The 72,089-nt window shown below is 47.6% G+C and overlaps 1 protein-coding gene across 1 annotated transcript; it reads right to left on the bottom strand.

Annotated features, from left to right (window-relative positions):
* Positions 1-18,874: 18,874 nt before the first annotated feature.
* Positions 18,875-43,090, bottom strand: LOC149342725 (uncharacterized). The gene is made up of 5 exons (XM_089546838.1): positions 42,672-43,090; positions 33,630-33,727; positions 33,423-33,535; positions 18,964-19,136; positions 18,875-18,878 (listed from the first exon to the last, which is right to left on the bottom strand). The coding sequence occupies exons 1-5, from the start codon at positions 43,088-43,090 to the stop codon at positions 18,875-18,877; spliced, it is 807 nt and encodes a 268-aa protein (XP_089402964.1).
* Positions 43,091-72,089: the final 28,999 nt, after the last annotated feature.

Here is a 72,089-nt window from a genome sequence, read left to right as displayed (position 1 = left end):
GCACTGTCTTCTAGCCCTCTAATGGAACATTCAATAGTGGCTTGCCAGAGATTAATTTTTTGAAAGATTATTATGCGAGATCTCGAAATCTATCGAATTTAAAGGGGCATGCACCGGCCTCCAGAAGAAAGACTTAAAAGAAGGCAGAACAGTAAATAACAAAACGATGAACTGAAGATTGGCATAGTGCATTTAAACTTGGAAGAGAAAGAGACCAGTTAGTGTTAATTAAACCAGAATTATTGCAACACCCGAAGAAATGCCCTACCCAGACTGCTAATTGACTTCGACAGTGGCAAATCTGCTTTACTTCTTTGGTAAAAGCCAGGCGGCGCTGTCTGCCTCGATTCAGTTCTTTTTTATTTGAAGCAACCAAGAGCAGATAGTTTTAGTGACAGCCCAAAATTTTGATTCGGCATGAGATAACGATTCGTACCTCTACGTGAGAATATTTTTTTCTCAATAGAGCAGGGTTAGTTTTGCTCAGCAACTGGTGGAATTCGAGTCCTGTCCGACGACAAAGCAGGCTTCATTGAAAATTGAAGGCCTGAACCGGAACAGATATAGCAGACGTGAAAAGCTATAGAAGGTAGGCTACTCCAAGTTTATAAATAAGGGAGTAATCACTCCTTAGCATTCACTAAAGCGCAGCCATGCGGCTACAAAGGAAAACTACACAGCCTCCGCAGAAACTTCGTAACTGAAGAACAAGATTTCGCAAATTTTGCAAGACTTCGATTAACACCTTAACAACTGTCCCTGCAGCACCGCATTTGACTGCACCTACATTGTATCGTTGCTACGCGGCTGGTGCAAGCGGGAATACGAGGTTTCATGCCACGAACATGACTGTACTGTTTGATAATCTGAAAAAATGATGTTGCCCTGATACAGAATGCACGGCTGTCCAGAAGTTCGAAGTCATTACAGTGTATTCAGTGAATTAACTGGTCAAAATAAGGACACAAGAATCCCGTTAGCGACGAACTAAATCCATTAGTGCATGAGCGAAATGCATCAAGCACGCATTCGAGAGGTTTTGTCAGCATTTTCAGGTTATTTACAAGAGTCAGGTGTGCATGTTTACCAGTATGAGTAGAAAGGTTGTTATAAATCATGCACATGTTTGATACAAAAAACTGAAGAGGGCACATAAGCTACGCCTTAAGAGCATGACGCGATAGCACCTATGGGTTAATACCCATATATGCGGGGTTCACCCTTCTCTACTTTACAATCATAGATGGGAGTATTCGTTAAAAGTGGCTTCGGCGGGCGCGATTGATGCGAGGTGCATTGTTTCTTTCAATTTGTGCTTTCACATCTTTCAACAATCATCTGTCTGCACGTGGCAGCGACTGTGGCACAACTTGAGCCAGTGAGCAGGCCAGTACACTCTTCTTTTCATTCTTCTTTCTGTCGCAACAACCATGGGAGTCCTCGTATCATTCCTAGCGCAGTGGCGCGGCGCTTAAGCGATGCGCCACTGCCCTTCGATGACAGGCGCTATGACGGGTTGGCTTGTGTGGCCCAGATTGCTCTTCCTGAGAACCTCTCGAGACCAGCCATTAATTTAACTACCACCTTCCACTGCAGCGACGCTGGGGTGACGCTACAAGATCACGTGACCCAGGCGACCCACCTGCCACCTAGCCTGCTTCTTTGGAGATTTTTCCTAGATTTTTCGCTCATGGTCAACGTCGTCGACGCCAGTAACGAAGTTGACGATGTCGACGACACCGACAACGAACGCCGACAACGGTGTCGGTTTTTCTGAGACACTGGCTCGTTAACACTGTCGCGTTAATAATGTAGACTAGAATATAATAAAAATTCAGTACAAATTTCTATGAGCGTTCTCAGTGCATCCAGCGAACATACGACGTTTTAGCAGAAATATCATAAATTCCCATTAAAATCGGCAAAAATAACGACTTCCCAACTATTTGGAACTTTTTGAACGGCACAAGGCAGCGAGAAACAAATTTGAACTTTTCAAGCTGAATCTTTTGTTGATAAAAAAGTGTTCCGACAATCCACTTAACAATAAAAGAGTCCTAAGCGAACTTATCAATTAAATAATAATTAAAAATAGGCTTTCCACACAACAGCAACAATGGTTGCGCGACTGCATGACAACGCAAGAAAAGCAGCGGCACAAACTTCGTAAAGCAGCGCAGTTCGTTAGAATCATATTTTCACCCTAGAAGCCCATGCTTCTTTCAATCGCACTGGACTGACTGCAGCGACTGGGACAGAATGGTTCGCAAACCAGAACGCTCGCTCTCGATCGTGCCAGCAGCCGGGCAGCCACGAATGAGAAAATAAGGTAGACAGGATCGGCTCCGACCATGCAGCTCTGTTCCTTATTCGTTCAGTTAGCGCGGACCCAATCCCGTCGCACAACCGTACCGCCCGCGCGAGAGACAGCTCCATCCTGGCACGCCGCGGTCCGGTGACAGGCGGATGGGCCAATATGGGCCCGCGCCTTGTCAGGACGGGTCTCCGCTGTTTGCCACTACCGGGCGCGTCAGCTGCGCACTCAGTCGGGCCCAAAGGACGCCTCTGGTGCATTAATGCGACAGATGATAATCGTCCTACATAACAGCAAGGACCAGCCAACAGAACTAGTCAAGTCAAGTCATCTTTATTTTCAACATCACAAGGATGCTAGGGGCGCAGCCAAAAAGCCTATTAAAGGCTTGACGAGGGGCTGCGCCCCGTACAAAAACTTGGTAACTTCGGCGTAAGAGTGGACTATGCAATGAAAAATATTTTTAACACAAACAACAGGGCGAAATGGCACATTCACATAATGTTTAACTAAAGACTGTAGAAAAGGTGACATAGGATTGCGGCAAAGAAGAAAAAACATACACGCAGTGTGGAAAACATAATTACAGAAATGCACACTTTCAGTGAGGTAATAAAAATAATAATAGTGTTATCTGCACACTATAACTATTGGATTGTGTTTAGAAGAAGAGGCAAGGTGTAACTGATGCTCTGCCGTCCGTAATTTGTTCGGGTTTGTGGAATGACGAAATGATTTTTTGTACGAGTGCTGTAATTGTGAGACTTGCGTTCAAGTCTGTAGAGTTCCTTGAAGAAGACAGCTGTGTTTATGGCTGTAGTCCTGTAGCGCCTTAATAAGGTTTGTTTGTATTGCTGCGGGATAGGAATTATATTCAATTTACGAAAAATCGCTTCTGTTGGTGCGTCTCGAGAAACGTTGACGATGATTCTAAGGGCTCGTTTTTGTAATCTGTGAAGCTTGCTAACATTCGAAAAGGTGGTGGTCCCCCAAACCAAAAAGCAGTATCCTATAACAGAAGAAAATAGGGACTGAAAGATAATTTTTTTTACACATTGCGGTAAACAATACCGAAGCCTGGAAAGAATACCCACTACCTTAGCTATTTTGTTAATCGTAGTATCTATATGTTTATTCCATGATAAATGTTCATTGAAATACACTCCAAGGCTTTTAAATTCCGAGACAAGCTCAATTTTTACCGAACCTAGCCACAGCGAATATCCCAGGAAATCAATGATCCTATTTCTGGGACGGAAAAGCATTGCTTTTGTTTTTTTGGTATTCATTTCCAAGGAGTTAATGGCTGTCCATTCATGGAGGGAAAGCAAACACTGATTCGCCTGCCCAAAGAGATCATATACATTAGTTGATTTAAAAAATAGGCTGGTGTCATCAGCATACATTATAAATGTGCATTGGTTATCTAGACTAGTAACATCATTTATGTAAAGATTAAATAGCAGTGGACCCAATATGCTGCCTTGAGGAACACCAGCTCGTAGAGGCTGTATATCGGAAAGCTGATTGTCAATCTTGACCTGCTGACAACGGAAGGTTAAGTAAGATCGGATTAACTGAAGAAAGACGCCCCGAAAACCGTATATGTCTAGCTTGGCTATTAAAGTCTCATAGTTGATCCGGTCGAACGCTTTTGAAAAATCAACGAAAATGCCCAGAACAAGCTCCCTCTTTTCAAATGATTCCAGTATTAATTCTTTCTGCACAAGAAGGGCGCTCTCTGTCGACCTGCCTTCTCTGAAACCATGCTGACATGTAGTTATTAGGTTGTGTTTTTTACTAAAGCTAGCAATACGTTTAAACATCACCTTTTCTAGACATTTTGAGAAGACGGGAAGTATCGATATTGGACGATAGTTAGAGAGGTCGTTTCTGTCACCGCTTTTATAGATAACAGAAACCCTAGCCATTTGCATCCGCTTTGGAAATACTCCTTTTTCTAGGCAGATATTGAATATGTACTCTAATACTTGGCTGATAATATCAATGACATATTTAAAGGGTTGCACCTGGAAGCCATCTATATCACGAGACCTGCTATTACGAAGGGTTGCGAAGTGACTTTGAATCTCATGCTTATCTGTCGGGGACAGAAACGCAGTTTCAGGGGTACGAAATTTTAGATATTCTGCAGAGCGTTGATCATGAGCACTCCTGACAAGTGAAACAAAGTGATCGTTGAAGCGATTGGCCAGCTGCCTTCCGGATAACGCGCAGTCGCCTATTGTGATCGATGTACAAGTTTGGGGGTCTCTTTGAGGGTTTAAGATATTGTTAATTTCCTTCCAAACAAGATCGCTTCGTCTTACTGTATTGGAGTTGAATAGCTTATTCATGTAGTCTTTCTTTGCTTGGCGAAGAAATGATGTTACCTGGTTTCTAAAATTTTTAAAAGCTTTAAGGTCATCGGGAGCTCTTGAAGAAAGGAAACGGCTGTAGAGTTTGTTTTTCTTTGTTATCATTTCGAGGCAGTCTCTGTTGATCCACGGTTTACGAGCTTTCCTTGGCTTTTTGCAAGTTCTTTCAGGAAAACACTCTAAATATATGCTTGTAATTATCTTTACGAAACTATCGTACGCTAGATCTGGATCATTAATTTCGTACACGCACTTCCAGGACACTTCCTTAAGTTTGGCTCTGAATAGTTCTAAGGTATCTGGGTTTATCGTTTGGTATGTTTGAACTATTTGCTTCTTTCGTTGACGCTTGTTCACACGATCAGCAAAGAGAAAAATTGGTAAGTGATCACTCAGTTGAGCACAGATTACACCAGATTGTGTGAATGTACACTGAACATTGGTGATAAAAACATCGATAGATGAGCCTGCATGCATTCTTGTTGGCTCCAAGATGACGTTTCGAAAACCGTTACAATCCAGAACCATATTTAATTCACGCTGTTCATGAGATGAAGTTAAAGAATCTATATTGATGTCGCCACCTAATATCAGGTTCAGCCCATTGTCAGTTATCCAGGACAAAAAATCGTCAAGAAACAAAAGAAAAGAAGACACATTTCCACCGGGAGGACGATAAACCACTGAAAACACATTTGAGCCACAGCTATAAGAAAGTATTTCATAGTCGTCCACTACCATGGAGAAGCGAGAAATAACACTGCCATTAAAAGATTTGTTTAACATTAACATCACACCACCTCCTTTCTTATTAACTCGATGCTGGGAAAATGTATTGTGATCTTCGAGGGTTAGAACTGCTTCATCATCTCGATACCAAGTTTCTGTTATCATAATTACGTCTAATGAGAATTTTAGCGACTTGAGAAAAGTAAAGACCTCATCTTCTTTGTTGCGTAATGACTGAGCATTCAAATGAAAGAAAGAAGTGACATTTTTGTTTTTCGAATGTAAATTAGAAACATCAGCGGGCAAGAAGAGCTGCGTGGCCATGATGAAGTGAAACAAAATCAAAGGGGAACGTACTTTCCTTAAACTATTTTATCTAGGTCACCTACACAGGCAATGCGGATCGCATCGGACGATTCATCCTTTCTCGCGAAAATGCGTCCATTTCTCGTCCAGAGGAATTTCCATTTTTTCTCCTTTTTTCGAGTGACAGTCATTCCCAGCAGTTTTTTCAATGTGGGGCAAAGGTGCTCGTTAACATAAATTGCTGCACGAGTCCGAGACAGGCTGCCGTTTGAATCACCTTCGGAGTTAGAATTGCCATCGGCAACGCTTGCCTGTGCAACTGTTTCAAGGTGAAGACTGTCAGTGGTAATCTTTGATTGTCGGGCTTTATCGAGTACAGCATCACGCTTCACTAAGTAGTGAAAGCGTTGGTGAAGTGAGTTAGGAGGCGCTTTGGATGTGCTGGTCCGTCGCGAATTGGTTTGGTTTATGGGGTTTAACGTCCCAAAGCGACTGAGGCTATGAGAGACGCCGTAGTGGAGGGCTCCGGAAATTTCGACCACCTGGGGTTCTTTAACGTGCACTGACATCACACAGTACACGGGCCTCGAATTTCAACTCCAAAGAAATTCACCCGCCGCGGCCGGGATCGAACCCGCGTCTTTCGGGCCAGCAGCCGAGCACCATAGCCACTGAGCCACCGCGGCGGCCTGGTCCGTCGCGAATAGATACAGCTTTATTTGCCTGTGGCTCTTGGCTTCCACCTCGTTTTGTTTCACAAGACATTTTTTTCTTTTCAAAAGACTGAGAACAGGCCAGAGACGAAAAGCTAAGATTTTACTTTTAGAGAGCCAGTCGTGCCCTTATGCAAATGCAAATAAATGAAAACATGCAAATAGAGGCAGCTCGATCGCGAAGAGCACCGATACAAGTTTTAAAAAGGAAACAAACATCGCACAACATCGCGGCAATGAAAAGTAGAACTAGAGGTGTCGGAAGATACAAATTTGAAGAAGCTAATCGGCTCTGTTCGCCAAATGTATCTTGAGAGCATTTCCAAGAACACAATACTGATAGGTTCGACCAGTTTTGTGGTTATTATAACGTCAGGTATCCCAGTTTCGATACTTCTTAGCTTACTTTGGGCGGGTGCGGGGAAACGGTATATGTCACTTGACCGGGTTAAATCAAGCCTTTTTTTTTTTGCTTTAGTTTGGCGAAGAACGAAAGAAAATCAGGCCCTGCAGGGGAAGAAAACTGAATGCAATATAGGCCTTTGCCTTGTAATGGGTGTAGTCAGGCTGATGGTAATGACGGCTCAATGAAGACATTGACGCCGATAATTTTGTATTGCATAAAAAAAACTGGTAGGGTTTTAACGTAGTTAAACAGACTGGACTTGCGAAAGCATGTGTTTAGCCTGGCTGGCTCATGGTGTTGCTTTGCTGGGTCGTCGGCACGTCTGGCGACGTTATTAGTTCGACAGTAGTATTAGTTCATGAAGACGACGACTTGCAATGCACGGTGAGAGTGTGTTGCAGTTTAACGCAAGGCGTAATCGGCTGCGGCGCTAGCATATTGCTGTCGTGACGAGAGCTAGAGCGGCAATATTTGTTTTGTTTATTTGCTTACTTTATTAGGCTCACAAGGTCAACCTTCAGAGGTGAAATAGTTTTAATTTGCAGCTTTTGTCGTAAAGCAGACCTATCGCTCCAAAATTTGGTGTATAACTGACTGCGGCCGTGTCTGATCGCTTTCTTTTCCAGAGCTAACAGCGTGCTGAGATTTGTCTTTGATATGGTGCTCCACATGAAGTGACAATTTTCAATATGCGGCTGAAATAATGAATGATAAATCATTAATTGTAAACATGGAGTGGAGTTAGATCGACAGCGTTAAAGGATTTTAATCAGTGATTAGTATGGGAAAGAATAATTGCGAGAACGACAGAAGTATTCGCCTGAATAACTACAAACCGTTCTTGCAAACTGCTCAGCAATTGCACCAAGATACGACAATGTATAATTAAGGAAGGTAAGTTTGCACGCATGCATGCCGGCCTTTGCAGATTTTTTTTCTTCTTACGTGGCAGCTTAGTCGTGCTGCTTTCCTTGTTTCTTCCACTGGCGATTCAAGCAATATATTGGCTTGGGTGGATTGATGCGAAATTTACGGTGAACTGTGGTCTTAAACAGAACACAGAATTAGTAGTTGTGATAACTTCATTAGAAGGCTTATGATCATACAGCTCTTTGTTTTGAATGAGACGATGTAGCAAGAGTTCTGCATTGGTGCAGTTCCTGTCGAACTCCATGCTATGTGAGGAAGCTAATGGATTTCTCTCCAATAAAGGCGCTTACACTAATACCTACAACAAAATGACTACAAAGGTGTACAAATAAGCTGAAGCAGTATAATAAAGAAGCAAAAATAAAGAATTGTCTTAGAATGGCGCTCTTTTGCTGCCTACGTAACGACATGCCGCGTGACAGACAAGAGAAGTGAAGTGGGCTTCACGTCCTGCATCCTGTTTCTTTGCAGCCGGATTCTCCAGAAGAGACGCGAAGGCAGGACGCCAAAGGGCAAATAACGGGAGCACACAAATAACACCGACGTCTTTTGATGTGAATCCATTCGGGCAATGACAGCCAAGAGTGCGCGCACAGATTCGTCGCTCTGGAGGAGTCGTGTTCTAGGCGACAGTACAATAAAGCAACAAACGCAGCATATGAGAGGTCCATGCGGAAAGATGGCTTCCATTAGCGCAGCGGCGACACTGGAATGCATGGTGCCTCTTTAGTTGGCGCACTTACATCGTCGCTCATTGGCGCGGTTGGTCGCCTGGGAGCCGATCATCAACGCGACGATGGATGGGTGATGACGTGCCTCTCATCCACCGCTACAAGACGGTACTGTGATAAGCGAGACCGTGGCAAGCTGCTCATACCAGGCAGCAGAAGCCAAGAAAGGTACGAAGCCCGAAAAGCTTTTAGTTTGCATGGCTGCCACCAGGAGCCGCGGGGCGCAGAACATTCAAAATAATTTCATGAATTTCTAGTGGCAGGTACAACCCATTCATTTTTCCGTGGCCGTCGGAAACAGTTCGTGTGAGCGCAGGGAGCATGTTATAGGTGAAAGTTTGCAGCTAGGAGAAAGAATCGTCCATTATAATCACCGTAATAACTTCTCGAAATTCTCGTTTTTTTCCCTCTCGAAATTGCCGCTTCAAAATATCCCCATTGAGTTATATGATGTAAATTCCTTGTATTCAACAGATGGCACGAGATGATTATGTCCAGGAAAGCTGGGCATGACCGCGTGCACTTTGGGCTAAAGACGTGTCCAAATGTAGTAAGGGTTAAAATACATCAAACAACTTCCTTTGCCCAACCTTGGCTCTTTGGAGTGAACCTGACAGCACACAGAAGGCTAATGCAACCAACAGTTTAATAAAGTGGGGAATTTACGAAACTTAGGTAATAAGGCTTTCTTATATGCATAGTGATATGCCTTTAAAGCAGAGTTGTCTGTGGGGTGTGCTCCGCAATAACACATGACTCAGCGCGGCCGCTATACTGAACGTGGGAGCTGAACAAAGTTCAACAATGTCTCTAAACATCAGCCCGACGATGTTCTGGACTTGAAACGACAAGTTCCGTGTAGACAGCAAGAAGCAAGACAACTTAGCACTATTAAAAGACCATGCTCCTTAAGGACTAAAGTAATTGGGTGGTAACATTTATCCTTGAGAAAGCAGAAAGCTTAATTTTTATTTGTTCTGAACTAAGTAAAGAGGGGGGGGGGAGGGGTGTAATATGTATTGCAACTGGTAAAGGCTATCGACAGCTCTAAGAAAGAAACACGCCACAGCGCAGTCGCAACGAGCTACTAGTTTCAAATAACACAATATTATTATTAGGCTAGGCGTATGCCTTGCTTTCGCAGCACTGCAAAAATATGGTCTTCGGCAGTTCAGACATTTGCTGAATTTTCTGTCTTACTCAACTCTCGTTCAGTTCTCATTATTTATTCTTTGCGTTGCATCCTTTGGAATTCTCTATGAAGTTATTCTACGCACAGACATGAAGCTCATTGCTTGAAGCTTAAACTTCTTTTAAAAAGTGGGTAGAGGAAAGAAATCAGCATAGTGCTCAAAGTCACGCCCTTAGAAAAGTCATGCTACCCTAATAAACCGCATTAAGGTACGACACACTGTCTTTCACTACGTGCAGCTACCGAACGCACGCAAAGAAAACAGTTCTTTCTGAGCTAACATAGGAATGTAGTTAGCGAAAAACGAGGGAAACAAATAACCACATTATGTAAAATTCGTTAGGCGCGAAGCGTACGCGCCGTCATTAGAAACAGAAAAATGAAACCTGCGGCTGCATGAAGGGCCTTGGCTTTCTGTTCCACCAGAGGTAGCTATGGAGCAATCCATTGTCTTATAGTGATGATTGTTGAGGTAGGCACCTTTTGTAATACAAGCCCTCTGTGCGTTTCAAAGAACGCCAGGCCTGTTATCAGAACGGTTGGAGTTGCGGTCTTTGTCGTATAATTCGAAAGAAAATTCGGACACTTGCAAGCTGTGGTTTAACGTCAGTGATTTGCAGGCTGTTTCTAAGTGCCACAATTTGGAGAAATTGAAGAACTTCCAAAAGAAATACGAGGCATGTTGGCAACTGTAGCTTTGTTCGGCGGGATGGTCGAAAATGTGTATGTTACTGCTTCCAATCCAAACGACGCCAGTTCAATGCTACTTATCACGCAACAGAATAAGTTGTGTGCTAGGTATGTGTGCCCAGCGCGAAGACGACATAAAATCACTTCGAAAAAGAATTCCTGTTGGTCATATGACTTCAGTTCTCCTAGGACAGGGCGTGACAAGAGTAACTTAATATTTATTTTATTATTTCATACAGACTGGAATATATTACTTAGTTTACAATACTCTAACTCTATATAATCTTAAAGCGGCGCGTTCACTTTCTTCATTTTTTTTTACTTAACTTGTGCAGCGCATACATCCGTTCACGCATTGCCACCTATATTTACGTAGCTTCAGCAGAATTTATGTTATAGCCTTGTGTTGCGGCTTTTATGTCGTTTACAATCTCTTCAATTAATGGTGCCTCCGCATTCCAAGGATTGCGTACTGTAGGTATGCCTACGGAATCAATGTAAATAATGCTGTTCCGAAGTGTTTTTATCACTTTTCACTCTTCATTACTTTCCGCAGTGTCGAACACTGCGGAGCCTGGTTTTTTTTCCCGGTCGTTTCATGCTGCTTCCATGCTAACGTAAAAAGCTGTCCTCGAACCGTGTATATTATTTTCAGCATACTTGCCGCATCGGCCCTGATGTCGCAGGTGGAAGCTATCATCCCCAATGAGCAACAGAATTAATGGGGAAAAGAATCACCATCATCATCAGCCTGACTACACCCATGCAGGGCAAAGGCCTCTCTCATGTCTCTTCAATTAACCCTGTCCTTTGCTAATTGCAGCCACCGTGTCCCCGCAAACTTCTTAATCTCATCTGCCCACCTAACTTTCGGCCGCCCCCTGCTACGCTTGCCTTCTCTTGGAATCCTCTCCGTTACCCTTAAAGGTGCACTGAAGAGGATTCTGAACTTGTTTTTTTGCCGCGGGAACTCGATCTACACGTTCCTAGCATTCTTAGAAACTGCAACTTATTGCCCTGTATGGCCGATTTCCCAAATTAAATCGAATTAACGTCCGGATCCCACCCTTTTTTTTTAATTCTGCCTCGTACGATGGGCGGAGTCGACCAACGCGTGAAGTTCCTTTCAGCCAGCTCCTTGGAGGCTTTGCTTTCGCTTTATTTTGTTTTTTTTAGGTTTCCATGAATAAATGGTTTCATTCGCAGATAATATAGCCGCAAAATAAGCCCGCAGAAATAAAAATACGCGCGGACTATTTGCTACTACGGACTACTACGTATTACTCCGCCGATGGCAGAGCGGCAAGCCGCCACGGGATTGGTGAAAGGCACTCCACGCGTTGGTCGACTCCGCCCACCGTACGAGGCAGAATTAAAAAAAAAGGGCGGGAGCCGGCCGTTAATTCGATTTAATTTGGGAAATCGGCCATACAGGGCAATAAGTCGCAGTTTCTAAGAATGCTAGGAACGTGTAGATCGAGTTCCCGCGGCAAAAAGACAAGTTCAGATTCCTCTTCAGTGTACCTTTAAGGACCAGCGGTTATCTTGCCTTCGCATTACATGCCCTGCCCAACCCGAGTTCTTCCTCTTGATTTCGACTAAAATGTCATTAACCCGCGTTTGTTCCCTTACGCACACCGCCCATTTTTCATCTCTTAACGTTACACCTATCATTTTTCTTTCCATAGATCGCTGCGTTGTCCTTAACTTACGCTGAACCCTCTTTGTTAGCCTCCACTTTTCTGCCCCATAGGGGAGTACTGGTAAGGTACAGCTTTTGTGTACCTTTCTCTTGAGGGATATTTGTAAACTGCCATTCATGATCTGAGATAATCTGCCATATGTGCTTCACCCCATTCTTATTCTTCTAAATACTAAATTTCACTAAATTTCTTAATAAATTCGACTCTGTGCTTTCACTTTTGTGCTGCCCGAGTTGCAAAAGACCCAAACTTCGAGTGATTTACTTCTAAATAAGAAGTGTGAAGGAAATAGAGCTTCATGAATTTATTGAAAAGGAATGGCATGTCTGCTTTTTTCAATGGGGAAAAAGTACAGAGCTATAAAAGAAGACAGGAAGATGTCGTCTCAGAAACGATTTACTGTTGGTCACAAAAGTTTACGACATGCGTTCACCACTCCACCTCAACAACCGATACGCTCGTCACCTCAACAACCGATACGCTCGTCTCACAAAGACAGGGTCGGATCGCCGCCTTCTAGCCCGACTTCACATCCAGCACACCCAATTCATAGAGGAGAGGTGCCGCCTTCCCGTACACTGGAGACGCGCCCTCCACGTGCTGCCTCTCTTCACCAACTTGTCCAACGAGGACCATAATGGCAGGCGCCTGGCGCGGGCGAAAGCCTTGGACCGCCATTTTGGCAGCAAGCCATGAGTCTCCTACGTAGACGCCTCCGGCCCGAACCCCAGGGGACGGTGCACGCACGCAGTCGTCCACGAGTGCAAAATAGTAGATGCCCTTACTTTCAAGGCCCGAAGAGGTCAGATGGCTGAAGAAGTTGCCATCGCCCTGGCAGCATCCGACTCCGCCTCCAAATACATAAACACCGACTCGCGAGGGGCTTGCCGAAAAGTCGAGCAAGGGTGGCCGACTCCTCTGGCTTATCGCATCTACCAAAATTGTAGCCGAGACTCGGATCTCGCGCACGGATCTCTCGTTTGGGCTCCGGGTAAGGCCTCTACGGAAACGAGGCAGCCGACGTCGCCTCCCGTACAATCTCTTTTCGGGCATTTCCTACGGGACCTGACGCCGACCAGGACTCCGATTTCAATCCGGTTTACACTTTTAAGGAAATAAGAGATTATTACAAATCCACGCACAAAACTCTTCCCACCCCGAGCAAAGGGCTGGGGAAGGCCAACAAGCGGGTACTCCTGCGCCTGCTCACCAACACGATGGTGTGCGCGGCAACTCTAAAGCATTTCGATCCCCAATTCGACAGGAAGTGCTGGCACTGTGGGGAGGTTTCTGACACCTACCACGTGGTGTGGGCCTGCCAGCAGAACCCATCCCTACCCCTCTACTCCCCATCCCGAACCCCACCCGAGAGGACTGGGAGCCGTCCCTGTCCGGCTGGTGCACCCTCGAGGCCCAAAGGGCCTTAAAGGGGTGGAGACACCAAATTTTGAAGCTATAAAAAGCCTGCTATGGGATTCCTATGTATGCAAGGGCACTCACAGCCAGGTGTTGGACGCAACAAACGTTTAAAAAATATTTTAATTCGGTTCCAAAGATTACCTAAATGCTCACTCTCACGATCTAGACCCATCGCTAGCGCCATCAACCCTGACGTCACAAGGGGGTAAACAAATTAAAGTTTTAGTGACGTCATACCAAAATACAGTGACGTATGATGAGCGGGGCACAGCCGCGTGAGCGCAGTCGACGCACCAGCGAGCCGCATTTGCTGCTAACCGCCACTCGCTCGGTTTGCGGCGCGCCGTTGCGAACAGCATCGCAGCGTCCGATTGCAGCTCGTCGCCTGCGTCCGGCCTGCTAGATGTCAACGGCGAGCCGCTCGCGACAAACGCAACGACGGGAAGCGGCAGCCAATGCGAGCTCGGAGAGCGGCAGCGTCATGATGAAATAGGGCGCACTCCTTGGAGCCGGGCGGCCTGCGCCAGTCTTCGTGCCGACCACCGGCATCCGAAGAACGCGACAGTATTGTTTGTTCACGTTCATAGCAAACCCTGGGATATATGAATATCAAAAAATGCATCGTTTCTGACGATCGTTGGCAAATACCGAGTTCCTGATAGAAGTGATGACTGCGATGCAAGCAAATTTCATCCCATAGCCGGTTTTGTGCTGCTGCTACCTGGTGCGGTTCGCCTGCCGTCTGCTAGCTCTGTTGCTGAAGACGTCGTGGAAATCGAACATATCTTTTATTGTGGGACGAGTTCACAGTAAAGGGGTGCCGAGCGGAGCACGTTTCTGAGCGCTGGCCAGTCCCGAAGCGCCCTCAGCTGCGGAGTCGGATGTGAAACCAGCTTAGGCCTAGCGACGACTAGGGCAGTCTGGGACCAGCGCGCAGGTCGTCGCCCGGCGTTGCCGCAGGCAGTGTCGTTGCCGAAAGATCCACTTTTAGTACAGTCATGCTGTCGTATCTCGAATCTAGGAAGCATCCTTACCGGTAGCATGGCTGTTTTGTGCGGACGTGAAGTACGCCGTGCCTGCCAGCCGGTCGGCCAGCCTGGATACCGTCTGCCGACGTCATAAAAGCGAGCTAAGGAGTGTTCTTGACGTAAATAATAAACCATGGTACAAGAAATGTGAAAAAAGTGTCATTTTTGAGGATCGCTGGCCAATACTGAGCTGCTGGTAGAGGTAACAACGGTGATATGAGCAATTTTCTTGCCAGAACCGCCTCGCAGCTGCCGCTGGCCCGACGTTGCGGTCCGGCTCGCCTGGCGCCCGCTAGCTCCGCTGCCGAAGGCGTCGAGGAGATTGACCATACTATTATTTTATTGTGAGATGATGCTGTTGACACTAAAGCTATATTTGTGAAAAGTATTCCTTTTATTATAGCGCAGGCGACTTCCGAAGCGCCGGCCGCTTGCGAAACAGGCTATAGGCCTAGCGACGACCACGGCAGCCAGGCAGCATCAGAGCTCGTCGCCCGGAGCGCCCGCGAGCGGTGCCGTTGCCGAAAGCTCCCAACATAAGCAGGCATGCTTTGTCGCTGCTCGAGTATAGCTGGCAGTTCTGATAACAAGGCGATTTTGTCTTTTCTTGTGATATTTGTACACCATCCCAAGCAGCGCTCAGGTACTGCTGCACGGCGGCGAAGTGTGACACCGGTTGTGGGCGCAGCTTCGGTAGAGCGGCGCAGCGATGCTTACTGGCATTTCGCAAAGTGCTTCGCATCCTCACGCGAACCCGCGAAGGCGATATTAGCGTGCGATAAAAAAAAAGTCGATGTCCTCACTCATTGGATTCAGATCCGTTAGAATCCGAGCTGCTGGTACTAGACATGCTGTTGTTTTTTTCATGCGCTGGTCAGCACGTGTGTGAGAAAGCAGACGATGCAGCAGTAGGTGCGTCACTACTTTTGTGGACCCACGTGACCAAGCGAAGTAGCTGATCTTCCCCCTCTGTGACGTCACTGTCCAACTCGGCGTTCCGAAACCGAAACCGAAAATCGTTCACCTAAAAATGCGATAATAAATTATTCACTGTGAATATATCAATCTCTGAGTGTGTATCATGCTTCCTGGAGCCATAAGAAACGTTTGAAACTAAGAACGCGCGAACCACAAATTTGGTGTCTCCACCCCTTTAAAGGTGCACTGAAGAGGATTCTGAACAATTCTTTTTGCCGCGGGAACTCGATCCACACGTTCCTAGCATTCTTAGAAACAGTCACTTATTGCCCTGTGTGGCCGATTTCCCCAATTAAAACGAATTAACGTCCGGCTCCCGCCTTTTTTTTTAATTCTGCCTCGTACGGTGGGCGGAGTCGACCAACGCGTGGAGCGCCTTTCACCCTTAAGCACTTTACCGCATTGCTGAATGTAAGCCCCAGTACTATTATTCCTTTCCAAATACCTCTCAGTCATTCATATTTGTTGTACCCCCCCCCCCCCCCAATGCCCTATGCCGGCGTCTCTTCATCCTTTTGCCCTAAGAGACTGTTCATGCTTTTCCGTGTATATCTGCAGTTAACTTGAAACTCTGATCCTGGTCACGGCACCAGTTAAGTTTCTCTCCGTAAAGCTTCGTCGGAATGGCCGGTTGGTCTGATCGAATGCTGGGCACTTCAGTCTTCGTCCACTCGTCCGGCAACACGTTGCCGGTTTATTTATTTATTTATTTATTTATTTGAACATACTGCTAGTCTCACATTTGAGGCCGTTGCAGGAAAGGGACACATTACACATTGAAAGCAACAAACTTGAAGTAGGCACGGTCATAAGCAATTTGAACTGATGAGGCAGTAGACATACATTCTATCTTGGTTTATACAAACGCTAAAAATTGCAATAAGAGGAGTAAATGATAGGTTAGAATATTTAGCACACGAAAACAGAAAAAAAAAGCTAAAAAGTGAGTACAGCAACATAGCGCAGCAACATGGGGCAGCAGTTCCAGCTTCTTGAAAACAAAACTTGTTTATTGAAGACGAGACCAAAAATTTATTTATTTATTTATTTATTTATTTATTTATTTATTTATTTATTTATTTATTTATTTATTTATGGTCGCCACTTCGGATGGAAGGTCATTCCAGTCATTGGCTGTTCGAAGAAAAAAATGACATTTTATATGTTTCGGTGCGGGCCCGTTCAGGGTAGACGGCGTTAGGGTGACTATTACGAGAAAAGCGATGAGCGCGTGTTATCGGGGCAGTTTCATGATGAATAAAGGCCACAGGAGAAAAAGGCGGTTAAAAGAAAGGCTGTCTAAAAGCGGCCGAGACTGGGACTCGGCGCGCTCCCCCCCCCCGCTCTTTGTTTGCAGCTTGCTTTTAATCCCTTCGATAATTGGGCGGACCTCTAGTAAATCTGCTCTCGCCCAATTTCGACCAATACCGCTGCAATGGCACCGTAGATACAAGTGGGCGGAGCCCAGTGCTCGCCAGAGAGAGGCGCCAGTAAAGTCCACTGCTTAGCTAGACAGTCGGGGGTTTGAGAAGTCGCTGACCTTACTGACCCCCACCCACTTGAGAGCTAATCTCTTTTCAATGGCAAACGGTCGTCGGCCCCTTGCGACCCCGACAAGGCTGTTCGCAGTCTTGCTCCCCGATCCCTACGGCCCTGGACAGCGTACGAATCCCGCGACCCGCTGTCACCATTCCTAACCCCTCCAGACTCCAGCTATGCTAGTACTCACGAAATTTGCATGAAAACGTTTTTTTCTTAGAAAAATAGAAAAAATTTCAAAAACCATTGCTCGCATGCATACGAAAATCTAGCCCCTCAGAGTCTCAGGATTGTGCAGCAGACAATCGTTCAGCTGTCATTTGTTACAAAATTTCCGTCAGAGAAATGCAGCATTGCAACCTCTGGAAGCTCTGTCCCCTTCAGGGCGATACTGAGGTGGCAGTGCTAAGTTATTTGTAAGCCGTGCAATTTTCAATGCGCCAGAACCATCAGAAACACTGTTTGCTCACGGTTGACCACAAATTTAAATTTTACAGAATATTCCACTATAATTCTTCATTGCAACACAGGTGAACTCCCGAGGATTAAAAAAAAATCTTGGAAAGGGAACATTTTGGGTAAATGGGCCACTTTGAGTGCCTCATCTCCCCCCTTAAGAATCCTTGCCATTGAGTTCCCTTGATACCAGAGAATGCAATAAGGATAAAATTATCATCCTGGCTATCATAGAACTTGAGTTATAGGGTAGTGAAGCTGCCACTTCAGAAACAGGCTTCTCATTTTTGAAGCAACAACTTCAAAACCCTATAACTTGAGTTCTATGACAGGCAGGAAGACAATTTTACCCTTATTGCATGCCTTGGTGTCAAGAGAACACAATGGCATACATTTCAGCAAGTTTCCCGCAAGAAATTTTTTCAAAGCTCTTCACAAAATACATTCATAAAAATGTCATACTTAGAACCGGCACACAAAAATGCACATTCCCTGAAGATTTCTTAACTGTGACGTCATTAATAATTTTTTTTTCAAGATCAGGTTCCCCCCTTGAACGCGCACCAACATCGTGGAGAGCACAGGCATTTTTGTATTTCACCTTGATCGAAATGTTGTGACTGCCAGGATTTCAGTCCACGATTTTTGTTGGACTCTGCAACTGCATGCCATGGCTACGTATTTTGCTGTTGCGCAGCAATAGAATAGGCCCCTCCATGAAATTTGAGTACAGGTTTTCAAATTACGACAAATAAGTTGCATGGTGTGATGCCCCTCCTGAGGAATAAGTTCACTGTTTTCAAATGCCCTAGAGTCACATGGAGTTGGCAAAAGAGCCTATCAACTTTTTGCATGTGCCCTCATTAGAATTATCGCGGAAATTAAGTGCTTGGACGATATGCGGGGTGTATGGCTGGCCATGTGCGACTTACACACTTGCTCTCTCCTTTCATTTCAGATTGGAGATTTGTGCTGGAGCAGCAGTAGCATCCCTTGCCGCAGCTCTCTTTTTGTATTCCCCCAGTAGCCACACACACACACTCTATTGCTTTGTTCCTTGTCTTGGTTGTAAGTGTGCCCCACGTGTTGTCATTAAACAGCAGAGAAAAAAAAAATGTTTACAGTTCCTGGACTCAGTGGTGTTTTTATTGCACAAGAAAGTCTCAGAGTAAATACAGTGGTTTTTTTATTGCACAGACAAGTAACTTATATACAGTAATGGGCCTGGTGGCGTCGTTTTTCATCGCACAAAAAATCCTCGTGACTTCTGGAGGGACGCAGACTTGCGGCGCTTTTTTGCAGGGCCGTGCGCAGGACTTGAAACAAAAAAAGTAATAGTGTACATATGTGACCTTGGACTGATCAGCTGCAGAGAGGAAAAGAAAGATAGAGAACATTAACGTCTGGCCAGAAAGAGAGGAAGCAACCTGAAAAATACGTACTACACTCACCTATCCTTCTTGCTGGATGACGCCAAGGCTTTCATGTGGTTGTAGTTTACAGCCACAAACCAAGTTCCGACGATAGCCTGACGAATTACAGTGCGTGCAAGGATATGGCCATGTTCATTGACGTTGCCGAAATTGATCTGAAGGTAGTAGCTCTTGTTTGAGGCGAGGGTAATCTGCATGGAGTATACAAGAATGAAAAGCATTTCCAACTGAGGTGAGGTTGAAGAGTTGTTCATTGAACTCAAATGCTTTCACTCTGAAGGATGCAATGCAGTTAGTAGATGCTATCGGAAAAAGATCCCCGCAATCGTCTGTTCGGAATGGGACTTCAAGCATTGCTTCAATTCCCAGCTGACCTCTGAAAGATTCATGGCTTTAGTCAACAGCCTTTGCTAGTTAGGAAGAATTTAGTGCGAAAACTAAACGTTAGGCAGAAGAAACAACTTGGAAGATGTTCAACAGCGCTAGTGAACATCTTTCCTTTCCCTCTTCTAGCCTTCATGCCAACTTCACAACATGCAACAGCATGCTCTCCCGACCAGCTTTTGCAAGTGTGCTTTGAGATAAGTAACAAACACAGAACCTTTCCGTGTTCCAGAGCCTTCATTAGCACTTGCGCAAACAAATTTATGTTAAGGGATGTGCCATTTTGACCGCATAGGCTTAAAGGGGCCATGAAACAAGTTCAGTGCATTTTTTTTCCTGTTGGTAGCATAGAGAGAGTTATAGTGATGCTGTTAGCATCGATCGTACCGCATATATTTCGGTTTTTAATATTTTAATGTGCAAAGTTAGAACAAATTCACGACGCTGAAGGTGTCACTACACTGTGGTGGTTTTTAGTAGTAGATATGACATCATTAGGGGGAGATTGATGATTGGACAAACAGTAAATATACTGCAAATTATGTTAGTAAATTAAGATATGTTTTGTCAAGTTTTTGCGTTTTATATTGTATCAACAAGACCTACACGGTTCCTGACGTAAAAGCACTGTAAGGCAAGTAAAACAAAGCACCACCAGAGGCTCTGGCTATTGTTTTGCACCGAAGGACACTGCATCTTTCTGTACGCACCTATGACTTAGCAACTTCCAGCCGTGCGCAGTGGATCCGAATATCGAAACCGCAGTGCTAACACACCTAATTCGCATTTGCCGTAGCCACGCCAAATCGACCAAAATTTGTTTTTGTGCCACTCTTTGTGCCTTGCACTGCGCTCTTCACAAAGCTGGTGGCAGTCCTGCGTAACCAGGACGTCATGGAATGCAACTGATTCTCTCCAAAAACTCTGATGTGATTTTTCAGAAATGTTTCACCGCTTCAGGACTGACCCTTCGCCAGGAGTGACACATTAGCCGCTGTCAGTTTTTTTTTTTTTTTTACGTGAGCCGGCAAGGCTGCGTTTATGCATGAGACCTTTCAGGACCGGTTTGGCAGACGCGCCAGCTTTGTCGTTCTTCAGCGTCGGAAGTAAAAAAACAGCGCACTTTAGCAGAATTCTCGGCTTGCGGTCCACGGCTCGAGGAAAAGTAAAAGGGGAAAAAGAGAAAGGCGCACAAAGGTACAGCAGGAGACAGCACCCTCTCCCTACTGCCCTTTGCTCTCTCCTCCCCCTAACCCCCGCAACCGGTCACCCACGTACCTCTTGAAATTTTTTTATTTATTTATTTATTGAATACTGCGGACATGCTGTATGTCCAAGCAGGAGAGGAGAATACATGCAGGAGGGAAAAGCAAAACAGGTGCGATAGTACCGAACGATATAAATACCACAAAACAAGCAACGCAAAAGTACAATTGAAAAGGCGGTTACAGTACAGCTACTAGACCAGCACTGAAAATCAAGACTGATTACAAAGCAACGGAGAGTTCCCCGGTAGAGCATTCCAGGGCATGCTTATGGCGCGAGGCTCGTGTAGAATCATTAACGATGTAATTTTCAGGTCGGATACCAAGTCGAGAAAAGTATAATGAATGAAGGAAGTTGAGACGGGCTTTCTTCATTCTATCTGCCAGTGGTTCTAAGTCTGCGAGTTTCAACATGGCGGAAGGAGAGTCTAGGCGCCTGTAACGGTTGTAAATGAATCGTGCCGCAAGTCGTTGCATTCTTTCTAATTTTTGGATGTCATCTATCGTGTAGCGGTCCCATACAATGCAGGCATATTCGAGACTTGGCCTTACAATAGATTTATATGTCTTCAGTCTTAGGGCACTAGGGCAACCGCTCATCCGAAGCTTCAGAAATCCTAGCTTTTTGCGGGGGGGGGAGCACATATTTTCGATGTGTTTCGTCCATTTGAGCCGTGACGTTATTGTGACACCTAGATACTTATATTCTTTTACAGCTCTGATTGCAATGTTATTAATGTTGTATGAAAAACTACGTTGCGTGGTCTTTTTACACATGCAGAGAGAAACTGTTTTGTCAAAGTTAATAACCATTTCCCATTCATTACACCATTTAGCTAAATATTGTAGATTTGCGTTCAAAGTAAGCTGGTCAGACACAGATTTAATAGACTTAAATATAATATCATCGTCCGCAAACGGCTTTACGGACACAGAGGGATCGAGAGCTTCTGGGAGGTCGTTTATATAGATATTGAATAGTACTGGACCCAGAACCGATCCCTGAGGCACACCTGAGTAAACCTCTAAGAATCGAGAGGTGGCTCCATCGATGTCGACAAACTGCTTTCGCTTTGATAAGTATGATGTGATCCAATTTATTATTTGATCCGGAATGCCTATTAGTTTCATTTTTATTACTAGTTTATGATGAGGTACTCAATCGAAAGCTTTGGAATAATCTAAAAAAATCATGTCGACCTGGCCACCACAATCAAGCACTTCAGCAAGTTCATCTACAGTGACCACTAGCTGTGTTGTAGTTGAGAATCCTCGACGGAAGCCATGTTGCGCTTTGGTCATTATTCCCGTGTGGTCTAAATAATTGTTGAGGTATTTGGTGAGTACGTGTTCTAGCACTTTGCAGGAGGTGTAAATCAATGAAATAGGGCGATAATTACCAACTTGCAGTCAGCTGCCGCTTTTAAAAACCGGAACCACGCGAGAAATTTTCCATTCATCTGGTACTGTACCCGACTCAAAAGACTTATTAAATATTATTATCAAAAACTTGGCTAGTATTTCAGCGCACATTTTAAGAAAGGTAGTGGGAATATTATCGGGGCCGGGGGATTTCTTGGGGTCTAGGCACAGGAGTAGTTCTACTATTCCTTCTCTGCTAATAGTGACACTTCTTTCGAGACTGTTCAGACAACGATCGTTTAACGGAGTGTTAAATTTAGTGAAAATGCTTTGTAAATAAGTATTAAAAGCATCAGCTATCTCCTTTTTATCTGTAATGGCAGAATCATTGACGGTAATCTTGTCAAGTTTTCTACTTCCTTTGTTTGAGAGAAACTGCCAAAATTTACTGGGATTTTCAGTCACGAAACGACCAAGCGTCTCACCAAAGTAGCGCTGTCTTGATTCTTGTAACTGTGAAGCAAGGGTAGCTTTTAGACTGCTAATGACAGAAATGGCAGTGCTTTTCTGTCTCCGATATCGTTTCAGCTTACGTTTAACGTGAATTATATCTCTGGTAATCCAGGGGCTTCTCCTATCTATCTTCTTTTTTCTATCTGGAACACAGTTATGCAGACAGAAGTGACAGAGAGTCCTAAACGTTACCCAAAGTGCATTAGCATCACCACTATCGAATGATTGCAATGAATCTTCTAAATAGGAAACGATGCTAGAATGATCCGCTAAAGCAAAATTTTTTACCGTTACGATCCTAGAAGCAAACTTCAGGGATTGGCGTGGTAGTGAGCAATAAAAATACCAATTTATGGTCCGAGATTCCATCATGCACTTCGTTAGTACAGTTTGTTATGCTATTTGGACAGAGGATTAGATCTAACACTGAACCTGATGATTCAGTTACACGAGTGGGGGCTAGAACCACCTGCTTAAGATTATAAGCTAACAGCATGTCCAGGAGAGTGTCTGCACTTGGTACTTCATCTGTGCCAATTTCGCCCATAACGCCCATTTCTCCCTGTGCCCCCATTCACATCCTTCTTCGCGCTTAATACTATCGCCCCTCCCTACTCGTCATCCAATTAATTCTGCGAATCTTGTGTCGCGTTGTCATAGCCTTTTTGAGAGGAACTTTGTCAAAGAGTCGTGTCGGAAGGGTACGGTGAAATTCAAGCAAGTTTAGGTTGAAAGCGATTCCCAATTCTTCCTTATTTAATTTAAAATCAGCGACAGCAGTGCTTTGCGCATGCGGTTCGTGGGTGGTTTGGTTGTTCGATTCCCAGTGCCGCCGGGTAGCTATCGGTTTCCAATGCTTGGAAGCAGGCTCCAGCTTTTTGGAGCAGGCACGGGAGCAGCAAAAGTCTTATTTTGGAGCAGCTTTGGAGCAGCAAAATCCCTATTTTGGAGCAGGTTTGGAGCACTTTTTAGGCTATTTCGGAGCACTTTTGGAGCAGACTGGCGACATTTAAATGCAACTGAGAGCAATTTTGTTTGCAACTAGTCCAAAAACTGCATAGAAAATGATCACGGATCCCACAGGCCCGAATTAATTAAAAGGACAGCAATTGGTCTGAAGATATTTGCTAGGGTTCATAAAAAAAAAGACATGTGGCAGCTATTACGAACAGTAGTTGCAGTACATTGGCTATTAATAATTTCAGTTCAGAAAAACAAAACATAATGGGGATAGTTTTATTTGTATTAAACAAAGCCAGAGCACTTCACTCCAAAAACAGTACATATGTGACTATGACACTGGTGGTAAAGCATTAGCCAAGACAATTACGGTAAACTGTTTCAGACTGGTTTACTACTGGATGTATCAGAGAAAACAAGTGAAAGATGGATCACAGATGGCAATTGGCTTGCAGTAAATATAATGACTAGAAGCAAAGTGGACTAGAACTAGCTACTGCCATATAGAATACAAAGATATTGCCGTTAAACCTTAAAAACAAAACCAGCAACAAGTGTCAGCTCGCTCACCACAGAAACAAGTGTACAAATAGGTTTGATACCAAAATTTGTGCCACTCAATCCACTTAATTGTATCATGCCAGTGAGAGCTATAAGGAAAAAAGACCTGCACTGTTCGCCTGATTCTGTCACGAACAATGCGCTGAGAATTCGAGCGACAGGACTTGCTTAGGAAACTTTAAAGCCTTTTAGTTCGTTCTGCATAACTTTTTAATAGCCACAACCAAACCGTCAAAACAGTGCAGCAGAATCTCGAATATACTATGTCAGAACCAAAAACAAAATGAATCAATACCCGCCAACCGATGGATTTTAAATTTCGGAAAACTGCGCAGCCAAACCAACGAGGGGGCTAACTTATCCTATTTACTCGCATAACTTGCGCCCTCACTTAATTGCGCACCCACAATTTATTACCCAAACATATATGAAAAAAAAAATGCACCAGCGTACACACGGGTGCACGCAAGGCAGGCTGTGGAAGAACGGCGCGAACGCGTTGCCGTGTATGGCTGTAAAAGGTACGAGCAGCGAGGGGACGCCGGCCGCACCACTGTTAGCCAGTACACTCTACCACTTTGAAGACGTAACCACGTAACTGGCCAGGCCAAGTCAAAGCAATTTCATAACTGCTGTGTGCGAGGTGCGAGCACGACAGGTAGAAAGCCCGCTGCCCATTCCCTCGCAGCTCCACGTGTAAGGAGTTCGTAATTCGTTTGTTAAATTAGCTCCGGTAAACGAAATTATATTCGCGCGCCGTTTACCCGGCCCACTCGCGCCGGCGGTTGCTTTCCAGGACAAGGTGTCCAAAATTCTAAACAACCGAACCGCTGGCGGTTCGGTTTGCCGCTAGTCAGCCGGGCCTATCGCGAAGACGCAGTTTTAGCGCCGTTTATCTTCACTGGCTCTGCGATTGTATCGCTGCGCGTTTATTGCTTAGAGCTGAGCACGTGGCGTCATACCATCGCGCGGTGACGGGGGTTGCGTCGACCTGTATATGGAATTTTTTTTTTTACCAGCGAGAGGTGCGAGTGGGAGTCAGCGTATGCGCGACAATGTAGGACATATGTGCATTATGACGTTCATGAAGTTTTTTTTAAGGACGTGTTCGCGAAATCTCCGCATCTCTTTTTGGAGCCCTTAACTACTGAAAAAAGTGCATAAAATATGCGAGTGAACCTGGTATCTCCTTTTCTGCACAACCAATACAGCTTGCTATTGAGGTAAGTTCACAATACCGGCCGCGATGAAGTTATATTACCAGATAATAGTTAAAAGTACTTATTTTTGCTCATTCTTGTACAAGTCATTTGTGACAGCAGCGCCGAAAAGCACGAGCTAACGAAACTGTCGATGCGAATGCGGTTGCGTCCGTTTCGTAGCGAGCGCCCAGTGTTGCCCAGCCGTCAATAACACTCAGCTAAATTTGGCTCTGTATACTTGCAATGGGCATAAATTGCCGTTTAGGCGCAGCTTGGCGCAGGAGATCAAATTGGCACAGCACGGCGCAATTGGCGCAGCACTTCCACCCCTGAATGCATACAAATTTTCTCGTGGTTTCTCTTAGGTGAATTGATTCGAAAAAATCTTTGACCTAACCTGATGTAGAAGAAAACACTGTTCCATCGCGCTCCTTGGTGCAAGGCTGCCCTTGCACCATTGAAACTCGTCAACAAAAGAAAACATCCTTATAGAAAAACACGGAACGAAAACAATTCTACGCGTAGGGTATGTACACGCCAGGAGCAAAAACGCGTATGCAATCCGTACGTAAAAGACGTCAGCAAAACCTTGGCCAGCATTCTCGGAAAGGAAGCGGTGGAAACTGGGTACCAGCCGGACACCATTATCAGGCGCCTCCTCCACTGCCCCAAAGACTCGTCGTCCTACACAAAAGATTCAAGGCGTGGTACGCAAAAACCCTGCTTTGGGTTGAAAACCGGTTACTGGTTTCATGTAAACACCACCCAGTCGGTTCCGGGAGTCGAGGAAGTGAGTCCAGTCGACTCCGCTGCCGAAAGGGGGGGGGGGGGGGGGGGTGACTCGCTCAACCCCAACCGAAGATAGCACGTAAACCGGATCGAGACGAGAGGGAGGGGAGAGGATAAATTGCGATCCTGTTTTTACGCTCGCGCCATCGCGCCTGCGAGCCAGCGGTGCCATGCCGCAATCTCGGAGGCTGCCACTGCCCTCACCGCTGTGCTGCTCGACGCTTGGTGTCGCTGCGCTCTTGGCGTACGCCAGAACCGGTCTGCGCATGCGCACTGCAGGAGACGCCAGCGAACCTCGGCGAGGCGCCAGCGCACGCGTCGGAAGCGGGGTCCGGTTGACAACAATTGGAGGACCGCGGGGCTCTCGGGGACTCTTTCTTCATAGCTTCGTGTTCTCCGAACTTTTCTTCGCGGTTTAATTCGTCCTTTCAGCGCCTCCGAACCCCTTTTCTGCACGGCTTGAAATTCTTTCCCTCAACTCGAGAGGGGGAGCCAGCCAGCATCAGGGACATGGAGATGCATGCCTCTTTTCGAAGCCCGTTCCGGCGTACAAGAGCGCCTACGCTGGGCGCGTACGCCCAGGAAGTGACGTTGGAGTTGGGGCTTTACACAACTCGACCCCCGATTCAATCTACCGCAGTACGGCAGTACGGAAAGGGTGAAGCAGCACAAAGCTTATGTCAAGCAAATGAACAGAAGCGCAGTGGTCGTACTTCCCAGCCATGCCACCACAGGGGTGACTTTGACGCAGTGTTGTAGGCGTTACCGAAAAAAAGTAACTAAATACGTTACTCGTCACACTAAAAAAAAGAACGCGTTACCGCCCTACGTAACCTACAAAAAAGGTAACGCGTTACCGTTACCGAAAAAAAGTATCGCACGTTACTTTGCCGTTACTCTATGACCATAAATTTTAATCAGTGTGTCTTCGCTGTAAGAACTCAAGATAACAATTTTATAAAGCTGATATTTCATATAATTCCAACTTCACAAAGAAAACAGCTGAACTCAACAAATTTACAGGAATTCTGGTGTGCTTCTGCTGACAAAATTACGCGGAAATCGTGAGCACTAAAGAAATGCTTAAATGTCATAGTTCCTGAAAATATAAATTTGCGCACCAAAACAATTTTTTTTTACTTGAACCTGCATAATTATCGCAAAAATGCGAGTGTTTACGTCAAGGTGTTCAAGGACAGCTTCGCTCGCAATAACCAGAAACGTAGCCGCAGTTGCAGATAGAAACAGCCGATTGACTGCAACCCCCTTTTCTGTGCTGTACCATTGCACTCTTTCGACGACTCTCTTGAGGCCGTCTTGAAGTGAACTGGCGACATTCCTGAGTTTGCTCAGAAGAGGGAACTGCTTTCACAAAGAATGCGAGAGTGTCACCTGTGAGAGACCTTTTGGTTGGAAAACAAGCTTACGCAGAAACTGACTGACAGATTTCTGCAAATGGTCCATTGGAAGCTCGGCATGCGTCCACTCTTTAGAGAATAGTGTGCATGAGTGGTCTGGGGATGGAGACAAGTGTGTGACTGCGTGTTCATGCTTTTTTTTTAGTTCAGTGCGTCGTCAAGGGCAGGTGTTTTTTGGCATGCATGCGAGCCGCAACACGGGTCGTCGAGAACACCTGTGTATTTTGTTTATTTGCAAAATCATTTTCGGCGTTTTTTTTTAAGAGGCGGAGGCGGACAATTGGAATAAAATGTAACTAGTAACGTGGCACCTCACGTTACCGAAAAATGTTAACGGAAGTACGTTACCCGTTACAGTTCCGAAATGGTAACGAGTACGTTACTAAGTTACCGAAAAAAGTAACGCGTTACCGGTAACGCCGTTACTTGTAACGCCTTACCGACAACACTGCTTTGACGGCCCTATTGTGGTGGAAACAGAACCAAACTGCGCAGAAGCCTATTACTTGAGTCTTGACGGAAGAGAATGTTGAATGTTCTCTGGGAACCACTCCCTTTTCCTACATCGACGGTTTAAGCTCCGTGACCCTGCGGTCGACCTTATGTGGGCTAAAAAAAGCCTCCGCAACGCGCCCGCAGTAGCACCTTCAAGAAGTAGTAGTAATCGTTTACTGACAAAAAAAATACAAAGGAAGCACGAGAGCTGCAGCCGGTGGAATTCATGGAATTCACAGCCGGCGGAAGTCACAGGGAGAGGATAGCGAGAAAAAGTAGGGAGGAAAGTGACCGGCAGAAAAGACGGGGAAGCTTTGTGCGCAATTCACAAAATACAAAAAAGTATCAAGTTCGCGCCGCTCGCAAGCTAGTGCATAAGCATTGTTGTACACATTTACAACACGCGTAAATTTACTGCATCTTCAAGGCCGCGTGCACGTAGCGTCCTGTCGCTAAGGGACAGCGCGAGCGGCGCATTGCTCAAGTGGCCCGGTTGGAGCGCCCAGCGGCCGCCTTAAAGCAGAAACAGAGGCAGTTTTGAAACGTCGTGTTATCCTACAAGAACTTATTTGGCGGGCATTTACTTCTCAATTCAATGGAAATTATTATAAAATTTAAATTGGATTTGCCTCTGGGTTGCAGCTTTGGGAAAAGGCGTAGCTTCGTGCACAGCAAATGGCAAATTTGTCAGAATAGCTCACAACATGCCGTTCTATGAACTCTTCGTTATCACTTCATAGTTTGCACACACTTTTGACATGAACGCAGAAATTAGCAGCGATTACGGCAATGGCAAAGCCCTTAGCGACGGCGAATGATCGAGTAATAGGAGGCACTTTAACAACCTAGAAGAAATGCTGTGAATTACCACACTACGAATTGTTACACTGGACAAATTGCCTAATGCGCACAATCAGTTAGTGAAACAGGCACGAAACGGAGCACCAGGTTCCTTGCATAGAATCCTGCAGTACTTGCAACATACAAGTTTATGGGCATCTATATGTGTACAGATGACAGGAGTACAGCAAGTAGCCAAACGAATTCGGCTTGATTGGGCTTGTACCCTTACCGAAATAGCTTTATATTCAATAAAGAGACTACAGAGGTACACTGACTGCAACGCATCCCTGCTGCATTTTGACCACATCGCCTAAACTTTCGAAAAGCTGACCGCTATTGAGTTTTAAGACGTAGCGATTAATGCGCTAATACCTAAGTTTCGTTGCTTTTTATTGTTAATGCGCACGCAATTCCACTATCACTCATCCTCAAGTAGCCACTGTATGCGTTTGCAATAGTATTTATTTCTTTATTTATTTATTACCTGCATCGCCTGTTTTAGGCATTACAGCAGGGGGACATCATCGTAACAAAAACTTCGAAATCACATGCGCAAAATGTATCTGTAAAGCTCCAGAGTTTCCTTATAATCCTCTCTGATACCCATACATTTCGAGCGCTTTCTTGTAGCGGCCCATGTTTGTGTGTCTACATCCGATGGGGACACTTAATAAAAGCACGCATTCACAAGGCATGACTTGATCTCCCTAAAGCAAGTAAAAAAAGCGTAGACGTACGCCTAGCCAAACGCACCGAGAGAGGGCGCCACACGTTTCTTGCCGATGCTGAGGATGTATGATGAATAGAAAAATTGCCAGGGAAAAAATTTGCCTCTTTCAAATGTAAAATACTTTACATCTATCAAAAGATGGGACATTTCGCTACCTAAAGCTCCTAGAGCAGGCCGATATATTGCAAATCAGGGCAGCGGTGAGTGATCAAGTGAGGACAAGTGGGGTTTTTTTTCGCGACCTCGTCATAGGCTTCATGCGACCATATCTCATCGCGCAGGGTAAACGCAATATTTAAGCCACAGTGATGAAACTTTATTAAAAAAAACTTTATGAGGTATTTAACCCCTCAGTCTGATAGCTCGCTTGTAACTGTTATGCATGACCAGATATTGATTTTTTATTTCTCATCGCCATTCAGTTACGCGCCGCCGCGCCGCCGGCTGTCGCGAGATGGCGCGACTGGTTTTTCGAGGCGCGTGGGCCGGAATCCTGGGGACATACGCCCGGATATTCATATAAGACCTTATATGCCCAATTCCCTATTTGTTCATATCTGGATTTTTTTATATCAAACCAGATATGACATTTCCGTACGGGTTGGCCAGCTGAGCGCCCACGTGGTTGTTGTGGGCGCTGAGGTGACCAGATAGGCTGTTTTGATTGGTCCCACCTGATGGCGTCATCAGGAAAGTGAAATGGGAAGCACCGCGAAGACAGAGTTGAGTACAGTATTTTGTTTGCTTGTATTTTGAAATTTCTTCATTGAATAAATCCAGTTCCTCTGCGCCATTCCTGTAATTCAGTTGAGTCGGCATCTGTATGACAAAGAATTCAGCTTAAGTATTGCCGGCATCCCTTCAAGCAGTGCTTCACTTCCCTTTTAACCAGCAGCCTGTTCTGTTAGCTAAGCCAGAAAGATCATCGCCCTGTTGGCTGTGCATAAAAGTTCTAAAAATAAGACCAGGAACATGTTTTCTCCACAACCTACTGCTGTCTTGTGCGAATGAAAGAAAACCATGTGAATCTTATATGTACATAGAGAGACTTATGTATATGCTGATTTGAAAAGATCGCTGTGCACAAACTACTGGCCTAATAGAGCGTAAACATCGGGCTGAAGGTAGATATTATGGTCTGCATTTTCCAAAGTAACAACTGCTGTTGGCTGTGAATTCAGTTTTCGCAGATGCGAGCCAAGGAGCTGTTCCAATAAGTTTCTCCACCTACGGGACAGAGTAACCGAGAGCTTGGCTTGGTGGGAGAGTTCTAAATTTTTTTATATAAGTTTACTGTAGCATATTGTTGTATTTTAGATGGATAAGAGGTAGCTCTACATTGAACTTGTCTTGAACTTGTCTGCGAGCTTATTGTACAAGCAAACACACCCAGGACGCACTAAAATAACACCTTCGAGCGTATAAGAGACCACCCGGAATTCACAGATTGCGATTTCACAGTAGCACCCAGGTGACATTAAGAGTCTTATTCAAAGCATATGAAATGTAGGTGACCTTGCTGAATGCGCATCTCACGTAAAAAAAAATTGCCGATGATTGCGTTACTTCCTAATGCGAAATTTGATCGCAGCACATCAGTTGCTTTGAAAGCTTTTCGATAGACTGAGGCAAAGAATTCAAGCAAGACGTGTGTACAATTACAGACAACTTGCTATTTTTCACACATATTCCTTCCTCAAGAAACACTCCGCTAACAGTCTTGATTGTCATGAAGAAAGCTTTGGGGTCGGATAAATAGATAAATATATGCTCGACTTGCTGCACCAATGCCTAGTTCTCAAAGAAGAGGCCTATGCAAGTATTTCACGAGGTTGTCACGCCCGTGGGAGGCGTTATGAGCGAGAGGAACAGGATGTTCTCCAACATGAGTGGTAAGTAATTCCTGTTGGTTTGCCTTTATATCTACATTACAGTGCCCACCCACCCTGCCACTCTGGCAGTTAATGGTTGATCGAGAGAGTTCGCTCACTGTTGTCAGCGCTAAGGCACACGGCTAGCTCTCTCTCTCATCACCCCACATAACTGTAAGCGCGATTCAGGAGTCCACTGACCCAGGGAGCCAGTTATGCGCATTTGCTTTCCTTAAAATGATCAATGCCAATGAACACAACGAACCCAAAGGCGTACTACTATGGCTTCAGCGCTGCGTTTCTGGAACATTTGTCAAAGGCAACGCATGCAGCGCACATCAGTCACTACCGCCACATAGCTTAAAACACGATTGAGGTGTCCACTGTTCCAAGAGGGCAGTTATGTGCCTTCCCTCTGGTTCAGGGTCCACAGAGATGTGTGAGACAGATAGTGCGCCATTTCGTTTCTTCAAAAACCAATTCACCCATTTTGCCCTCTGTTTTCGAAGCTGAGGGTTACAACGGCCGGGTGCCAAAGAGCTGCGCTCTAAAAGCATAACAGATACGAGGCCCTATGCACTTGACGAGACCCATCAGTGAAACTGAATAGCTCCCTGCAAGCAACTAGATTTGCAAGTGCCAGTTTCTGCATGCAATGAAACGAAGTGCCGCTAAAATGTTGTCCTCTGCCTTGATTGATTGCAAGAGGTGACTTGTTGGGCAACTCTGTTGGAACAGTAAGGGATTCTCGCGGCCACTCAAAATGTTTCAGTACTTCGTATGCAGTTTAGGCAGATGAACCACAGGGGGATGTAAAGTCACCAGGGCTGCTTGACACTTTTTATTTTGACTCAACTACCAGAAGCTTCCTACAGAGCATCCGTTACTGGTTAACTGCAAGGCAGTGCTATGTTATTTTCACATCCTCTAGAGCCTTAGAACGGACATGAAATTTTAAAGGTGGATTATCCAAAGCATCAAATAATATTAGGTAAGCGGTCTTTGACAAGCCCCTTCCAGCGTTACTGTTTGGTTACAGAGTGACTGTGTAATGTTTTGTCTTTTACAAAGGTCTGACACCTTCAGGCTGCTTTTCCATTGGGCTGAAAACCATGAACATTTGCGGTTGGCAAATAGAAGTTCCCGTGAAACAATTCTAGATTAGCTAGTTCTTCATGGTGGCTTAATGGAGGCATGCTGGCATGATTTGACATGGCTTCAGTAGCTTGCCAGACACAGTTGATATAAGTGCTGAACGGCAGCTGTACTTCTTACCCTGAAGTGTATTTGCGTGGTGCAAGGGGTGCGATTTATGATATGAGTTGACCAAGCAAGATCCCCACACTTCTGTTGTCCAAGATATTTGTATGTGGTATTAGTAGCTTGCAAAAGAAGATTGTAGAAGGTGTAGCTGTGAGAGATTAAGTTCTAACACCGATGAAAAAACTATTTTATACTAGGAAACATTTAAGGGAATTAGCCATTTCTTGCAGCAGTTCACCACTGTGAACAGTCGACCCGTAAGCTCTCTCTATAATCATGGTTACTTAATTTAGCCTGAATTACACCCCGGTGTCTGCTAAAAGGCCTATGGTAGTATACCATTAATGAAGACTGGAGCGAAAAGGGGAGCAAGAACTGGGCACTGGGGAACACCGGAAAGAATAGAAGCAGGAATAGACTTATTTATGACTAAAAACTCCCTTCTCTCATTACATTAAGCCTTCTCATTAAGGAAGGCTTAAAAAAATCATAACTGAAAACACTGCTGTGCAATGAGAAAGAAGACAAGATATCCGCCCATTTTCGAAGAGTATCCAGCTTCGTGCACTAGAAAATACATCGTCTAGAAGGTATTTTCAGGCAGAATTCGGGTATAAAATAGATATTTGAGGAACCTGTTCGGGGTGAGAGAACTGCACAAAATAGAGTTTTACCCAAAAATCTAGGGCCCTATCTTAGTGACAAAGATGTGCAGCTGGTTTCGAATTGGGGCCATACACTTGGTACTGGAATGGCGCACACTCGAATCCAGAATGTGTACCCAGCGTACATGAAGCTAGTGTGCTGTTGCGTGCACTTACCGGTCTATTGGAGCTTCCGTCGAAGGCGTACAGCTTGAGCTTGGAAAAAGCCAATGATGTACCATTCCAAGAAGTACCCGGTCGGGGCGACTCCGGGTGCATGTATTCACCGGCTGCGTGAAAGGAAGCGGTAAGTCGTTCATGCCACGGCACGCACATGTGATCAACGTTACATGTGATGGCAAAGGTTGCAGAACATATACTGACCGCATACTCCAGAGTCTTGGATTAAACTTATCCAAACCACGTACTGCAACTCGTCCACCAGGTTATTAAAGCAGATCGTCGGAACTGGCTGCATCAGCCTGCACATAAGAACAGTGTCCTCTGCTTTCGTCGACCGTTTTCAAAAATTCAATTGATAACGATGCACGTCAGAAGAACTTCATTTCCGTGCAGATCGCAACGACGCAACACTCAGCATAGTTATGAGAGAACAAGCTTTGTGGTGCTTTGATATGAATACATTGCCCGAGAGTATGTCCAGGTATGAACAGCACGAGCGTCCGTGCTCTGCCAGCTGCACGGTTGCGTTCATCCGCAAAGGGCACACGGCATAGCGGGCAGATGCGGTTTCGCTACTGGCTTAACTACCACTGCATAAACCACTACGCTGCAGTTTATCAACTGTGCGTCAACAAGCTTGAATTAAGTTATTTATTTATTATTTATTTACAAAATCCTGCGGACACTGAGTCTAAGCAGGATAGGCAAAGTCAATCAAACCACGAAAGACGTAACATTTCAAATAAACAACACAATATAGCAATAATTAGTTAAAACTCGTGAGACAACGGTTTAATTAGCTGATTCTAATCTGTTATTGTGCGTGAAAAGAACGAAAACTTGTGTCTGTTCCAGCGAATATAAGGGTTAGAGAACTGGGATGGTGTTTTATGAGTTTGTCTGGTTGGTGCCAGCGTTAAGAATGATGAGGGAGCCAAACCAAGTTTGTTATGGAATAAGAGAGCAATAAATTCTAACCTAAGCTTTTCTTCTCCAATGTTCGAGCTCTGTATTCTTTCCAGATTTTTTTACGTTAGATTTAGTATACGGGTCCCACACTATGCATGCATATTCGTGTTTAGGTCTAATTATTGAAGAATAACAAAGTAGCTTGATGTTAGAAGGGGCATTTTTTAGTTTATGTCTTAAGTAGCACAATAGATTGCTATTTGTGGTTACTCCTAGGTATTTGTAGCTGGATACTTATTGAAGAGGGCGAGGGTTGTTGCTAGTCGCGTGTCCTAGTCTGCAGTATTTTTTCTATTATGCAAACGTAATTAAATAGCAGAGAATAATTAGCTAACCTTTTAATTATAGCCTTCAGGAAGAAAGTGTCAATGCAGGAGTTGTAGATCCCATAGAAAAATAACTGTTAGCCGTGTTTGCAACCCAGTACCACTGATACAGCTTCTTTTATTTGCCTTAAAGGAAAACCCGCGAAATACAAAAAGAACCATGTGATAGGGAAGCAGTTTCAGCGTTCCCAAACGAACGGTCAGGCAACGACATCCATTGCAACGCTGTCGAGAGCGCGCCGAAGCCGCCGAAAACGTCGGTGGTCAAGATCGAAAATGACGAGCGAAGCTCGTTGTTATGATCAAGAAGGCAGTGTGTCCGCGCACATCGCATGCAGTGAAACCGTCTACACTTCTCCTCACTATCCTCTCCCTTTCCCTTTCATTTCCGCCGGCTGCAGCTCGGGTGCTTAAGATATTAGATAGCAATTGCCGCGGCCGGCAACACTCTTTTGCTTCACTTTTTTATTTTTTAAATAAACAACTACCACCACCACCACCTGAAGTTTGCTCCCACTGCACCAGCGCCACTTCTCCCCTGCCGGTTATTTTGGCGTTTCTGTCCGGGCACGTCGCCGGCGGAGCGCATTGAGCCAGCAGCCTGTCGACTGGTACGCGCGTGCTGCTCGCGCAGCTGGCACTCTCTCTTTCATTGTGAGCACGTGCTGTCCTGCTTGCGGGCGCACAAAAGTAGTGTTGTCGCTCGCTGTGAGTCATGGCTGGAATTCCGCGACGTTCTAAGAGTGGAGAAACTTGTGTCACGGGCTGTCACAATAGTTCTCTGAACATCAACGGCCAAGGACTGCCGTGGAATTCTACAGAATTCCTGGACATGTCCTACATTCTTGGGGGAAAAAAATTAATATTGGAAAATTGTAACGTACAGTAATGGAAATATTGAAGGTAATGGTCCACCCTTTCTATATGTAGCAAAATCTTAAAAATTTTTCATCGCTCGTATCGAGCAGTTGACGATAGGAAAAACGTCCATACGAAAAAAAAAATGCAAGCCTATCGGTGGGAGATTGCTAGTGAAATCTTCCAGTATATGAAAAAAAAAATGCGTTCATACACTCTTTCCTATTCAAAAATGTTTTTGTCCGTAATTGTTGGGTATGAAATGGATTAGAACGAGAAACAGCCGGCCTCGATAACTGCTGTGGGCAGGATGAAGTAAGCTTTTTTCTGTTGCTAAACACGTTTGGTATGTTGCACGCGTAATATTATTGCTGACCAGTTTTTGCTGTAATTCACTAAGCATGCAGTGTTTAGTAAAGCCCGCGCTGACGAAACTCATTTTTTTGCCATTTTTTTTTTAGTTTGGAGACTGACAACAACAGCTAGCGGCGTTATGCAGACGCGTGTGAGGCAAGATCAGTGATCGCCTCAATGATCCGACTTGTGACGCCTGGCTCAATTTTCGAAGTTGCTTTACATATAAATTTTTTTTTAAAATAATCAAAATGTTTGCTTGCACCTGAATGTGCGCTTGCATATGAGCGATGGCTCTGCAAATAAATTGTTTTGGGGGTGCGCGTGCGCTGTAATCGGCATTAAAATAAATATACCAACCGCTTATCTCCGTTGTAGCGATTGACCAAACTAGAGCATTTTTTCTCTTAGCCGTATATAGCAAGCAGCTGGTAGGCGCATTTCGTGCGTGATTTCGCTTTTCTCTTCAGGCTCGCGTGTCGCCTTAAGGCCACTTTATTTTAAGTTAAATTATTTTCATTATTATTCAGCGAAACACGTAACAAAATCCTCATTATTTGGCCGACAAACCTACATGCACCGAACTGGTCAGCCACCCAACGAAATTAAGGTCCCACTCTGACGGTGAGCGGGAACCATTTTTGGTGATATTTGTACGTCGACTGTACCTCGCTCGTTCGCTTCATAAATATGGTTCAGATATCTCCGAAAAGCTAGTTTGCTCTGCTTTCAAAAGATGCATTTGGTTTAACGGTAGCTGGAAATTTGTTTCAACTGTAAAAGAAAACGCAAAGATGAAAACTGGCAGTTGAGCTCAACTTGTCTCAGGAAATGCAAAATTGTGAAGAACCTCTTGCATCTAGAGAAATATCTTTCGAGATACTTTGAGATCTGTTGCTAGTGAGCATATTTAAGCATTTAGAAGTACGTGCATAGATTAGTTTATTAGCCACGCATGTTTGAAAAGCATAGAAAACAGAACAATGTAATATGCAATAACTTTTGGGATATGCATTGTACTGCAGCGACTTTTTTTACAGTTTGAGATCATCTAATAGCTCTTCCAGTCTGAAAATTTCATTCATCTGCCTTGTTTAGTTTAAAAGTTATTCCTGATCAAAGCTAGCGTTTTTTCGAAATTAGTTAAAAACAATGCCATATTGTTCAGGTAACCAGCACGTGGCAGTTCTGACATTTTGCGTGAAGAAACTTAATACTTCGCTCTACACGGCTAAGCATCGCCTTTACTCTACGGCTTTTGGGGAATGCGCAATGTCTCGTTGATTTTAGCTACCTTTTTTGTTCTCCTCTTGAAGGGCACAAGCTCTTGAAACGTTCCGCGGCTTCTGTTTTTTTCGCAAATATACTCTTAAAATGTCGGTCTCTCATTCTTTTAATCAACTTGTAACAATTGCCTACAACAAAGTCCACAGAATACAAACAATAATAGGAATAACGCAGCGACATGCGATAAATGTAGACAAATTTAGTAAGTAGCGCCATCTACACACTTGCACGTGTACTAAATAATCACAGTTCAAAAAAATAACGAGTGTGGCGCTGCTAAACATTTACAATCAGGAAGTGTTCACGAGAGGGAACGATATCTCTACGATGTTTGCACGTTTCCCTCGATTTTGCCCTATGTAGTGTGTACAGTGTTGTAGTGTGTGTCGAACTTCCAATCAGATTTCCGCCATATTGCTTTGCTGGATTGTTTTGTAGCGTAAAGCTAGTAAAGCCACACTACGCGGGTCAGAGCCGAGTTTTGCGCACGTGCTCGCCGCCTGTTATGCGCATGCGCGAGAACCGCGTGACGTCACGAGAGGCGCAGGTCCGCAGGTGCGTCGCCTCCTCGCCACAGCTATACCACAGCCGGTACGAGCCCCTCGCTGCCTGCGCCGCCGGCGTGCGCTCCTCTCCGACGCGTGACCTGCGCGAGGAGGGTGCGCGGAGAAATGACGGTCGCGCTCAACATGTAAGCTCTGGTAAGCTAAGGAGAGTCGAGCCGCTGCCAAACGGCGCAGAAGACTGGAAAATGTAAATTCTTCTGATCCCGAGGTTGTCGCCTGGCAGTTCGCCGTCGAGCAGCCAAGGCGAAACGTGCGGCCGAAACACCGGAGCGCTTTACGCTACGTATATCCAGGCATAGCAGAGCTAAGCCACTGCCAATTTTTTTCACCGGACGCTACGAAACGCATTCTGGGCGTCGTATTATTTTTCGAGGACAGCTTTGGCATTGCTAAAGCGACAGGAAAGAAAAGAGACAGGCTTTCGCTTCGTGCTGCCGGTTGTTCGTTGTTCCGGCTAGCGCTGTGGAGGGGAAGTTGGAGAGCGCTCGATTCGCCTGCACTCAATGCACCAGTTCGGCAAAGTTCTGCGGCAGCGGCGGTGCGGTGGGTGTGTACCGCTAGTTACGGCACTTTGAGCGCAGTTTGGCACTGTCTGCTTCCAAAACGGATGGCCGAGTGCAGGCCTGGTCGTCGCTAGCCTTTGCGATGCCAATGAATTGCAGCCAGCTGTTTACAGCCTAGATCAGCGGCAGCCAACATCTCGTATCTCATGAAGAAATGTGCAAACAGCACATCACAATAACATGTTGCCATGAACCAGCCTCGATCAGTTTCTATGGAGAACTCGAGCAGCGTTCTAGCTTGTCGACGAGTGAAAGTTACTTGAGTATCTGCCGTTTATCACAACCCGCAAATCATCATCTGCTTCCATGGCGGCTGCAGCTCCACTATTTCAGCACTAAACATCGAGAAGGTGCAGTTTTCCTGAACTAGACTCGCACTTCTTTCAAACGAATGCCGTGGTTCAGAGGGCGCCATGACCACCGCTGAAATGAATTCATCTGGTATATAAGTCGGGTACAACTCAAGAACGGAGCAGCACATGCCCATCAAAGGAGACCGCCCAGCCAAGCGCGTCGACCGAACAGTTTTCTGTTAGGTCTCCACAGGGGCGCCGCGACAGCAACGGTGGAGACTGAAGCCGCCACGACCGTCTGTTGCCTAATATGACCACACCTGTAACATTCAGCGCTTTTGCGCAAAAGACGCTCTCGCGCGGACATATGCGAAAGGTGAGCACCCCAGCCCTCTCCCCCCCCTCCCCCTTTAGTGGCCAGTGCAGTTGAGACAATAAACGGGGGCACCACACCTACTAGCACCTTCGCCTTTCTCCCTGTCTTTTCCCCTGCTCCAGCTCAGGTGCTCCAAGAGACGATGGCGGATGCCGGGGCAGCAAAATCTTTTCCTTTCTCTTTGAGTTAATATTCTTTTAGCCTTATCCCGAACAAAGGACATCCGCCCACGGCGACACGGGGACAAAGCGCAGACTCCTTCGCTCTCTTTCGCAGGCTTGGCTGCATGCACAGCCACACAAATCGACGTGATTGGCTGAAGAGCTCCCTCTGAGTTGCGTGTGCCGCTTCGTTCTTTAGTTGTAACCGACTATAGTGCTGAGAAGTCCCCTTTTTGGGAACTGGCACAAAGGACCGCCTCCTCCCCTTGCAGCGCGCCCCTCCTGCAGGCGGGGTAGACTATAGCGCCGCAGGAAAAAGAATTCTCGGAAAATGATTACAAGCACGTTATAAGCGGTGTTTACATGACGGGTTGAGTTGAGGATTTGAGTTGAGGATTTGAGTCCAGTCAACTCCGCTGCAAGGGCTGGGTTGATTCACTCGACCCCAACAGCAGATAGTACGTAAACGGTCGGAGTCGGGCTAGTGGAAGGGGAGGTGATAAATGCGAACCTGTTATTCGCTTGCGCCGTAGCGCCTCCGAGGCAGCCGTGCATGACGCAATCTTCCAGGATGCCACAGCCCTTTCCCGCTGCGCCGCTCGACGCTTGGTGTCGCTGCTGTTGAACCGGTCTCGACTCGCTAAAATCGAGTTCATGTAAACATGCAGTCAAGTTGGGCTGACCTTCCTCAACTCGATCTCCTGGCTCGACCCGCTGAAGTCGTGTTCATGTAAACGAGGCTATAGTTGCCTGACAACAGACGGTGTGAAAATAGTAGCTGTTCCTTCAGTTTCCAGGTACGCGCGCGTGGACACGCACGCATACACACACACATACGCGGGCGCACTTCTTCAATCTTTGATCCAACCAAATTGAGGAAAATCGGCACAAGGCACGGAAGATATACATTTCAGCACGCGATGGAAAATTCTGGAGAGAATAAGCAACCTAATGATGCAAACTGGATGCAAGAAAGACGTACGTCTAAAATGAATAAGAGCACGCAGCTGAGGGTCCAAACGAGAGAGGGGAGGGGGTCGCCCTAAGTGCCTACAGAACTATCGCTTTGTAGCCGACCCCCTTTTTTTTTTTTTTGGCAGCGTTCCTGCACACCTCGCCCCCCCCCCCCTTTCTTCGTACAATGTCTATAAAAAAGTCTCGAGTCCGCCTCGTGAATGGCATGCATCTGTATACTGCATTTTTGTGAACCTTGGAAAAATTCCGTCTAAGTTGATCGGAATTGGTTGCAAGGTGCCGCCGCATGTACGACGAATATTTGCTTCTGAGGTAAACACATTCTGACACCCTGCGGTGCGAACCCTCTCAATAGTAATTTCACGTCTCTTGCGCAATGTCGATTCATCTCAAGGGTAAACAGAAATTGACAATTGCCCACTTCTCTCGGCCTTTTTCTTTACCAACCATAGTTTATAAGGTTAGACAGGCATACGCTGAGCGTTGACTAAATTGTATAGCTGTCTTTGTTATAGTTTTCTTATCATAGATGCAATATCATTTGATAAAAAAATATATTTTTTTTCAGCGCTATAGTTAGCAGGTTACACTCTAGACCAGGAGTGTTCCGACTACTACTAATATTACTATGCATCAACAGTGACGAAGTGATTGAACGCGCAAAAGACGAGGGCAGAAGGAAGGACACAAGAAAGGCACCGATTTCAACTATAAGGTTCATTGAAAAAAAAAAAAACGCTAGAAATATATACATGGGACATAAACATAATTAATTTTCTTTATTTCACACCTTCCTTATTTTTGGCGTCCGCTTCCTCTTTTCGCTTACTTACTAATTTGCTCTGTGCAATTATGTCGACAGTTATCACTAACTCTCCCAAGTTTCCACTGTGTCGACGTTGTGCCTTTTGCGATGCGGGCTGGGCAGCATTATTTTTTCTTTTTCTTTGCTCCCACTAATATATGTCACGACATTGAAAACAGTAAAGTCTGTAGTCGGGTAAAACTCAAGAACGAAGCGGCACATTCCCTCAAAGGAGGCCCTCCAGATAGTAACATCGACGGCACAGCTTTCTGTGGCTACTTAGCCAAGGCTAAACAAGAGAGGGAAGGAAACGGTCCTCTGTTCCCGTGCTGGGCATCCTTGTCCGGAACAAGGATCACCCCACCTCTGACGCCGTTTGGACAAAGACGGTACCCTCTTTGCCCCGGCTCTCCAACTTTTTCCCTTCACCCTTCCGGAACCATAGACCGAATAAAGGAAGCCCCAGAGAAAGAAGAATGCGGAACCACCCCAGCCAACACCTCCCCCCACGCACGACGGCGACTAGCAGCCGGGTTTGCCATGGTTCGTTTGTAATCCTCTGAAGGCAGGCGCAGCAGCAAAAGAAAAGCCTTCACGCAGCACGGGTCAAGAAATGACCGGACACGTATCTCAACATCTCAACCAAAACCAGTCTCGGGTCGCTGGGCGCAAGACGGGTAGACACTTTCTCAGTGATGGATCAGTGTCGTAGCCTGGTGGCAGAATATGAACTACTTGCAAGATGGCGGCAGTGGAACCGCCACCTTAAGTATCTTGCGAAGATGGCCGCGCCAAAAAAAATGGCATTTACCTCGAATTTCACGTCTTAAATGATCTCGTCATTTACTTGCTATACATATTTCGTGGTTACGGTACTGGCTTTTTCGTCAACAATCTGCTACACGGAGTGGGCCTGATCCACTAGCAGTTCTTATTTCAAGTTTGCGCAGCGAAAAAAAAAATTCACTGTCCACTATTTCTTTTAACCTACATCTCAGAGCGTACTGCAGTGACAGAAAGAAATGCGAATAGCGCGGTGCCTAGACGCTGTGCTTTTGAAATTTATTTTCGTCACGCTTATACTTGGCTCGCAACACAAATACGCTGGAGACATCCGTGATACAATAATGTACCACTCTAGCGTCTTTTTGTTACTACCGAGATAAAAACTCATTGAAGATAAATTCCCACTGCGCAGCGCGTGGGCGCCGTGCTGTTCGCATCTCTTTATAGCGCCCCTGTACATTTTGCTAATCCTCTGAAGGTCGTCAGCGTTCAAGCAGGAGGGAAAAAGCTCGCGACTGCACAAAGAGATTTGCACGCCGGCCAACACGTGCAAAGTACGTGCAGAACTGGCTTTTTTTTTTCAGGAGAAAGCGCGCTGCTCGCGCTGCTACTCAATGGGAGGGGTGACCGGTTTGCCCGGTCAAAAGTGCGGAGTCGGCCAGAGAGGGCGCTTTTCACTGGCGTCCGCAGCGCCCCCTGCGAAGCTGCGGTCCCCTCATTTACAGCGCTTCTTCAGCGGGCTTTGCAGGTGACACGTGCAATCCCGGCCGCGGTGGTTAAATTTCGCTGGAGGCGAAGTTCTAGAGGCCGGTGTACTGTGCAATGTCAGTGGTGGCCGAAATTTACGGAGCCCTTCACTACGGCGTCCCTCACAGTCTGATCGCTTTGGGACGTTAAACAACCTAAACCCTTTTGAAAACATACCTTCCTTGTGGGCTGACCTGCAGTTCCATCTTGGGCAGAAACTCGTCCCTGTTGACGAGCGCTACCTGAGGAATCCTCACCGCAGGGTGGAGCGGTACGCTGCTTGTGGCGCCGGCAGCGCCAACTTGTTGCTTGTGATCAGCGTCGGCGTCCGCGCTTTCACCGACGACATCGACGGTCTCCGAATCGCTGCTGTCTTCTTCGTCACTGCTGCTGCTGCTGCTGCTGCTGCTGCTGCTGCTGCTGCTGCTGCTGCTGCTGCTGCTACCGCTACTGCTGCTGCTGCTGCTGTCGCTACTGCTCGCAGACAAGTTGCAAGCGCCCAGCAGTTCTGCATATCCGTTGTTCTTGGGCTTCGTGTCGTCTTCCTTCGGCCCGTCGGCAGCGGACTCACCAGTGACCCATGCTGCTGGCGCCATGTTCGACTACGCGCAAGAGGAAGAGGAGTCTCGTTGCTGCCAACACGTGGAGGTAAAAAAATGGTGCTTAGGGCACAACAGACGTCCGAGTGGCGACCTGCACTTAGGGCCGTCGGTGATGCGTCTGGCCTTTCGGACGCCGGGCGCTCGTTTTATAAACGGGGAGTGCCTCGGCTCTGGCGTTGGTTGGTTGGTTGTCCTCAAATGGCATCGTTCGGCACCTCAGGTTGGCCACTTCTTCTGCCCATAAGAGTCCTTCGAGTGCCACATCTCTTTTTTCTTTTCTTGTTTTTGTCGAGTACCTTCGCCGTGAATGGACAACCTTGAAAATTGCAGGAAAGCTGACTTACAGGAAGATGTTTTCCAACCAAAAACCCTCGTTCACAGACACGGGCTAAATTGAAATATTCGTTGGCGTCAGTTTTTTTTTCTTTTTTTTTTCTCTCAACAGACACGTTTGTTTCGCTTCCTGCCCAGCTGCCTGAAGGGGTAGCGCGAGGGGAGATGAGTCAGTAGCCCTCCGCTGTATCCTCCTTCGAAAATGTGAGGAGGGCTGCCCCCAAATCTGCGTGAACCTGAAGCCTCTCGGACCCCACCAGCTTTCGGGGTAGAGTGTAAAAAAAAGGTGTGCAAAGGTTACAATGATGCATTCCCTTGACGAGTACCTGTGTCGACCCGATCCTCGCGTTCGCGCCCCGGCTCTATTGTGTCCTTTCAAAAATTTACCTCTCATACAAGTGAAGGGACAGCTCCGCCCGCCCTTTTGGAAGAAGAATGCGAGATTGCCGTCTGCGAACGAGGCTATTTGGTTGGAAAATTCTGGAGGGCGCTCGTTATTCTGCAAGTTGTCAATTTTTTTTTTTCACATTCCCTCAAAATGCGGTCTCACTCAACTCGACTTCTGTCGGGCTCATGTATCCGCGGGACGAATTCCCTGTGTTGGCTGAAGCTCTGACAACCGGTTCCGATGCGCTTGAGTTGCATGCGCAGTTTCCACAGCTATTCTAAAAGATTTTTTTTTTTTTCAGCGACAGAGCTACCGGGCGCTTTATGTTAGAAGGAGCACAGGGAACGCTGTGAGTAGCTAGAGAGGAGGCGGCCAGAGATGATTATCCGAGGGCGAAGACACGATCTTGCACCCCTGCCTCGCGCTATGGCTCATCGGTTGAGAAGCGCTGTCCTGAAATGCCGCCAAATATTTCGAATCGGCTCCTGGACAATGCAGACCACTGGGAGGCCAGATCTGCGAATTCCCGTTACCTATCGCCGAAATTCACTAATTGTGCAAGGATCGATTCGCCCCAGACCTCAGCGTGAGCACAAAATGTTTTCTTATGCTAGAGCAAACATAATGAAACCTAGCAGCAGAAGCGATTTCAATTGAAAAGTGACGTGAAAGCAAAAGTCCACTGATTTTGCGGACATCAGCTATAGGACTACCACGGTGCGTATATCTCTGACTTCCCGCATTCCCCGGAATGGAGAAAAAATGAGCATTTCACTATACAAATTTACTACACAAACAGTGCCAGTACAAAAAGATAGAGGGGGGGGGGGGGGGGTAGTGCAATATTCACATTCGATCGCTTATTTTCTAGACAGATGCTGCCGCACGTTCACATCCGTGTTCACAAGACAGTAGGGAATCAGAACTGTTGGAACTATCACAATTTCGTGCCGATCACTAACGATATCAGAAAAGCAGGAACGTTGCCTCGTGTGGCAACAAAATGCAGTTCCAATGAATGGATGGAAATGCTATGCTAAGGCCACAGTAGGGAGAAACTCGACGCGATTGTAATGAGTACTTATTAGCTCTTGCCAGCTATGTCCCGCAGTCTCCTGTCGAAGTTTCACAGCCAGTGTTTCCTTCTCGTTTTTCGAACCTTGGTAGTGGTAGTGGTTTATTTGACAATAAAAACTGAACGAAAAGAATGTTGCCGGCTGCGGCCGTAAGCGCTTTCGGGATCTTTTTATCATGCATGGATGCGCGGGCGGAAAAAAAAATTCAGCATTACTTGCAACCCATCTCAACGTCACAGACTGAAACACAAAAGAGTTTACCTCTCCCAAGCTATTATCGGGAACGGGTGGGAGATGAAGGGGGCTACCACACTGTGATATTGCTTTCTTTTCCTCTCCGCAGCTCACTGACCCAACGACTTGAACGCAATATGTTTGTACCATTCTGATATCCCTTATTCTGCCCATTTTCTCTTATTTACAGCTTTCTCTTAGAATTCTACATAACACTGGCAGTGTGTGAGTAAACAATAAAAACACTCGCCATGATTCGAAATCTCGGGTTGATGTTTCACTGCAGGTGTTTTTCCTGGAATTGCGAAATAACCATTTGCATGGCGAACGGGAATCACTAGCACACAAGTCTCACGCGACATCCGCAGCTGCGTAGCGTCACGCGCCTTTGACGGCACAAAAGGCTTTGACAACACACATGGCAACCGCCCTTTGAAACCAAGAGGTCATCTACTAGTCCGCTGCATTCATTTAGACATCATCCATATTGTTTTACTAAGGCCATAGCCCATAGATGTCTTGTGGCCCTTTGTTATGGATGCCAGTGGAACCTACGAAGCTTTATTTTGTAATATTGGTTGCCGTGGCTGCCGCTGCTGGTCATCAAAATATTGTTCAGGGTCGTGAGAAAAGCATAACTATAAAACAACGTGTACAACTCTGGAAAAAATGGAAACAAAATATTATTTCTGTAAATTTCAAAGATTAGAGACTTTCCGCACTCGAAATAGTGCCTCCTAAAAAAGACTCGCCAGACACCATGCCAGGGCCGCCAAGGGGTGCGTAAAAATTCAAGATGGCGCTGGCCAAACACGTACGAGCGCGGTCTGTCGTCATTTTCGGGGCGTTTATCCCCCCTCCGTGACTAACCGCCTCCTTCTGCCACAACGCGAGGGAGAGGAGGTCAAGGTAGCGCAGAGAGGACCAGACAGTCTCGGAGGAGCGCTTTTTCGCTTCCACGGACAAGTGTAGCCTCCCCTGTCCTTTCTCGCTGTCGCTCCCCTCTATACTTCTCCTCACTATCCTCTTCCTTTCCCTTTCGTTTCCGCCGGCTGCAGCTCGGGTGCTTAAGATATTAGATAGCAATTGCCGCGGCCGGCAACACTCTTTTGCTTCACTTTTTTATTTTTTAAATAAACCACTACCACCACCACAAGTGGAGCCGCCCAGGTGGTTCAACTAACGAACAGGCTATCATCTAAACGCCTACCCCTTCTGAACCCATTCTGAAGTTCTCCGAGTATCCGACTACCTTCTACCCATGACTGCATTTTTAATTTCACCGCCTGCATTGCCAGCCTGTACATAACAGACGTTATCGAAATCGGACGGAAGGATTTGATGTTCACCTTATCTCCTTTCCCTTTATAAATCAAATTCATTTTACTCGGTCTCCAGCTGTGCGGAATTTGCTGATTTGTTATGACTGTCTCCAACGCTTTTATCAGCGCTTCCTTGCTTCTTGGGCCAAGTTCATTAATCAACTTAATTGGAATTTCGTCTATCCCTGCGGATGTGGTTTTAGGAATATTCGCTCCCGCCTTTTCCCAGTTTAGACTAGTCAGTTCTGTTGCCGCCTCACTTAGGGAGATTACCCCATTGTCGTTGCTAAAAGACGCAGCTATAAATGATGTAATGTAGTTCACAGCATCGTCTCCCTGTAAACATTTTCCCTCAGCATCTATAATCTGTTCCTGCGTTCTTTGATTTGTTTTTCCCAACCAGCTTATATGGTTCCAGAATTTTCTTGGCCCCCCTTTATTTGCCTCGCGAACTTCAGCCAGCCATTTATCAGAGGACTGCTTCATTTTAGCCAGGAATAAAATGTTTGTTTTACTCGAGCGCCGCCCACCGCCGAAGCCATCCTGGGCTGATAATTTGCAGCCGGCGGGCTGCAGACGAAGCAGCGTGTGATCTCTGGAAGTGTCATTCGCCCGTTTTATTCCTTCCAAGCCTAGAAATTGTGCGTGGCGGTTCGCCTCGTGTTCATCTACGTGTGCGCTATGCTATTAGTGACTGCAACAGCCAACCGGGAGCAGGCGGCCTTTCTTCGTCGGAGCGATCAGCATCGGTGAGTGCCATGCTCGCAGTTCACGCGTGCAGTTTCTGTCGCCGGCTGCCTCTAGGCCGAATGTTGTATGATGTTGCATGTTGGAAAAACGAAAGAAAAATGTGTAGAAACTCAAGATCGCGGAGAGCAATCCAATATCTAGTTTTTCGTGAAGCAATTTCTTACGAACGCTTTCGCTGTCTGCTTGGCCATGGTGATCAAGTGTGACAGTTTAGATGCAGCACTTGCGACAGAGTACCCCGCTCACAAATTGAACATTACGGAAACAACACCGAGTACATGACCGAGACGAGTCCACGTCTGGTCACTGCAATGTTCGTTTGCAGAGAAACGCGCGATGAAATTGAAATTTGGTCCCCCCTGTCTCTCGCGCGCGGTGGACTGTTTGTACTACAAGCGATACAAGCCAGTTCAATGAAAGCAATTAGCATTCTCGCCTACTCCGCTCCCGCCAGTACTCGCTGGTTTACAAGTACCAGAAAATGTGCAGTTATACTGTCTGATAGGTTGGTACGCTAATGGAACGCTATTACCGACTTACCGACAGGCCGAATCGCCGCACCTGTGTTGAGAATTCCGATCTCAATCGGGTAAGCGCACTGCTCAAGTCGCTGCGTTTGTTGTATCTCTGGTACGGTTATGCATAGTGGACTTTACTGTGCATTCGGCTTGATTTCAGTCGAATAATTTAGTACAATGCATGACAGAGTTTACGGTCACGTGCATACCGTGTTTTTTTTTTCTTCTTACGTTGCGTAGCTGCATTTTTGCTCACTTTGCAGTTGGGTAAAATTTCGTGTCGCCGCTTCCATTCATGCCATGCTGTGCAAATTAAATTACTATTTCTGTACTAACGACATGTTTATTTTTATTTTTTTCAGCTGTCGATGTCCACACGCTCCCGACATTGGCGATCATATGCGGTGGCAAAACGAAGTTGTGGCAAGTTTATGCTGTCCTTGCATCGGGTACTGTTGAATTAAAACAGCTTTGCCAAGGCCATCCAAATCTTCATCTCTTAAAATTATGCACAGAGTATAGTTCTGGCAAGCCAGGCTCTGCGCTTCTTTACGCGCCCGATATTAAGCACAGTGAGTTTGCTTCTGTGTGCTGAATTTAGAATATTACTGAATATGTTATCGCTTAAAGCTAATTGATTAGAAAAGCAGAAGAAAAAACAACCACATGCCGCCGGTGGGATCCCAACCCACGACCTCCGAATTACGCGTCCGGTGCTGTATACCTCTGAGCTACGGCGACGGCTGTCAAATCTTCTGCTTCCGGGGGTATTTATGTTTACAAGTAACCTAACCTTGAGAGTGTTCATCAGCGCCACCCACGTTCATTAGCGGCGGACGTAGAACGTCCTGAGTTACCGCAGGTGTGACGTAGAACGTCATCGAACGGAGAGGGTGGAAGCTGCGTGAGAACCCTCTTATGCTTCCTATGGCGTCAAGGCTGCCAGAACCGAGGCCCTCGCTAAGCAATTAAGCAAACAAGGGAAGGGGATGAGGGGCTCGTTATAAATAGGACAGAAGCCACCAGCCACAGAAACCAAGGGGCACAGGGGATTTTTTAATTTATTTTTTATTTTGTCGTGTTGATGAATTTAGAATATTACTGAATATGTTATCGCTTAAAACTAATTGATTAGAAAAGCAAAAAAAAAGCAACCACATGCCGCCGGTGGGATCTGAGGTCATGTCGCAGTTTTCGGTCGGGGCAGCAGAAAGCTATGCCGTCGGCTCAGGGTAGATGTCCTTCGTTCCTGGAGTCTTTTTTTCTTTTCGCTTCCCGCTTCACTTCATGCTTTTTTTTTCTATTCCCGACACATTTCTTTCGAAGAGTGGCGGACGCCATGGTGCGGGCAGCGCTGGTCGACACCTGGCCGCGCCTCACTGATCTTTTGTGCAAGTGCTTCCGCGTCGGAGAACGCAAGAGAACCCTCACGGGAATTTCCAGGGGGCTTAGAGAGGGGAGGAAGAGTAGGGGGCAAGGGTGGACAGGATGCAGTATTTCAAACCTCCAGGACAAAAAAAAACTAAACCAAAGAAGCAAGCAGTCTCTTCGATAGTGGTTTAGGCAATGGGAGATGGACGAAGTGACCTTAAAGGGTCCCTGAAACGGCGTCCATGTAGGCAAAGAGAAGTCGAAGTATTGATAGACATTGAACGATCCATCATCCTACCGCAAAAATTTTTGATCTACCTTATGCGGAACCAGAGATAATGCCTATTAAAAATGACCACCAGCCTTTTCCCTCTCAACTCGTACTCCGGAGCGAACCATAAAAAAAATAAAGATTACAGGCCGGGACCATGCTCCGCCCACAAATACGTCATCGACGAGATCGGTTTGTTTACTTCCGGTTGACGCGCTCTTTCGCTCGATCGCTCGCTCGCTCGCTTTCCCGCTGTCTGCTTTGTTCACCTGTGTCTCGCAGCCGTCGCTGCGGCTTCTCTCGTACTATAGACCCCGAGCTGAAGGAACGACTTTTGCGGATGAGTGCCGAAATGGGATTTCAGCCTTAAGGCGGGGACACATGTGCGAAAAGTGTGTGCGATTCGCTGCGGCGCGCCGTTGTGAACGACGTCGTAACAACCGATCGCAGCTCGTCGCCTGCGTCCAACCTGCTGGATGTCTACGACAAGCCGCGCGGGGAAACGCAACGACGGGAAGCGGGAGCCAATACGAGTGCGGAGAGCGGCAGCGTCATGATGCCGTACAGCGCGCTGCTCAGGGCGCTCGGGGCCTAGCCACGCCGGACCGGCCTGCCAGCCTTGATGCCGGCCACCGGCGACTGAAAAACGCGCTAGTATTGTTTGTTCTCGTCCATAGCAAGCCCTTGGATAGATGCATGTCAAAAATGCATAATTTCTGACGATCGTTGGCCAATACCGAGTTGCTGGTAAAAGTGATGACTGCGATACAAGCAAATTTCATCCAACAGCCGATTTGGTGCTGCTGCTACTTGGTGCGGTTCGCCTACCGTCTGCTAGCTCCGTTGCTGAAGGCATCGTGGAAATCGAACATATCTTTTATTATGGGACGAGTTCGCAGTAAAGCGATGTGAATAGTAGGCCTTTTATTATAGCGCAGGCAACTTCCGAAGCGCCGTTAGCTGCGGTTTCAATGCGAAACCAGATAGGCCTAGCGACGACTAGGGCAGCCTGGGACCAGCCTGGGACCAGCGCGCAGTTCGTCGCGCGGCGTTGCCGCAGGCGGTGTCGTTGCCGAAAGATCCACTTTTGCACAGACATATTTTTGTTGCTCGAATCTAGGAAGCATCCTCGCTGGTATCATGGCTGTTTTGCATTTTCTTGTGCGAACGTGATATACGCCGAGCATGCCGGCCGGCCGGCCAGCCTGGATCCCGTCTGCCGGCGACATAAAAATGAGCTAAAGTGTGTTCTTGACGTAAATAATAAACCCTGGGATAAGAAATGTGAAAAATGTGTCATTTTTGAGGATCGCTGACCAATACTGAGCTGCTGGTAAAGGTATAACGACTGTGATACGAGCAAATTTCTTGCCACAACCGTCTCGCAGCTGCCGCTGGCCCAACGTGGGGTCCGGCTCGCCTGGCGCCCGCTTGCTTCGCTGCAGAAGGAGTCGCGGAAAGTGACCATACTGTAGGATGGGCGTTTGTTAAAGGCACTGGGACCTCAGGAGCAGGGCGGCAACAGTCCGTGGTCGGCGAAGGCGAGAACACGGCACGCGCAGCGATGGCAGCGCCGCCGCTAAGCAGAACGGTCGTCTTCGTCTTCACAATTGCCCCCGGGGAAAAGAGGAGCCAACCTGGCGACTTAGGGCGCGGGCAGGACGGCTGGGTCGTAGAATGGCTTGAGGCGCTGAACATGAACAGTCTCGCGTCCACGGCAGCGGCGATCAGAAGACGGCACGAGAGGTTCGACTGTGTAATTAACTGGAGATGTACGCGCCAGGACACGGTATGGGCCATGGTATTTGGCGAGAAATTTTGACGACAGGCCCGGAGTATTTGTCGGAATCCAGAGCCACACAAGGGAGCCATTGGGGAAGTGTGGCGTTGTTTGATTGAGGTCGTGGCGGGATTTCTCTCTGCACTGGTTGTCAGTTGTGAGAGCACGGGCGATGCGGCGACAGTCTTCGGCGTGCTGGGCGGCTTCAGATAGAGGCGTATACTCGGAAGCGTCGGGTTGGTACGGCAGAATGGTGTCGATGGTAGCAGAAGGGTGACGGCCGTAAAGGAGAAAAAAAGGAGAGAAGCCAGTAGTGGACTGCGTTGCGGTATTGTACGCATAGGTTACATACGGAAGCACAAGATCCCAGTTAGACTGGTTTGAAGAGAGGTACATAGATAACATGTCACCGAGGGTACGGTTAAAGCGCTCGGTGAGACCGTTGGTTTGCGGATGATATGCGGAGGTGGTGCGATGAATTACATTGCACTTGGTGAGCAGTGCCTTCACAACATCGGATAAGAAGGCGCGGCCTCTGTCGCTCAGCAATTCGCGAGGGGCGCCATGACGAAGGATGAATCGGTTTAAAATAAACGAGGCAACTTCGGAGGCTGTGGCAGCTGGAAGGGCGGCGGTTTCGGCATACCTGGTCAAATGGTCAACCGCGACGATAGCCCAACGGTTGCCGGCCGAAGTGTACGGAAGGGGGCCGTATAAATCAATGCCGACGCGGTCAAAAGCGCGTGGCGGGCAGGGTAGCGGCTGCAATTCTCCAGCAGAACGTTGAGGTGGCGGCTTGCGACGTTGACAGAAGGCACGAGCGCACGTATTTGAGGATGAAGGTGTACATGCCACGCCAATAATATCGTAGCCGGATGCGAGCGTAGGTCTTGAACACTCCGACATGACCACACTCCGGGTCAGCGTGAAAATGGGCGCAAACTTCCGAGCGAAGGTGACGGGGAATAACTAGCAACCACTTGCGGCCATCTGAGCTGTAGTTGCGGCGATAAAGGAGGTTATCACGAATTGAGAAATGGGAAGCATGGCGGCGAAGAGCACGCGACGGAGAAGCAGCCGTAGGGTTTGTGAGGAAGTCAAGAAGAGAAGAGATCCATGGGTCGGCACGCTGCGCCGAAGGCATGGCGCTGATGTGAAGCATCGGTGAGGAGGCGTCTAAGGTTGAAAGGCTCGAAGTATTGGCTGGGAGTGGGCAGCGCGATAGAGCATCGGCGTCTTGATGTTTGCGGCCAGTACGATACACGACGCGGATGTCGTATTCCTGGAGGCGAAGGGCCCACCTCGCGAGGCGACCGGATGGGTCTTTCAGAGAGGACAGCCAGCACAGCGCGTGGTGGTCGGTCACGACTTCAAACGGGCGGCCGTAGAGGTAAGGGCGGAACTTGGTAAGGGCCCAAACTATCGCCAGACACTCTTTTTCAGTGACCGAGTAATTAGATTCAGCCTTTGTGATCGTGCGGCTGGCATAGGCAACGACGTATTCGGCGAAGCCAGGTTTACGTTGCGCGAGTACGGCGCCGAGGCCTACCCCACTGGCGTCAGTATGGACCTCGGTGGGTGCGGTCGGGTCGAAATGGCGAAGTATCGGTGGGGAAGTGAGCATACGGCGCAGGGAATCGAAGGCGTCGTCACACACTTGGGACCATTGCGAAAGATCGGAACTGCCGGACAGAAGTTGTGTCAAAGGTGCAGCGATTGAGGCAAAGTTGCGTATAAACCTACGGAAGTAGGAGCACAACCCTAGGAAGCTGCGCAGTTCTTTGATGGAAGTAGGTCGAGGGAACGCAGCCACAGCACGAAGTTTAGCCGGGTCCGGACGGACACCCTCCTTGGAAACAACGTGGCCTAAAATGGTGAGTTGGCGAGCGGCAAAATGGCACTTCTTTAAGTTGAGCTGGAGGCCGGCGTCAGAGAGGCAGGTCAAAACGTGCTTCAGGCGGTAAAGGTAAGTGTCAAAGTCAGGCGAAAACACGACGATGTCGTCGAGGTAACAGAGGCAGGTTTTCCACTTGAGACCACGCAGAATGGTATCCATCATCCGCTCAAACGTGGCGGGAGCATTACAAAGACCGAAAGGCATCACAGTAAATTCATATAGGCCGTCAGGTGTTACAAAAGCTGTCTTGGGGCGATCGGCCTCATCCATGGGTACCTGCCAGTACCCGGAACGTAAATCTAAAGAGGAAAATATCTCGGCACCTTGCAAGCAGTCTAGCGCGTCATCGATGCGTGGCAGGGGATATACGTCCTTGCGCGTAATCTTGTTAAGGCGGCGGTAGTCTACACAGAAACGGATTGAGCCGTCTTTCTTTTTGACAAGCACAACTGACGAAGCCCATGGACTGCTTGAGGGTTTAATCACGCCGCTCTTGAGCATTTGGTCGACTTGATCTTCAATAACTTGGCGCTCGGGTGCCGACACACGATAGGGGCGCTGCCGTAGAGGAGCGTGGGCACCTGTGTCTATGCGATGTGTGACAGTCGACGTTTGGCCCAGTGAGCTGTGATGACAGTCGAAGGAGGCGCGGAACTGGTTGAGCAAGTCAAGAAGCTGCGTGCGCTGCTGCGGTGGAAGATCTGCGTCGATGGAGCGGAGAAATAGGTCGGTAGATGAAGGAGTGGGTGTAGAAGATGGTGGGCTGAGCGCAGCGAGACTGATGTGCGATGAACCGGCAGTCTCCTCATGGGTTAAAATAGCCGCGACAGGTTGGACACTGCCGACACATTCGCCACGGCGCAGAGCACTAGGGTAGGGAAACGGGTTACAGACCCACAGTACGGAAAGGCCAGCAGAAATAGTCAATACGGCGTAAGGCAGAGGAAGGCACTTGCGCCGGAGGAAAGTATGGGCTGGCGTGAAAAGAACAGTGTCATCACGAGAAGGTGCACAAGAGAGGCGCACAAGGACGGAAGAGCATGGAGGCAGGTCGATGTCTTCGGTGACGAGGGCTTTAATACATAGCGGTGAAGGAGCAGCGTCCGGCAGGGATTGGGGCAGAGCGCAGAACCCGACTTCAGCGCGAGCGCAATCGATGACAGCGGCATGACGAGAAAGGAAATCCCAGCCCAAAATAACAGAGTGAGAACAACACGGCAGTACGACGAACTCGATCGTGTAGAGGACATCCTGAATTAAAACTCGAGCGGTGCAAGCTGCCGACGGCTTGATGTGCTGAGCGCTGGCCGTGCGCAGCGAGAGACTGGCAATTGGCGTCTTAACTTTCTTCAAGCGGCGACAAAGGTTTGCGTCTATTCTTGAAATTGCGGCGCCAGTGTCTACAAGGGCCATGACAGAAATTCCCTCGACCGAAACGTCAATAAGGTTCGCAGGGGCCAGCTGAGGTCTTTGGTAGTTCGACGAGGACGCAGTTCTTGCCTCAGGAACTGCGACATCTAGTTTTCCTCCTGAGAATTACTTGGGCGGCGACGCATCGGAGAAATGGAGCGTCGTCGCGGCGAAGGCGAACGGCGGTCGGGAATCGCTGAACGGTCGGGGGAGAAAGGACGAGGGGACGCACGGGGCTCAGCAGACGCGGAGTACTGACGCGCTGGAGGCCAGTACCCGACCGGCGGTGCCGAAACTGGGAGACGGCGACGACAATGGCGGGCTACGTGGCCAGGCAATCCGCAAGTGTAGCAAATAGGCCGGTTATCCGTCGTGCGCCAAGGATCTCGGTCTCGTGGAGATGGTCGCAGATAAGGGGCCGGCGCTTGTACGGGCACTGACATTATAGGGTACGTAGGCGGCCGAGGTTGTGCGACGACTTCAGCGTAAGTCATTGGACGGGCGACAGGTTTTGGGGCGACGTTGCCATAATTGAGAGGGGTGGCGACTGGTCTTGGGGCGGCGTCAGCGTACGCCAGCAGAGCTGCGACAGGTGGTGATGAATGCGCTGACGGAAGCACCTCAGCAACCTGCTCTCGAATTGCATGTTGGAGAGCCGGGGCCCAATAGGGTGGCGACCCTTGAGGGCTAGGCAAAAGCGAAAGCTGACGGGCCACCTCCTCACGTACAAAGTCCTTCATTTGCTGCAGCAGATAGGAGCTGTCAGCTGCGGGTGTCAGTCCAGAAAGTGACTATGGCTGAGCTGAGTGCTGACGAGTCAGGACCCTCTGCTTACGCAGCTCCTCGAAGCTCTGGCACAGCGTGATGACTTCCGAAACGGTGCGCAAGTCCCGAGCGAGCAGCATTTGAAAGGCGTCATCATCAATGCCTTTCAAGATCTGCTTGATCTTGTCAGCTTCCGGCATGCTGACGTTCACTCGGTTGCAGAGGGCGATTACATCTTCTATGTAGCTAGTGAAGCTTTCGCCGACCTGCTGCGACCGTTCACGCAAGCGTTGTTCGGCGCGAAGTTGTCTGACAGCTGGGCGTCCAAACACTTCTGAGAACTTCGTCTTGAAGGCGGACCAAGTCGCAACGTCCCCTTCATGGTTGCGGTACCATAAGTTTGCGACGCCGGTAAGATAAAAAATTACATTGTTGAGCTTTGTCTCGTCATCCCACTTGTTATACAGGCTCACCCGTTCGTAGGAGGCGAGCCAGTCTTCCACATCATGGTCATCTGTGCCGCTGAAGATAGCCGGGTCCCTTTGACGAAGGGAGCCGGCACAGATGACAGTCGGTGGGCCTGCTTGCACGGCTTGGTGTTGGATGTCTACAGGCATCGCAGGTGTCGGAAGAGTGCGGCTACGGAGCTCCAGAGCCGATATCGTTACCCAGCACCTCCACCAAATGTAGGATGGGGGTTTGTTAAAGGCACTGGGACCTCAGGAGCAGGGCGGCAACAGTCCGTGGTCGGCGAAGGCGAGAACACAGCACGCGCAGCGATGGCAGCGCCGCCGCTAAGCAGAACGGTCGTCTTCACAATACTATTATTTTATTGTGAGATGATGCTGTTGACTGCAAAGCGATGTGTAGAGTAAGCCTTGTATTATAGCTCAGGCGACTTCCGAAGCGCCGGCCGCTGCAGCTTCGATGCCAAAGAGGCAATAGGCCTAGCGACGACCACGGCAGCCAGGCAGCAGCAGAGCTCGTCGCCCTGAGCGCCCGCGAGCGGTGCCGTTGCCGAAAGCTCGCAACATAAGCAGGCGTGCTTTGTCGCTGCTCGAGAAGTATTTCTGATAACAAGGCGATCTTGCCTTGTGATATTTGTACACCATCCCAAGCAGCGCTCAGGCATTGCTGCACGGCGGCGAAGTGCGACACCGGTTGTGAGCGGAGCTTGGGTAGGGCGGCGCAGCGATGCTCACCGCTCCGTGTCTCCCTGCTTGTAGTGGGGCGGCAGTTCGCCAGCGACGATCGGTGCAGCGCGTCGGCCAAGCTTTTAAGGACACGCCGTTCAGAAATCGAGCGCTGAATCCTGACGACGACGACGGCTCGCTCACTTCCATCTTTCGGCAGACAGTGCCGAAGGGCAACATCTTGCCGAACCCTGGCTTTGCAACCAACGACACAGCACGGCCGGTCCATTTTGATTGCGCATGCGACGGAGGTCGCGACAGAAATCAGTAGTGCGGTGACTCCAAATCGCACCTCGATTCTCGATTCGGTTCGACGGCGGCGCCGGCGGAGTGACACAAGCGGCCTATGCGTCTGACAATTGTAGCTTCCTCCCAGCGTGGCTTTTTCAGAAACTGTCGGGCGAGGACGCGCTGCCCCTCATTAAGCGTGCCGCAGCGCGGAATTGCTTTTTCTTCCCGGAACGTCTCTGCCTTTGGCTCGGGGAGGATGGCTGTGAGCTGGGTTCGCATTTCACGCTCGAACATCATTTTCGAGGGGGTCTCGCCTGTTGTGCTCTGAACCGTCGTGTGCTGCTTGAAGAGAAAGCGCGCAAGGCGGCGCTGCAGCGAGCCTGTCTGATCTCTTTCAAGGGCGCGTTTTAGCTCGGCTACGTAGCGCTCGGCTTGTCCGTTTGTCGCTGGGTGGTAGGGGGCCGATGTAACTGATGAGATCCCGTTGTCGCGATAAAACTTGAGGATCTCCGCAGACACAAACGGTGTTCCGTTGTCCGATACTACCTTGCGTGGCAGGCCGAACGTTGCAAATAGTGATCGGAGGTTGTCAATGACTGCTGCCGAAGTCGTCTGTCCCATTTGCCTTATCTCAAGCCACTTTGTGTAGGCATCTACGACCACAAGGAAAGTGCAGCCCTCAATTGGTCCTGCAAAATCAATGTGCAGTGTGTGCCATGGTGTGTCTGGCTTTTCCCATTCTGGGACAGGAGCTTTCGGCGGGGCGCTCCGGCTGCTCTGGCAAGGCTTGCATTTTCGCACCACTGTTTCGATGTCGTTGTCAATGCCAGGCCACCACATGTAGCTTCTGGCACACTTTTTCATTGCAACGATGCCCCGATGTCCGGCGTGGATGAGAGACATAGCTTGTGCGCGTAGTTCTCTCGGCATCACAACTCGGGACCCAAATATGATGCAGCCGCGATGGGTGCTCAACTCTGTAGCTCGCCTGCGGTAAGCGTCGAAGTTGTCCCCTTTGAGTTTATGCACGTTGCCTTGTTGAACAGCTGTGTAAACTAGCCGGAGAGCTGCGCACTTCTGCGTAGATGCTGCAACTGTGCCTGCTGTAAGCGGAGGTTCTGGCAGTGCTTCGAACATCAGAACGTCTCCTGGTGGAAATGGTTCGTCAAAAGTTGCGTCTAGTGGCAGACGGCTTAGCGCATCGGCGTTTTGATGTTTACCAACCATGTTCTGGCTCGGCGTCTGGTGTATGCCGCATATCATCACGCCTAGTGGAGAAAACCAGTTTCTCCCTAGAAGGCTTGATCCTGTGCCCTTCACAACAAGCAGAGGTAGCGTATGGGTCTGGCCGTTGTAGTTAACCTGCACGTTGGCAGAGCCCAATAGTGGCAGATTCTGTCCTGACCACGTTCGCAGGTGCGTGTCGTCTTGTTGCAGGGCGGGTGCGTCAGATGGCCATGAAGTTCGGAACGTGTCCTCACTGATCAGAGTACAGGCTGCGCCGGAGTCCACCTCGAACTTAATCAGCTGGTGATGTACGCTTACTTCTGTAAAAATCTTCGGTCGCGTGCCGAGATTCATGGTGTTCAGGTCGTACAACACAGATGGTGTTGCTGATGTTGTTCCATGGAGATCAGATAGCGGCGTATTCTCTGAGGCGTTGACGCTGTGATTAGGCTGGGAAGGTGACTTTATCTTGGCAAGTCTCCGTTTCGTAATGCATGCTCTTTCGATATGCCCTCGCTTGTGGCAAAAATTACACGTGGCTGACTGGAATCGACATCCCTGGGGGTTGTGTTGGTCGTCACACCGCCAGCAGCGTTGTGCCTTTTTGACTGATTTTACAACAACAGAAGGCTTGCGCACCTGGTTGCTTGTCTGGTGTACCGGCTCGGTGTTCCGGCGAATCCCACTCTGCTGGTGACCGGCGCTCTCCGCTCGAACGGCGATGTCGTAAGCTTTGCTGAATGTGAGGTCCTTCTCAGCGAACAGGCGCTGCTGCAGTGACTCGTCACTCAGTCCGCACACAAATCTGTCGCGTGACATCACGTCCAAGGGAAGCATGGTGGTGTTAGCAGAAGAAGCTGCGTCCATTTCCTGCCCGGTAGCTGTTGTCGACAGCGTTCCAAAATTGCAGTCGGCAGCGAGCTTCTTGAGCGCTGCTACGTAGGCGCTCACTGTTTCTCCTTCCAGTTGATCTCGTCGTTGGAAGCGAGCCCGGCTGTAGACCTCGGATGGCCTTGGGTCGTAGTGCTTTTGCAGCGCTTTTACGATGTCGTCGTAAGACACTGCCGCTGGTGTGCTTGGCTGAATAAGGGCGCAGACAGTATCGTAGGTCTGCTCCCCGCACAGCGTCAGCAGGTTGGCCCTCTTCAAGGCTGGGTCTGTGATGTTGTTAGCTTCAAAGTAGAACTGAAGGCGTCCAACCCACGATGACCACGATGAGCCGTTGAACTCTGGTATCTGATTGGAAAACCCTCGCGTAGCCATGGCTTGTCAATAGCGTTGCGTAGCGCGGGTCGAATCCACTTTCTCGTCGCCACTGTCGTGTCCGGTCGCTGTGTTGAATGCAGCGAAAGACGCACACGGTACTTTAAGACTTCGTTTATTTAAAGCCGATGAGGGTGCGACCAGCGTCGACCGAGGCAGGAGCCGAACTGGCCGCCCGAAGAAAGGAGGGAGTGGAGAAGCGTCCACGGGAGGGAGTGGCTTCCCAGAACAGGAGGAGGGTGCGGGGGCGCACCGTGGGGGGGGCATCCGGCGACAGCGTGCGACGAGGGGCAAGCGGTCGTTAGGAGGAGGATTGAGTGGTCGTTAGGAGGAGGATTGAGTGGTCGTTAGGAGGAGGACGCGGGGGCGCACACACACAAAAGCAATAAGGGGACACAACATATTGTAAATTATCTACTCGCCTTTGATGTATTGTACGCGGCATGAACGTTCAGTGGCCTACGCTCTACATTAGTGCACTGCACGGGCTCGGGCCGGCCCAAAAGCCCGGGCCCGGCCCGGCCCAAAAGACCGGGCCGGGCCGGGCCGGGACATGGTCTGTATTGCCGGGCCTGGGCCGGGCCCGGGCCTGAAGTTGCGGGCCCGGGTCGGGCTCGGGCTTAAAGCTGCGGACCCGAGCCGGGCTTGGGTTCGTACAGAAATGGCTGGTGTCCGACTATTCCTTCACTATTGCAGAGTGAAGTACACAACTGCAGTATTGGAGCAGCGACACGGATGAGCTATGGGTTATAGTACGCGCTGAGAAAACAACCAAGTTTTATTCATTGACTTATATATTTCCTTATTTCCATGCCGCGGTGGCTTAGTGGTCAAGGCGCTTGATTACTGAGCCGGGGAACCAAGGTGTGCTCCTAGCCTCGGCGGCCGTAATTTTATTTAGGCGGCAAGCATGACATGTACTTTGTAGTATCATTGCTCGTTGAACAAACCCAGGGGGTCGGAATGATCCGGAGCACTCTGCTTCGGTGTCTCTCACAGCCTGACTCCCCTTAGGCCCTTAAGCCCCAAAAACATAGATTTTATATGTTTCTCATGTGGAAAAATTGACAAACTAAAGCGCGTTTGCTTTTCTTTTTGATCAGCTGACCGGAACCTCACGTAAATGAAATAGCCACAAAAGCTCGCGAGAGTTTGTAAATCTCATCTCATAATCACATCTATCGCTCCTCGCTTCTTCCGCCTGGTTGTCATGACAAGTGTTCAGTCCTGTAAGTTATCACGTGGTTCGCGCGTTGTCTTCTGCTCCACCAGTAAGAGCAAAATTCAACCGATATTAAGTGGCCATTGATCACTCGTCATCCCAAAACATACCTGTACACTATTAGACATGCATTCGGGAAGAGAATATTAGTTTAGGACGGTTATAGTCTTCAAACACACACCGTGAAATACTCAAGCCTTTTAGCTTTTCGTTTCTGCTAAAAGGCGACCAGTTCGGCTATGAGTTCAACCTTTGAGATCGCGTTCACTAAAAAAATATCATCCCACTGCTTGCTAGGCAGCTTTAATGCTTATACTTCGCGGGCGGCAAAATATAACTGATTAAACTCATGAGGGAATGCAAAGTGGTCTATTACGCGCGTATGCGGCCGTTATTATTTGTCTCTCGGAACTTCCGAGTTTATCTTTGCGCACCTACACGAGATCACTCTCCAAAAGATGGTCCTGGCGAGCACTACTCTTAATCACTTCTTTCTGGGTTAAAAAGAACCAACTTTCTGCAAGCCAAACTGTGGTTTCAGAACCTTTGTCGGCCAGTTTCTTATCGGTCTAGTAGCAGTCTACTTGCTCAGAGTGAGCACCTGAAGCGATACTGTGAAACGGGCCGGGCCGGGCCCGGGCTGGGCTTTACTCCGGGATTCACGGGCCGGGCCGGGCTCGCTAGAGCGATAATTTAGCGGGCCTGGGCCGGGCCCGGGCTTGAAGCCGCGGGCCTGGGCCGGGCTCGGGCTTCAGGTCTCGGGCCCAGGCCGGGCTTGGGCCTCAAATTGAGGCCCGTGCAGTGCTCTACTCTACATAATGCAAGTATTTGTTTGCCAACCTCAGACACCCCTTTCAGGGACCCTTTAAAGGTGCACTGAAGAGGAATCTGAACTCGTCTTTTTGCCGCGGGAACTCGATCTACACGTTCCTAGCATTCTTAGAAACTGCGACTTATTGTCCGGTGTGGCCGATTTCACTAATTAAATCGAATTAACGTCCGGCTCCCGCCTTTATTTTTTTAATTCTGCCTCGTACGATGGGCGGAGTCGACCGACGCGGGGAGTGCCTTTCACCCAGTCCCGTGGCGGCTTGCCGCCCTGCCATCGGCGGAGTAATACGTAGTAGTCCGTAGACGCAAATAGTCCGCGCGTATTTTTATTTCTGCGGGCTTATTTTGCGGTTATATTATCTGCAAATGAAACTATGAAGCGAAAGCAAAGCCTCCACGGAGCTGGCTGAAAGGCACTCCCCGCGTCGGTCGACTCCGCCCACTGTACGAGGCAGAATTCAAAAAATAAAGACGGGAGCCGGACGTTAATTCGATTTAATTAGGGAAATCGGCCACACAGGGCAATAAATCGAAGTTTCTAAGAATGCTCGGAACGTGTAGATTGAGTTCCCGCGTCAAAAAGACGAGTTCAGATTCCTCTTCAGTGCACCTTTAAAAGAGCTTGTGGTCGAGACTCTTTGTTCGTAATTAAGTTGGAGAGAACGTCAACCAAAAAATTAAGAAAAAACACGTTTCGGAACGTACTCGGTTTTTTCATCACGTGAGACTGGGCGAGTTGTAGCTTGCATTTTTACGCATTCTGCTAGTCATCCGCCGGGTCACAGAACGTAAACCGCGAATGTAACAGGGCGGAAGAGTTTCTAGGGAGTGGTTTACATTGCGTTGCGTGTTGCTGATGACTCAAGTAAGAGCCTTCTGCGGCGGCGCGATCAGCATCGTACATCGGCGAGATTACAGTCATGGCGAGACCAAAAACTTCGCTGAACTAAAGGATGAACAGGGAACGAAGCGCAGTGGCGGACACTGTGAGTGAGGCTTGTGACCACAACATTGACTTCGAGGGAACTATTGCACTGGACAGCGGGCCACGCCCATGCAGAAGGCTCTTATCATGATATATTGAGCAGACACGGAAACCAGGTTGAATGACGAATGCGCGCCCTTCCGCAAGCTTCATCGGTTTCCGAGCGAAGCGCTCTTGCCCCCTTTGGTCGTTTATAAATGCGGAGTAATGGACTTGCGACAAAAAACTATTCGGACTACTTGCTGCAGTCATACGTGGCCGAAGGCGCATTCCCTCTTTCGTACACAGCCCTTTCTAGAGAAATTTGTTTGCGAGTGTGCCATGAGAACTATGAGATGTAACAAAGTTTGAGCATTCATTCATTGATCACACAATAATTAATGACAAGCAGTATTTCTGCTCTCTGTTTTTCTCCTGGCGCATAGTATTCAAAAGTACTTTTCAGATTTAGTGCAGAAATAAACAAAAAACTTGCAGTGCTAGGGAGGAGGATAAAGTGGCCGAGGACTCAACTTGCTTCCCAATAATCATTAGTTTTTCTTCTGTTACTATGTAAAATATTGCCGTAGGCTCACCGCCGCCCCCGTCCTGCTAACAGCAAAGTTTTCAAGTGCAAATTGCGTTTAGATTATTTAAGCACTCGCAACATCGACTGACGCTATACGTAAACCACGAATGTCCTACAGACAAACGTGAGCTTATGATGTAAGTAATCATCACAGTAAATCGAGACCCGCCGATCTTGTTGTTACGTGCAGCTGAGCGCGAGGTGTAAACATTGCATGTTCTTGATAATGGACACAGATTAAATGCGCATAGAACGTGAGCGTAGGAGCTTATCGTCGCATCATGTCATATTAAAGCATCGAATATTTTTCTGTCGTACTAGAAATAGCCTATAAGAAAAAGAGCTATTAGGATTTGCATTGCGTTTTCAGCATAGACTACTCAGCTTAGTCTTTTTACTTGATGTATTTGCCACACAATAAAAATCGACCATTATATACGTTCTTCGCCGCCCCTCTATGAAGTAAAACGTTCTTGCGGCCTAGTTGGTTCATTGCAGAAAAGCACGAATGGGACAAGACAGGAGAACGAGGAACACAGACGACAACTCTATGAAGACGGCGCGCATTAAGGCACTCCACACAAAATGCTGCACGAGCGCCCCGTCGTGGCACACGAGCAAACTATAGTCTTCCCGCTGTATTAGGGGCAGGAACGGACGCGTAGTTATCAACACTGGTAGAGAGTGTAAGTAGGGTGCAAGTTTTCTAAAAGGGGGTAAGTGATTGGGAGCGTGTTTTTAACGGGTGTAAAGTTATTCCTAGGGCCCTCTAAAGGCTGTAAAAGTCCATGCTATGCCCTTTTTACCCCTTTCTCACACCTTTTTTTCTAAGAATGTACAATTCTAACCTTATGCCACATCTCTGCTTTTCAGCCACCAATCCTCCAATCGCTTTTTGCTAATTTCCACTGCAGATTTATTTACATGACCATTGTTATCTTTAAACCCTAGGTCCTCAGGAAGAGTGACTGCGCCTGCATCGACATCCGGATGGATACCATCACATTTGATTATCAGGTGTTCAATTGTTTCCACAGATCTACCACGCATTGCAGATGTGTCATCGTCTTCGTTAAATTTCTTTTTGTAGCTGCGCGTTCTAAGACACCCTGACCTAGCTTCAAAAAGTAGGGCACTGCCTCTTGACTTTTCATAGAAATATTCTTTCCTCATCTGCCTTTTTCAGTATCGATATAGTTCAACACTATGTTTCTTTTCAATTGAATTCATCCAATTTTTAACTTCCACGTTCTTAACCTGTCATTTAATTCTGTTTCTTTCTCCGTCCTCATGACCGGCATACTTACTGGTTAGTTTTCTAGTTCTTTTCCGCCACTGTGAGTCAACGCTCTTTCTGTATAAATATTTAAATACCTTACCTGACCACCTGTTATCGTCCAATTTCCTCAGGCGTTCTTCATACGAGGTCTGTTAGAAAAGTATCCGACCTTTGGCCGTAGAAAAAAAAACATGCATAACTGGAGCGTTCCAAACCTAGTCACCTCCAAAGTAGTCTACTTGGGACTCCACACACTTCTCCCAGCGGTGCTGCCATTTTGGGAAGTATTCCGAAAAGGCCCCTTTCGGATTGGAGTTTAGCTCAGCTGTCGTTGCAGCCATAATGTTCTTCCTTGTCTGAAATCGCGCTCCTTTCAATGGCCTTTTGATTTTGGGAACCAGCCAGAAATCGCAGGGGCCATATCAGGACAGTAAGGAGTGTGTTGAACTACAGGAGTCTGGTTTTTCGCCAAAAAAGTCTGAATCAAGTGCGAGGAATGTGCGGGAGCATTGTCGTGATGGATGCGCCACTTTCCTGTTGACCTCAACTCCGGGTTGTTGGGCCGCACAGCATCACGTAGACAACAAAGGACATCCCGGTAGCACTCTTTGGTCATTGTTTGACCCTGTGGAGTGCGTACTCGTGGTCTGCCACACAGAGGGTGCCAAAGAAAGCAGTCAGCATCACTTGCACATTGCTGCGCACTTGGCGGGCCTTCCGAAGACTTGGTGACGTGGAATGCTTCCACTGTGACGACTGGGATCTGGTTTCCGGGTCGTACCTGTACACCCAAGACTCGTCACCAGTTATTATGCTGTTGAATAAGTCGGGGTCACTGTTTGCGGAATCCAGCATATCCTGTGAGACTTCAACACGAAGCTGCTTTTGCTCCACCGTGAGCAGCTTCGGCACGAATTTCGCCGCAACTCTCTCCATGGCCAAATCTTCGGTGATAATGGAATGTGCGGAGAAATTGCTCATGTCCACCTCTTCCTCAATTTCTCGGATAGTCACGCGACGGCCCCGCATCACCACAGCATTCAGTACGGCAATGACCTGGTCATTTCGGCATGTTGATGGCCGACCGGAGTGTGGCTCGCTCTCCACTGATGTGCGGCCATCTTTAAATCAATTGCACCACTGCTTAATCTGTGTGCTACTCCTAGCATCTTCACCGAAAGCCGTCTGAATATTCCAAATGGTTTCCACTTGGCTGTCGCTCAGTTCATGGCAAAATTTGACGGAGTAGCGCTGCTCCTGTCACTCCGCCATTTTCCTTGCAATAAAAAACCGACGAGAGCACTGCGCACCGCCTCACTCAAATGCTGCTTCCCAGCGACTGACGCTATCGGCAGGCGGGAAAAAATTCGTGCATGCGCACGAAGGTTCAAGGTCACGTGATGCAAGCGCGCTTGTTTCATATCCATCAGGTGTTCGCAAAAAAAAAAAATAAAGTCGGATAGTTTTCTAACAGACCTCGTATAGTATTTTACTCTTACCTTCCCGTGCTTCGAACGATTCCCAGCCCATATCCCCTTATACTGCTTCGTTTGTGGTTTTGCCGTGGGCACCTAGTGCTAATCTTCCAACAGCTCTCTGATTGACGTCTAATCTCGACTGAACTTCTGCCCTTAAACACAGAACGGCATTTCCAAAAGTAAGTCCTGTCACCATTATTCCTTTCCAAATACCTCTTAGTACTTCATATTTGTTGTACCCCCATAATGCCCTATGTTTCATTATCCCGGCGTCTCTTCGTCCTTTTGCCCTAAGAGCCTGTTCGTGCTTTTCCGTGTATATCTGCCCTTCATTTAGCCATATACCGAGGTATCTGTATTCGGCCACTTTGGGTATTTCGTGACCTTGTATTGTAAGCACCTGGTCAGTTGTATCGTTAAAAATCATCACACCTGATTTAGTTGCGCTAAAACTGAATCCTAGAGCGTCTCCTTCGTCTCCACAGCAATTCACCGAAGTTTGTAAATCTTCCTGGCTATCTGCTAACAGTACAATATCGTCCGCATACATTAAACCCGGGAGTCGCTGCTCAACTACATTTCCGCCTAATCTGTACGACACATTATAACCTAGATTTCTTTCTTCTAACCTTCTTTCCATATTTATCACGTAAAGCATGAACAGCAGCGGTGATAGAGGACAACCTTGCCTTAATCCTTTGTACACCCCCCCAGTTGTGGTACTTTTTTTCACTTCCCATGTAATTTCAACTTCATTATTTCGGTAGATTTCCTGTAGAAAATCAATTACCTCATGACCGATACCTAAATCTTTCAATATTCTCCACAGGAGTTCCCTGTTCACGTTATCGTATGCACCGCTTATGTCCAGAAAGGCTAAAAACAGAGGTCTGTTTACCGCCTTAGCTATTTCTATGCATTGGGTAAGCACGAACAGGCTATCATCTAAACGCCTACCCCTTCTGAACCCATTCTGAAGTTCTCCGAGTATCCGATTACCTTCTACCCATGGCTGCATTTTTAATTTCACCGCCTGCATTGCCAGCCTGTGTACATAACAGAAGTTATCGTAATCGGACGGAGGGATTTGATGTCCATCTTATCTCCTTTCCCTTTATAAATCAAATTCATTTTACTATGTCTCCAGCTGTGCGGAATTTGCTGATTTGTTATGACTGTCTCCAATGCTTTTATCAGCGCTTCCTTGCTTCTTGGGCCAAGTTCATTAATCAGCTTAATTGGAATTTTGTCTACCCTGCGGATGCGGCTTTAGGAATATTCGCTTCCGCCTTTTTCCAGTTAAGACTAGTCAGTTCTAAGCTGTTCTCTATTGTGCGGTCCTGTGTTGCCGCCTCACTTGGGGAGATTACCCCATTGTCGTTGCTAAAAGACGCAGCTATAATTGACGTAATGTAGTTCACAGCATCGTCTCCGTGTAAACATTTTCCCTCAGCATCTATAATCTGTCCCTGCGTTCTTTGATTTGTTTTTCCCAACCAGCTTATATGGTCCCAGAATTTTCTTGGCCCTGTCGTGACGCAAGGTATCCCACCGCTGCCACCAGTTGTTACGGCTCGAGGTAGCGTGGCCAGTTGTTGCGTCACCAAGGGGGCTCGTCCGGGATGAAGGAACTGTCGGAACCTTCGCAGTTGGAGATTACAAAAACAAGCAGATTTAATGGCAAGAAACTGAGACACTTATTTACAAAAATTTACAAAGGAAGAACAAGGAATCAAAATTTAAGAGTTCATAGCGTCGAGCGTCTGGATGAGCCTGATACTCAAGGCTCAGAGCCACTGGATGAACCTATTACCGAAGGTCCAGAGCGTTCGTGCCCACTTTGGTCGCAGGTTATATAGCCCAAGGCTCCGCCCCTGCACCAGGCGACATTCCATCGCCACACAAAATATCGGCACCAGCACCGCCATCGAAGACCTGTTGAGCCCCCTCACTAGGCGGTAACTCATCGTGGCACAAAAGATCGCCACCACACGTCACAGACGCAGCTGGCCCAGACACCTGTTGAGAGCCCGCACGTGGGAACTGGCAAGGAAGATGCTAAGTCCGCATTCCTAAGTCCGCAGTCCGCATTCCTATAGCATTGTGTCGTGTTGACGTCACAGCCGCAGCTGCGCAGGCTTCCTCTGATTCGTTCCGGGTTTTTTTTTCAAGACGAGGGACACCCTTTCTTCTCCTGTCGTCGGTTGCTTCTCGAAGGGAGGTCGTTTTCGCCGAGCCGAGTGTAGGAAGAGCCTCGTCGGCCACTTCCCAGAAAGCCACCCTTTTTCGTGAGGTCATCGTGGGGTCAAGTTGAAGTCAAACGACCCGTCAAAATTGCCGCTACGTTGAATCTCCCTCCGTTTCCTCTCAGGTCTCAAGATGGGTCGTAACAGCCCCCCTTTATTTGCCTCGCGAACTTCAGCCAGCCATTTATCAGAGGACTGCTTCATTTTAGCCTGGACTAAAATATTTGTTTTACTCGAGCGCCGCATACCGCAGAAGCCATCGTGGGCTGATAATTTGCAGCCGGTGGGCTGCAGCCGAAGCAGCGTGTGATCTCTGGAAGTGTCATTCGCCCGTTTTATTCTTTCCAAGCCTAGAAATTGTGCGTGGGGGTTCGCCTCGTGTTCATCCACGTGTGCGCTATGATATTAGCGACTGCAAGAACCAACCGGGAGCAGGCGGCCTTTCTTCGACAGAGCGATCAGCATCGGTGAGTGCCATCCATGCTCGCAGTTCACGCATGCCGTTTCTGTCGCCGGTTGCCTCTAAGGCGAATGTTGTATGATGTTGCATGTTGGAAAAACGAAAGAAAAATGTGTTGAAACTCAAGATCGCGGAGAGCAATCGCGTATCTAGTTTTTCGTGAAGCAGTTTCTTATGAACGCTTTCGCTGTCTGCTTGGCCATGGTGATCAAGTGTGACAGTTTAGATGCAGCACTTGCGACAGAGTACCCCGCTCACAAATTGAACATTACGGAAACAACACCGAGTACATGACCGAGACGAGTCCACGTCTGATCACTGCAATGTTTGTTTGCAGAGAAACGCGCGATGAAATTGAAATTTGGTCCCCCCTGTCGCTCGCGCGCGGTGGACTGTTTGTTCTACGAGCGATACAAGCCAGTTCACTGAAAGCAATTATCATTCTCGCCTACTCCACTCCCGCCAGTACTCGCTGCTTTACAAATACCAGAAAATGTGCAGTTATACTGTCTGATAGGTTGGTACGCTAATGGAACGCTATTACCGACTTACCGACAGGCCGAATCGCCGCACCTGTATTGAGAATTCCGATCTCAATCGGGTAAGCGCACTGCTCAAGTCGCTGCGTTTGTTGTATCTCTGGTACGGTTATGCATAGTGGACTTTACTGTGCATTCGGCTTGATTTCAGTCGAATAATTTAGTACAATGCATGACAGAGTTTACGGTCACGTGCATACCGTGTTTTTTTTTTTCTTCTTACGTTGCGTAGCTGCATTTTTGCTCACTTTGCAGTTGGGTAAAATTTCGTGTCGCCGCTTCCATTCATGCCATGCTGTGCAAATTAAATTACTATTTTTTGTACTAACGACATGTTTATTTTTTTTTTCAGGTGGCGATGCCCACACGCTCCCGACATTGGCGATCATGTGGGGTGGCAAAACGAAGTTGTGGGAAATTTATGCTCTCCTTGCATCGTGTACTGTTGAATTTAAAACAGCTTTGCCAAGGCCATCCAAAAGCTTCATCTCTTAAAATTATGCACAGAGTATAGTTTTGGCAAGTCAGGCTCTGCGCTTCGTTCCGCGCCCGATATTAAGCACAGTGAGTTTGCTTCTGTGTGCATTTCATTCACAAAGTGCGCTGATGCGTAAGCTTGTTGGCGCAGTTATTTTTGTTCAACTACGTCCACTGCCAATGGAACTCGAGACCGGAGAGGAAGCGGTGAAGAAACAGACATCGCAGACGCGCTGAGACCTTTCCTTCGCATAACAGTCTAGTCGTACATACTGGGGCGATTTTTTTTCTACTTTCGTTGACAAATGTCGCAACCGGCAATAAAACAACGATGTCTAGAGGTCGTGGGCGTTCCGTACAACATTGCTGCTTTTGTTGTACAGACGCAAACACGCGCTTTACCGGTGGCTAAGCGGCCGGACGTCGGTACGCGCGCTGGATTAAGGGGAGGACGGCAACTGTGGGGTGTCGCGCAGCGCACGTGTTAATTCCTTTAACTCGACTAATTATTCAAGTAGGAGGAGCGAAAAAATGGTACTGTAACTTTAGATAAACCCTAACAACATCCACGCAATTACAGTTCTGAAGAACGGTTAGGTTTTTTTTTTTTAAATCTTGGTCCAAGTTAGCACCCTGTATATGTAGCTATGATGTATGGTTTTTCGGGTTATCGGCATGTAAACACTTTTATCAGCATTCAGAATCACGCCCTATCAGCCGCACCATTCTAAAATGTTCAAAGCACTGTCCAGGTCACTTTGATCTTCCTTATTTGTAACTTCTAGGTATAGAATGCAGTCGTCAGCGAACAACTGAATATGCACTGGTGGGTTATCAACTTGAACAATGCCATTGACGGACAAAAGGAAAAGCAGAGGGCCCAAAACGCTTCCTTGGGGAACACAGGATGAAACTGTAAGAGAGCCCAAACGTTGTCTACCCACTTCAACAAACTGTTTGTGGTCTTTTAAGTATCCAGTAATCTATGTTACTAAAATATCAGGAATGCCAATTTCTTTCATTTTAAAAATTAGTTTATCATTAGCAACTTTGTCAAATGACTTGCTAAAATCCAAAAATATTACATTGATTTGGCCTTTGTTATCTATACAGGAAGCACGTGAATTTATTACTCTAATTAGCTGTGATACCGTCGAGAATCCTTTTCTGAACACGTGCTGGTAGCCAGGTCACATGAGATTTTTTCTAAAAATTCTTTCATGCAGTGTGCTACTATGCATGCGTTCTAATAGCTTACAGCACGGGGACGTCAATGATATGGGACGGTAGTTCTGCAAAGGAAGACGGTCTCTTTTTAAAACCGTGAACAATTCGGGCTGTCCTCCAGTCATAAGGTATTTTACCTGTTGACATTGAAGCGCGAAAAATTATTACAAGGAATTTAGCCAGAGTTTTGGCATTGCATCGCAGAAATGCGTTTGGAATGTTGTCGGGGCCACATGACGTGTTGGTTTTCAGGTTCAGTAACATAGAAAATACATCAGGAACAAATCACTTCGGCGGGATAATCATAATGCACTCGGCTGTTGTCGGTACATGTGCTCGGGGCAAAAAATGTACTTTGGTTTGGTTTGGTATGGTTTATGGGGTTTAACGTCCCAAAGCGACTAAGGCTATTAGAGACGCCGTAGTGGAGGGCTCCGGAAATTTCGACCACCTGGGGTTCTTTAAAATGCACTTTGAAAATAACTGTTAAAATGCTAAGCAATAGCCTTTGGATCCCATACCATTGTCGCAACAATACGAGCTTTCTTGTGGGAAACCTCCAAAGAATGCTTTGCTGATTTCCATACAAGATTAATACCGAACATTCCCTGTTAATTTGTTCAGGAAGTAAAAAATTGGAAGTGGTTTAGCTCTGGTTAAACCTGGAGGGTTGCGAAAGCAACGCGGAGAGAGAGGCGATGGAGAGCGCGCGGCGGCGGCCCCAGCACGCTATATAGCTATGCGCCGCTAGTGTGCAACCGGCGATCGCTGCGGTGTGATGGCTCTGTTCTCGTCGCCCGCAAGTGGAGCGGCTGTGGTCGGACACGTCACGTTGGCGACGCTGCGCCGGGCTGCGACAAGCGGCGCGCATGCGCAGATATCCACTCGTCCGGCCTGCTGCCACGCGCTCCGCAAACGACGCGCGCGGTGCATTCTCGGTTCGCGGCTTCGACGCGTCCGGCGCAGAGCGCGCCGAAAACGTGGGTGGTCCTTTATACCCCTGTTACACGGGCGTTTTCAACGGCAGTTCAGTTGGCCGTCAGTTGAACTGAACGGCAGTTAGCAGTGTTACACGGCAACGCTAACTGCCGTTCAAATCTCAACGGCAGTTGAGTTCGACTGAGATCGGGGGCCCCAGTTGAACGGCCAACTGACAAGAGGGCGTCCAACGGATAAAACAATTTCCGTAGTGGATTGTCTTGGCTCAGTGTACTGCGGCATGGGCAAAGCAGCAAACTAAAAAAAACACTCCAAATAAAACTGGAGACGCATTAAACACACGTATAAAAATAAAACAAAACAACATGAAGGTTTACTTAGTTATTAATGTGTGTTCTGTCCAAGGTTCTGTCTTTTGATCACGTGACCGCGTGATCACGTGATTTAAGACTATGCCGCGAAAGTGCGAACAGCGCATTAGCAGCATGGAAGCGACCGGACCAAGTACGGCAGCGGCGCAGCGCGGCCCCGTCGTGGCCAGGCGCTTCATGTGGACCGAAGCTATGACGAATCTTCTCATTGATCTATAGGAAGATTACCTCTCACAGCTTCGCGCGCTGAAACATAACGCGTCAGTGTATTCAGAGATAACTGAGCGTTTTAACGAGCTCATTGCGAGCATGAGCTGTCTCGTTACAGTCAAACAGTTGCGG

This window comes from Amblyomma mixtum, chromosome 5, assembly GCF_055824585.1.
Source record: "Amblyomma mixtum isolate Tamu chromosome 5, ASM5582458v1, whole genome shotgun sequence".
NCBI lineage: Eukaryota > Metazoa > Arthropoda > Arachnida > Ixodida > Ixodidae > Amblyomma > Amblyomma mixtum.
The sequence above is the reverse complement of the archived record's forward strand: the minus strand, read 5'-3'. Positions and strand labels throughout refer to the sequence as shown.

What these genes read in the sequence shown, in the direction of transcription:
- LOC149342725 (XM_089546838.1), bottom strand. Translation starts at nt 43,090, where the DNA reads ATGGCGCCAGCAGCATGGGTCACTGGTGAGTCCGCTGCCGACGGGCCG. An exon ending in CAGGTCAGCCCACAAGGAAG is followed by an intron (nt 33,728 to 42,671) that starts GTATGTTTTCAA and finishes TCTTATGTGCAG; the next exon opens with GCTGATGCAGCCAGTTCCGA. An exon ending in CCAAGACTCTGGAGTATGCG is followed by an intron (nt 33,536 to 33,629) that starts GTCAGTATATGT and finishes CCTTTCACGCAG; the next exon opens with CCGGTGAATACATGCACCCG.